The sequence below is a fragment of the Arvicanthis niloticus genome, chromosome 2 (assembly GCF_011762505.2).
Source record: "Arvicanthis niloticus isolate mArvNil1 chromosome 2, mArvNil1.pat.X, whole genome shotgun sequence".
Lineage (NCBI taxonomy): Eukaryota > Metazoa > Chordata > Mammalia > Rodentia > Muridae > Arvicanthis > Arvicanthis niloticus.
The window spans coordinates 100,603,017-100,674,611 of NC_047659.1; the positions used below are offsets into that span (position 1 = coordinate 100,603,017).

General features: G+C 44.1%; 1 protein-coding gene and 1 pseudogene across 12 annotated transcripts; one reads left to right on the forward strand and one right to left on the reverse strand.

Annotated features, from left to right (window-relative positions):
- The first annotated feature begins 4,711 nt into the window (after window positions 1-4,711).
- On the forward strand, window positions 4,712-37,101 carry Stk35 (serine/threonine kinase 35). Of its 12 annotated transcripts, none has more exons than XR_013108801.1 (6): window positions 4,716-5,234; window positions 5,781-6,381; window positions 14,700-15,449; window positions 32,513-36,200; window positions 36,377-36,443; window positions 36,888-37,101. XR_013108801.1 is itself a non-coding variant. In XM_034493689.2 (4 exons), exons 1-3 carry the CDS (start codon window positions 4,734-4,736, stop codon window positions 15,410-15,412), a joined length of 1,815 nt encoding a protein of 604 aa, XP_034349580.1. In that variant the 5' UTR covers window positions 4,716-4,733; the 3' UTR covers window positions 15,413-15,449; window positions 32,513-37,101. The 12 variants fall into 12 exon arrangements, 3 of the variants coding, with proteins under 3 accessions (XP_034349581.1, XP_034349580.1, XP_076785857.1); XR_013108802.1 differs by having other exon boundaries at window positions 36,891-37,101; XR_004606079.2 differs by having other exon boundaries at window positions 32,513-36,443.
- A 13,434-nt stretch (window positions 37,102-50,535) lies between these two features.
- LOC117704572 (acyl carrier protein, mitochondrial pseudogene) lies at window positions 50,536-51,009 on the reverse strand (annotated as a pseudogene).
- Window positions 51,010-71,595: the final 20,586 nt, after the last annotated feature.

The following is a 71,595-nucleotide window of genomic DNA, read 5'->3' on the forward strand; positions in this document are numbered from 1 at the left end:
CTGCTTAGTGGTTTCTGTAAAAACTCCAAGTTAGTCCCACACTTGTTACCAGATCTCAGACCTTCTGGAGTCGCCTTTGATAATTGCTCTGTCTAGGATTAGGGAGGGAAGTATACGACTTCATTCTCAAGCTGTGATCTCAGGAGATTAGCAGATCAATTTGAACATCTTTGGGACTGGAAAGAATTACAGATTATTACAGATTATTGTCCAGGCTGGAGAGATGGCTCAGCGGTTAAGAGCACTGACTGCTCTTCCAGAGGACCTGAGTTCAATTTCTAGCAACCATCTGTAATGGGATCTGATGCCCTCTTCTGGTGTGTCTGAAGGCAACTGTAGTGTACTCATATACATAAATAATAAATAAAAAATACTTTTTAAAAAGAAATGTAAAAAAAATCAGTTTAAAAAAAAAGAATTACAGATTATCATATCCTGAGTTAAGTTTCTATTGCTGTGATAAACACATTGACCAAAAGCAACTTGAGGGAGAAACGCTCTATTTGGCTAAGCAACCACCATCTTGGAGAGTTCAAATGTGATCCCTTGCAAAATGATTACCCCAGGTGGGTTAACTATTTACCTCACCCCTCATAGAAAGCCCTCATAGGACCATCAGCTGAGTCTCGGTCTACTGTCTATCACCTGTTATACACAACTTTGCCTTATTAGCATGAGGCCTTGGGGCAGGGTAAGAGCTAAATTGTATAGGTTGAGGAGCTCCATCTGTGTGGCTACTGAGAAGCCTTCATTTCTGCTGAGAAAAAGGCTTTCCAGGTATATGGCCTGTTGAGGGGATGAAGCATTCACATCCCTGGAGCCCCTCACCCATGCTTTGTAAAGAAACCTAATAAACTCATTAGTTCTCCAGAGTGAACTTTGGTGGAATGGTGTCTTGACTTGTAGAAAAATAGATAATATGGAGTCCTTGGAGTTGGAGTTCTGTTACTCAGGGCTGCTCCACAGACTAGCTGCTTAGTCAGCCCAGGTCTTTCCCAGGTCCCTTGTTGGAGAATCACTCCACTGAGCTATTTCAGTGTCTGCCTTCAGTATTCCTTCCCCCTAATTTTCCCCAAGTCCCTGAGCTATCAGCTCTTTTCCTAACCCTTCACTCTTCTAGTCACCCCCCCCCCCAGTCTTTCTCTACAATCCAGAACCCCCCACTTTCTCATGGAACCAGACCCAGGGTGGGGTGTTCCTAGCCCCCAGAAATGTGAGATGGGGAAGAGGGCTGAGTTCCCAGCCCCAGCCTCAACAGTCAGTGCGCTCACTTTGGTGGGTGTGTTCACTTTGGAGGGTGTGGCAGTTCTTAGCATAACTGAGCTTCAGCTTTCTTACCAGAAACGAGTGGTTTTGTGTGAAGCTGCTTAGATCATCTCAATAAGACCCAAGTTCTTACCATGGCCCCTGCCCCTGCCTCACTGTGGGTCCCACAATATTTGCCCTTTCCCACTTCTTTTACCTGTTCCCCACTCTCTGAAGAATTTTCACCTTCATTTTCTTTTCTTTCTTTTTTATTTTTTATTTTTATTTATTTATTTTGGTTTTTCGAGACAGGGTTTCTTTGTGTAGCTCCGGCTGTCCTGGAACTCACTCTGTAGACCAGACTAGCCTTGAACTCAGAAATCCGCCTGCCTCTGCCTTCCAAGTGCTGGGATTAAAGGCATGCACCACCACCGCCCGGCTCACCTTCATTTTCATTGTCTGTAAAATGGACTGGTGATAGAAACCACCTCTCCGCAATGTCATAAATGTTCTTTGTCAATTTCATAAATGCTCATAAATGTTAGCTATCGGGCAAAATAATAAAGTTATAATTGTAAATTGAGCAAATTAAAAGAAAAGTAATCTAACAGCTGCAGAGGACTCACACCCACAGTCCTTCTAGAGCTCCATCTCTCCAAATTCAGGCAAGGACAGTAGCTAGGAGGAGAGAGACTCCTGACTTTTTCTCAGACTACGGGCTGGAGGGTGGAAGGGTGGGCTAGCCTGTACCACGAGGCAGAGGCACTTGTGGGTCTACAAATTGGGTTCCAGGACAGCCAGGGCTCCATAGAAAAACCCTGTCTCAGCAAGCCAGTGGTGGTGCAGCAGCTAAGGTAGCTGCCTGCAGAAGGCAAGCCTGTGCCCTTTGCTCTCTCTTTCCCGGTTCGAATCCTGCTTTCGCTGTGTGACTCGTGTGACTCTGCCTGAGTTTCATGGGGTGGGGGTGGGGAACCTGTCTCAAATCAGAAAACCCCCAAACAAAAAACCAAACCAACTAAACAAACAAAAACAAACCCCACACATCTTCATGGTTGAGGGGCTTTTGGTTTTTTTCGGCTTTTAATTCAATTTTACTATAGCACGATTCACAGATCCCACCACCCCTGTGCCATGTGGCAGTCAACCACTGGCATTCTTCAACCAAAGGCTGGTGGCTACACGTGATATCAATGGAATCGTACGGTATGTAGTGTTCCCCACTACCTCCATTTTTAGAGCTTTTTAGAGTTAAGTTTGAAAGGTGGCTATACATAAACCAAACCCGTTAAAGGACACAATTTGAGAAACTCTTTTTAAAAATGTTTTATAATGTACTTATTTGTATGTACATGAATGTTCTGCCTGCTTGTATGTCTATGAGAAGGTGTTGGATCCCCTGGAACTGGAATTACAGCCAGTTGTGAGCTGCCATATAGATGCTGAGAACTGAACCTAGGTCCTTAGAAGGAGCAGCGAGTACTCTTTTTTTTTTTTTTTTTTTTGGTTTTTCGAGACAGGGTTTCTCTGTGTAGCCCTGGCTGTCCTGGAACTCACTCTGTAGACCAGGCTGGCCTCGAACTCAGAAATCCACCTGCCTCTGCCTCCCAAGTGCTGGGATTAAAGGCATGTGCCACCACTGCCTGGCACTGTAACACGTTTAACTTTGAAATAAACTGTTGTTTTCAAGGATGTCATAAAGACTCTGTCAATCTTTATGCCAGGAAAATAGAAAATGCTCATAAATGTTAGCTATCAAGCATAAAAGTGGTTACTTTAGTAATTTAAGCAAGTCCAAACATAAAGAATAAAATTTGAATTTAGGATTTATCAGGTAATTCAACAGCAGCAAGAGACTCACACCTTGGAGCTTCTGGAGTTCAGCATCATCTCTGTATGATTGTGGGTACCAGGGTAGAGGATGGAGGACAACTTTATGGCGTTGGTTCTCTTTCCACCTTTTTGTCAGCTCAGGAGATTGAAATCAAGTCAACAGGTTCACACTAAGCCATCACCCAGGCTGTTTTACATTCTAACAGTCTCTTTAATGGGCTAAAGTTTAGCAGCGGTCTTGACCTATGGGATCACTCTTGTACTTGCTGTCTCTTTCCCCTGCAATGCCCCACCACTAGTTTGGGCACAACTAGCTTCTTGCCATTCATTACTCAGACCAATGCCCTTTTCCAAAGAGATTGCTACCACCTGAATGATGGCTTTACTTCAAAATCATGTGTTGAAGCTATATTGTTACTAATAGGTTAGTAACAATATTTGGAGATAATCCCTTTAAAGAAGTTTAAGTTGTTTAAGTTTTTAGGTTGGGTATGGTGGTGCACACTGACAAGTGTAATCCCAGCACACTCGGGCGACAGAGACAGGAAGATCCCTGAGTTCAAGGCCAGCCTGGTCCGTTGACTGAGTTCCAAGACAGCCAGGGCTACAATAGGATGGGTACTGATGACTGGTATATTGGACTAGAAGAGAAAGGAAAGGACAATCAGTAAAACTTGAGATGGCATATTAAACAAAAGCATGGTATTACAGTTCCTGATTTGTATTGAGTGTGCAAGAAAGTATCTTTGTCCTCAGGAAAAAAATGCATACACACATATGCACATTCACACATATGACATAAATCTAAAAGGATTTATAAAAGGATATACACTATATCTATATCTACTTGACCATTTACATACAAAAAAGCTATAGAAATTCCAGAAACTTTTTATTGTTTTACATTACATTTAATCTTTCTTGTGTGCTTTTAACACTATTCTGTTTTAAGTACTTTAACTGTGTCTTCGAAGACACAAGGTTGATTGTCTCCTCCAGTGGCAGAGTCACAATGAAGGCAAAGACTGTCATGCCCACTCCTCTTTTCCCAGACTTAAAATAGTGTGTAGCAGAAACTCTAGTTATGTCCTTCAATATCAGCTAACAAAATACTGGGCACCTTCTAGTCATTGGAGTACAAAGCAGGGCACAAAATACTTAAAAATCCACGGCTAGGGGCCGAGGATGGAGTTTAGTAAAGTGCCTGTCTAGCACGCACAAAGGCCTAGGTTTGATCCCTAGCCCCTGTACAAACAAATAGGGTGTATAAACCTGTGTGGTGGTGCCCGCCTTTAATCTCATTACTCAGGAGAGGACGGCAAGAAGTTCAAGATCATTCTTAACTACGCAGCCATTGTGCTCCCTCCCACGACAAAGAGCTGCCGGGGTGAAGGGTATCAAAATCCAAGCCCAAAGCAGCTTATAGCAGGCACTCAATTAGCCAACCATCATATTTCATTTGGTCCTTTACAACCTGGGAATTGAGGACCACCCGGTTTGGCAGAGAAGGATATTGAGGATTATGTGTGGCTGAGATCATTGGGGTCATTAGTGGGCGTGGGGATTAGCATTCTAACCCTGGTCTCAGCTGTGAATCAATTACACCTAAGCCATCCACCCAATCAGCATCAAGTACCGACTGCGGGCGTGGAGGTACTATGCAGGTCAAGTCCGGAAAGGCGTTTGCCGAGTGCAGACGACTCGCGAATGCTCTTGGTATAAATCGCGGGATTTTGGCGCGCTCTTTTTGTTGGCTGGGTGTTCTCGCCAGTGATTGGTTCCGGGCTGTCGCGGCTGCCGGGTCTACCTCGGCAGTGGAGAGGCGGCGCAGCTCTCCGCTGGCCTCCTGGGGGATGGGCCACCAGGAATCTCCGCTGACCAGAGCAGCGGCGGGAGGTGCAGCTTACATAAAGAGGTTACGTAAAGTGCTCAGCTGGCGCGAACTCGAGGACAGCCACGGGAACCTGGAAGCGGAGGCCTCCCCCGGGAGCGTTGCTGTCATCACAGGAGCAGCGCCGCGACCCGCTACACGTCCAACCCGGCTCCCCGCCTCGCGCCCTACTCGACTCCGCAGACAACCCCAGCTCGGAACGGACCATCCTCCGGCGCGGGCTCCAAGGGGGAACCGGTCCGCCCGGAAGAGGAACAGCGCCGGCCAGGTAAGAGCCAATGGAGGAGGAAGGGCCGAAGAGGGAGCCCCAGCACCCCACAGCACTCCGGGAGGGCCCTCGGAAGCCGAACTTTTAGCCAGTTTCCCTTCACCCGCTGTCCCCAGGGGCTTGGGTTGTCGCACTGGGCTCGGCTGGGTAATTCACCGGACTGTTTACACCGGGAGAACTCCGGGTAGGACGCGGGGAGGGGCCGTTGGGAGGGGGCTAAGCCCCAGGAAAGTTTAAGCCGGCCGTCTCGCTCCTGAAGACGGTTGTCTTAAACGGTGAAGGTCCCTACTGCTTTATTTTTTCCTACTCTTGACGGATAAATCAGTGGAGAGAGGGGACGGTTTGTGCTTCGGTTTCCGGTCCTCCCTCGGTACTTCCCGGTGGTTCCGTCTTTCCCGCTTTCCTTTCCCTTCCCCCGTTCAATTCGAGACGGTGGCTCCTTCTTAAAGGGGCCGCGACTGGCGGCGGAGGTGGGACGCTGGACGGTTTAAGTTCCTCATCTACCCTTCTCGGCCTAGTGGTTTTAACTGATTCTTTCGCCCTTAGATCATAATCCAAGGTACCGCTCCTCCGCATCTCGGGGCTAGACGGAGGGATGAGGCAAGGGGGGCCCGGGCGGCGCCGTTGCTGCTCCCCCCGCCCCCCGCAGCCATGGAAACGGGGAAAGAGAACAGAGCCCGCAGAGGGACAAAAAGCCCGGAGCGGAAAAGGCGAAGCCCAGTGCAGCGGGTACTGTGCGAGAAGCTGAGGCCGGCGGCCCAGGCCATGGATCCGGCTATGGCCGAGGTCCCGGGCGAGGCCTTCCTGGCCCGGCGGCGGCCGGATGGCGGCGGCGGAGATGTTCCTGCACGACCGCGCTACAGCCTGTTGGCGGAGATCGGGCGCGGCAGCTACGGCGTGGTTTATGAGGCTGTGGCTGGACGCAGTGGGGCCAGGGTGGCAGTCAAGAAGATCCGCTGCGACGCTCCCGAGAACGTGGAGTTGGCACTAGCAGAGTTTTGGGCCCTAACCAGCCTCAAGCGGCGTCACCAGAATATCGTGCAGTTTGAGGAGTGCGTCCTACAACGCAACGGGTTAGCCCAGCGCATGAGTCACGGCAACAAGAACTCACAGCTTTACCTGCGCCTGGTGGAGACCTCCCTCAAAGGTAGACTTCAGCAGGCGGTCCTGTCCTCTCCTGGACTCCCTTGTTCTCAGAACCGCTCAGCTCTAATAACTGTCTCTGGCTCACTAAGGTCCTTGTCCCGGCTTTGGGACCTTCTCTCTGTGAATGCTGCAGAATCAGTCTATTCCCCAAATGTTAGCCAGCACTCCATAACAAGCCCACTAAGTGCTAACCTTGATCTTTAAGAGTACTCACTCAGTAGGTGTGAGTCATAATTACAAGTCTAGCATTTAAAGATGGATGAAGCGTAGTCCTGGTGGGATTCAAAGTTGTTGGGCAGAACTGCAGAAGCCCCCTCATGCCTCTTTCTCTCCAGAACATAGAGGGGAAAAAAAAGTAGTAGACCCACCCATGCAGTCTCCTTTCCTGATTCCTAGTTTCTTCCAACTTCCAAATCAAGTCTCTAAGTGTGAGGTTTCCTCCGAGAACCCCAACCCTTCACCTGAGGGCAGACAATCATTCTGGTGGTTTTTAGTCCCTGAGGCATGCAGGTTAATAACTCACACACACAAGAGTAATAACCCCCACAGGTGGGCCAAGAGCTGTCGTATAACAAAACATTACATCTTTTCCTGCCATGTTAAACTGTCTGAGAAGTGATTCTGCAGAAAATGTGGTTCCATGAGGCCAAACACCTTGCCTTCCTGGGTCTACAAGAGGAGAGAGGCAGTGGGCTTTGAAGTCTGAGGCTTCCTGGGGCAGGGAGAGGCCAAGAGGAAAATGGACAGTCGGAATCCTAATTATATAATCTGAGTACTACAATTTTGGATAATATCTGTAAAAGTAAATTATGTCTCTGTTCTATAAATAGAAACTAAAGCTTAGAGGGAAAACTACAATTTGATTAAGGTTAATCAGCTTGAAAGGGGTGGGACTCCTGGCTTCAAGTTCGTGTCCTTGCAGTATTTGGAGGCCACGATGGTCTGTACTCACAGATCTTCACAGGTGTGATGCAGTCTTACCTACCTGAGGTTGAATTTAGCAGAAAGGGTGGGATTTAGGACTAGATTTCCTAAAATCTTTTTGGAGCATTTGTCGGATTTTATTATAATATCCCAGGAGAATTCCTTGCAGAGTTTTGAAGTCACTTAACAGAGGATTGGATAGTGTGATGGAATTCTCTGGGGGTCTTTCCCATCCTCCTTGTCCACTCAGAAAAGGCTGTCATTTCCAGGATGCTGGGCGCTTGAAGACTTGCAAGGGGAGCGCCTTCTACTTTATTTCAGTCTCCTCATCTACTTTCTTAGCCCTTTTACACATAATTTCTTGATGGTCTACAAATGAATGAAACATGCTTAGTGAATGTTTGGTATGTTCATATTTTAATACTACCTTAGGCCACATGAAGTTGTATTGCCAAACAATATCTTCTAAGTTCATTGATGCTGGCAGCTTGAAACTAGAACTTCAGCTAACAGCCCTTGTTAATTTTTCCAGTCTACAAAAATTTTCTTCACACATAGCATTTTAAAAAGAATTTTACAGTAAATAGTGGCAGGATAGCAAGTGTTTAACACCCTGGAGTTTGGGACTTGCATGCAGTCCTGGCTTGTTCTGAACTGATCCATGACAAGTTGAAAATCCACAGGGAGTGTACTTTTATCCTAAGATAGGGTATCTCTGTCATGAGGTTGTGCATGCTGGAAATGTCAGTAATATTTATAAGGAATCCACTGCCTTGGTTAAGTTCAGACTACTTTTTGAATTTCTTCCATCTTCATCTTAGAGATTTGGGTTCTTATTGTAGTTTCTCAAATTTTGAATATGGACCACATTTCCTGTGGGATTGGAATAGTAGGTTGAAAGTTATAGTAGTTTTTTCATTCTCCCTTTGTGAGCTAAAACAAGAGAAATTTTTTCCTTTGGGCCACATACCTCATATTGTCTGTTTTAATTTGGAGTCTCAATATGTATTGCCTCTACTTAGAAAAATGACAGCTAAGCTGTCATGTTATACATCTACTTAGCAGATAAAATAGTACATAGCTAGTTTTGCTAACATTGAGGTGGAAACAAAGACTCACATTTCTGTAGGGTATGCTTTCTTGACTCTAATGTCCAAGTCTTGGTTAGGCCTCTGGTCCTGTGTTTTTAGCATGCTGTTGATGTCCAGTGACATCAAAGCTTTCCTTAAACCCAAGAGTTCTTTGCAACCTTACTTTGCCCTGTTCCTTGTAATTCAGAATGATTTACTGCATGCCTCTGGTAGTATTGGAAGGGGAAAAAAGAAAACATAACACTTTATTGCTATTGAAAAATTTGAAGGCATAAATAGTGATTAGGGTCACTCTCCAGTGTGACAGGTTAGTTCATTAGACAGAAGGTTGTAGAGAGATTAAGAGAAAAAGAATGGTTAGCAGAAAAGATGTTCTTGGGAGGACAGTGCCCAGCTTTACGTAGCCAAGGATAGCTATCTCCTCTCACCTCAGCTTCTAGTGAATACACAGAAAGCAGTTTTAGAGTTTACTGAAATTACTTGATGTACAAACAAGTATCCAAAATACATTTTTAAAAAGAACGCAAAACTATGTTCTGGGTCATATCTCACTCCATTAGCCTCTGTGCGTCAGATTCATCCTTTCTGAGCATGGACCAAGCAAGTCCTACTCAGAAGTCCAGTGTTTTGTGGTGTGCATATCATGGGGGATAGGGTCTCTCTTAGCTCAGGCTGTTATGTAGCTGAAGATGACTTTACGGATTCTCTGCTTTGAGAATTGGGGCTAAAGTTACGCGCTGTCTATCATACTTGGCGGATGTGCTGTTGAGAATTAGACCTAGCGCTCTGTGTGCAAACACTTTCCCAATAGCATTCTGTCCCCAGCCTGTGTTTCACAAAGAAATAAGAGCTCTGGAAGGAGGACAAGACTTGCCCCAAATGAAGGGCACAACACTAGCTAGCTTAAGGGCTTAAAAAAAAGCCTATAAATTTGATGTCTTCAACTTGAAGTCCTTCAAGGAAAGGGGGAATTAAGGTATTAACAGTTGCTTTTGTCACCTTGTTTTCCATCCCTAAAAACCCCTGTCCTGAATGTACCTAAAATAGAGTTTAAGATCATCACCACTTAGAAAATATTAAGCACTCAGAAATTTGTTGCCCTAGTCTAAATTCTTCTGTCAGTCAGGAAGTTGACTTGTATGTACCCCAAACACATGAATTCTGGATTAACTCTCCATAGGACTAGAAACTTAGAAAACTGAGACACTAGCTTAACTTGTTGGTGAGTATGGATGTTCACTCAGAATGTTTTCGTAGCTCAAGGTAGGTTTGACCTGGGCTTTTGGGCAGCACTCTTTGCTGCATAGCAATGCTGCTGTGAGCCAGGTTGCTGCATAAGAGGCTTTGCAGGCTTTCCTTCCTAAGAGGGTACACCTAAGTGATTATGTGGCAAGGTCGCAAGTGGTGGCATCCTATTAAACAGGTTCTTGTTGAGTTTCATTAGTGGCCGGGGCAAACAGGACAGAAGTAGCTGACACAGGGAACCCAAATCTGGAGGGAATTAACTGCAGACTCCTGGCCTAAGGAGTGCCTAAGGGAACATAAGGGGCTCTGAGCAGGGTTAGTTCTCTTTTACCCAGGCTTCCCCAAAACAGCTCTGAATTCTTTACTACTGTGTCGTGGGCCTTGGAATTTAGGGACCCTCCATTTAGGCAGGATTGGATGATCTTTGACTATCTTGAAATAAAATGGCACTGGGGACCTTCAAAATTGATGAAATACAATAGAACAATGATTTAGAGTCCAAAGGTTTTATTCCCAATTTTACTAAAATTTACTGGATGAAACTAGTTGTGGTGGCTCCCACCCACCACATCCTTTTAAGGGTGAGTGCAGGGTCAGCCAGGACTACAGACTGAGACCATGTCTCAGAAACAAAACCTTGATGGTATGTGTCAGGTGCTATTGTAAAGGCTTTTATACCATAGCTCATTCAGCCTTCCTGACCATCTTTTGCAGGTTAGACATCCAAAGCTATTGGAAGTTGCATAATGTAAAAGTAAAATAGCTAAACAAGTAACCCAGTCAGGATTCAAGTATAGACTTGCTTGTCTTTTAATTGCCTAGGGGGGTATGTTAAGCAGAGGCTTCAAGGTTAGAGTTGTGGTTTGGTTGTTTTTATTTGTTTGCTTGCTTGTAAAATATGTGTAATTATACTTTGCTAATAGAATTTAATACTAATGTATCAGTCATGCATCCTGATTGTGGCTGTTTGTCTCCTTATGCTTTATCAGTGCTTATTGCACTGCTTGCTTTGCCATCTTCCTGTCATCGCAGCCCAAGAGGCCGTACCTGCTTTCTGATCTGTTCTTGGACGCCTTGGGGCAATTGCATACTCTTTGCTACTGGGTGTTTTCCTTCCATGTGTAGGGATTTTAGGGAGTAGCCCCAGGAGATAGAAGCCACCCTGTCTTAATTGAGTACATTGGTTGATTGGGGTTGCAATCAACCTATTGGGGAAGGTTTTTTATAGTGTAAGCTCTCTGGGAGACCTTAACTTCCCTAGTAGAGTATCAGTTCACCTTGTTCGCCCTCTAGCCCTATCCTTAGGGCAGGAATCCTCCTGAGTGACTCAAAGTCTCATCCTTCTGTAGTTGAAGCCTGCTGAGTAGCTTTCACAAAGCACATTTAAGTCAATCAAAATCCCTAACAGAAAAAGGAATCTGTATTTTCTGTAGTTAGATAATCCAGCACTAGGGACTTGATGAAGCTTACATTGTTTGGTGTATGCGAGAGCCTGCATATCAGGAACTTGTGTAGCAAGGGAAATGGAATATCCAAGTGTGAAATTGCCGTTAGCACCATGAAACAATAGAGCTTTAGTGAGAAGTTTTGCGCTTTGCAACCCCCCCCCCCCATTAGCTTCAAGATTACAAAATAGTTAATTATTTGAGTTTCAGTCTTCTCACCTGAAAATGCCGTGTAATTGTCAGGATTAAGGGTGTAGTTATCAGGATTATAGTTTGGGGCAGAGACAGTTGGAGAGAAATGTTTTGGTTTTTTGTTTTTGTTTTGTTTGTTTTTCTGTTTTTTTTTTTTTTTTTTTTTTTTTCCGAGACAGGGTTTCTCTGTGTAGCCCTGGCTGCCCTGGAACTCCCTCTGTAGACCAGGCTGTCCTTGAACTCGGAAATCCGCCTGCCTCTGCCTCCCAAGTGCTGGGATTAAAGGCGTGTGCCACCACGAATGTTTTTAATTCTTTGATTAATTACCACAGGAAATTAGTTACTAAATTCTGATGTAAACCTCAAATTCTTGACCCTGCCCCCTGTGCCTTCCTCCCTTGACTGTCCTCACTCTGCTGCAGAACCTCCTAATGAATGACTTCTTAGCTGCCGAGCTGTCTTCCCTGGCTCTCAGCCTCCAGAGGGAACTGTCTCATCCAATATCCGAGATGCGCTCTTGCATAAGTTAACCTATCCTGATCTAGCTTCAGCCCAAGAAATGTGGTGTAGATAGAGCAGTATTTCATCTTTTGCCCAACATGTAACATTCTGAAACCTGTATAGTACTGGGATTATTGAAATCAATGATTTCCAAGCTGAGTGTGGTGGCACACCTGCAATTCCAGTACTGGAGATAGCCTTGGCTACATATCAAGACTGTCTCAAAGAACCAAAAAAATTAGGGGTTGGGGAGAGAGAGCAGAGGTTAAGAGGATCTCTCACTCTTCCAGAGGGCCTTAGTTTGGTTCCAGACATCTGTGTTAGGTGGCTTACTGCAGGCTGTAACTCCAGCTCCAGGGGGTCTGATGCCCTTTTCTGGCTTCAGCAGCTGCACACAGCCCCCAACCCCCAGTTGATTTTTGAAGGACCTTGGTTCAGGTGGTGATGAGGATGTTAGTAATGGTCACTAGATAATTCTCCTAATTTTTGCTCCTCAAAATATTAAGTTCTTATATTTGGTGCGTAAGAATTTAGGATTTTTCCAGCATTTCCTGTTACCTTCTGTTTGTGCCAGAGAGCTAACAATCCATTAGAACAGAGGTCAGGGTGAGTCTGCAGTCACTCAGACTGTTTCCTGCTCTGTGCCCCTCCTGGTTTCTTCACTGTTCGTTTCTTGATCTTGGGCAGGAGTTGGCAGAGACCCAGGTCAGTTTGAAGGAAGGACTGGAATCCTAATGTCTCTTCTGAGTTCTGGGTGGGCAGCTGGGACTCACATGCTTCCCTTGAAGGAACCCTAGACCCTTGCCTGCTTGGACAAGTCATTCTGTAGCGTTCCATGCTTGCTCAGGGATGTGATGGGCTCTGGGCCTGCTGCTTCTGTTGGCATTTCTGTGTGAGGGCTCCTCCAGCATCTTTAGGATCTGTGTGCCCCTTCTAAAGACTAGCTTCTATAGTGCTTTTTATCTAATTTTACTTCTCTTGAATTCTTACAACCTAGATCTGTGTTATAGTTCCTTTGGCCAACTTGTTTTCTTTATGCCTCTTAGTTACCATAGTTACCAGTTTTGTGTATAAAATAATTTCCTTATTCATATCTCAGATTAGAAGTTTCATTGCTATGTGATGTGGTCTTTGTAGAAGGAATTTGATAGCATTCCTTCCTGGCTGTACTATTATGGAACTTTTCTTGCTGTCCCTTTCTGTCTGTTTCTAGGTGGGGCCTCAAGTTGTGGCTTCAGTTTTCAGGTTTTGTTTGTTTGTTTGTTTGTTTGTTTGTTTTTGGTAGACTCGGCCTGCTTGCTGGTCACCAAAAAGAGGATTATAGAGTGGGGGTTGAGGGAACAGTTCAACACTGATTTAAAAAAAAAAAGCCATATGCCCTGAATTGGTTCTGTTTGTATTACTTTGTGAGTAATATAAACAAATTTTACAATTATAGGGAAAGTTAGGTCTGACAGATTGTGGTTAAAACCAAAAACGTTGTCATGTCTCTTCCTACCTCTCTGGCTTTGGTAGATTTTGTTTGTACTTTAGTGATTTAAGGGCCACTGGGGAAGCAGAGATTATTTGGCTTATTATGTCACTGTAGTATGATATTGTAGTAAATAAATGGCTAGGAAAAAGAGCCTCCTTCCAGAGGCTGAGGAAATGTCAGCCTTGTCTTTTGGGACATAGCATACTCTGAGCCAAGGGACCTATTTTCAGGTCTTGATTCACTTAACAAATAGCCAGTCAATGTATAATCTGTCTGTCTTCCTTCTTTCTTCCTTCCATTTTGTTTTGTTTTGTTTTTGAGATAAAATCTCAACTATAGCCCTGGCTGTCCTGGAACTGAACTATGTAGAGCAGGTGGGCCTCAAACTCCTAGAGAGGTACCTGCCTCTGCCTCTGCCTCCAAAGTGGCAGAATTAAAGGCCTGTGCCTGCATACACAGTATCAGTTTTTTTGTCAAAATAAGACGTCTGCCTACTTGGACTTAGCTTATAGGGCATTTGTAATCCAGTAATTCACACATAAGGACTCTGCTCCATCAGTTGCATTATGAAGCATGCTGGATTGATTTGACATGGAAGTGCCAGTCACCAGCTTTCCTGGTTTTGAAACTATCTGTATTACCCAATTCTGCCTTATGCGTCTTCTTCAGATTTCACTGTGCTATCAGGTTAAATTTTCCTAACTGTATTTCCCATTTCTTTATACCTTCTTGGTCCACTTGTCCTGTGTCCCATCATCTCTTTAATCTCTGCCCAGAATTCTTGCATGTGTGTGCTGATCTTCTATAGAAGTTGACCTTATTGCCATTGTTCCATTTAGGATAATTGCTGTTAGAGGTACCTGTGAAGCCAAGGTTCACAGAGCCAGGGGCGTGATACCAACCTAGCTTGGATTAGGTATATGGTGAACTAGCAGAAGATATGGATGGAGTGGTGTGTACTTCTGAAATAAAATTGTAATGTCATTTTGTTTGTGTAAATAAAATGCTTAAGTGCATCAGGAAAGAAGAACAAGAACATCTGCCTCAAATGGGTTAGGAATCATAGAAGAAGCTAGGGCGCTATCTAAATGGTAATAGCAGGGACTGCACGCATTTTACAAAGCTTTTTATTCTCATCTTTCCAGCAGCCTTACAAAGAATGGATAGAATTGTACCCCAGTTCAAAACATACAGATACACAAAATGGCCTCAGAGTCAACTAGATGGAAGCAAATATAGTGTCTTAAATTCAAACCCCAGGCGCTTGACACCCAGCCCTAATGCCTTTGCCACACGTTGACTTGTCCTGTATGGGTGGACTGCGGGCATAGCATTTGCTTGGTGCCAATTGTGTAGATCCTCTTGGCACAGTTATTTGTCACCGTCTTTTTTCTTTAATATAGTGATCTGAATGTCCACTCAAGCTCTCTCCTGTCCTTTGGTTTAGGAGAAAGGATCCTGGGCTACGCTGAGGAGCCCTGCTATCTCTGGTTTGTCATGGAGTACTGTGAAGGTGGAGACCTCAATCAGTATGTCCTGTCCCGGAGACCAGACCCAGCCACCAACAAAAGTTTCATGCTACAGCTTACAAGCGCCATTGCCTTCCTGCACAAAAACCACATCGTGCACAGGGACCTAAAGCCAGACAACATCCTGATCACAGAGCGGTCTGGCACCCCCATCCTCAAGGTGGCAGACTTTGGACTGAGCAAGGTCTGTGCAGGGCTGGCACCTCGAGGCAAAGAGGGCAATCAAGATAACAAAAATGTGAATGTGAATAAATACTGGCTGTCCTCAGCTTGTGGCTCAGACTTCTACATGGCTCCTGAAGTCTGGGAGGGACACTATACAGCCAAGGCGGACATCTTTGCTCTGGGCATTATCATCTGGGCAATGATAGAAAGAATTACTTTTATTGACTCTGAAACCAAGAAGGAGCTCCTGGGGACCTACATTAAACAAGGGACTGAGATCGTCCCTGTTGGTGAGGCGCTGCTAGAAAACCCAAAGATGGAGTTGCATATCCCTCAGAAGCGTAGGACTTCCATGTCTGAGGGGGTCAAGCAGCTCTTGAAAGACATGTTAGCTGCTAACCCACAGGACCGACCTGATGCTTTTGAACTTGAAACCCGAATGGACCAGGTCACATGTGCTGCTTAAACTCCAGGGCTGAACGTCTTGGGTGTTTTTAAACTAGGTGAGTGCTTTTTTGTTACTGTACTTACACACTCCCTGGGCTGCCTGTGGGTCCTGCATTGGGCTGGACTATGGAGTTGTAGAGAAAATTCAGGGTCAGGAAGGAAGTCTCATTGATACAGATTGACCCTTAGATCTTGGCAAGTAGAGATGGGTCAGATTGTTTGAGTACAAAATAAGAAATGTAGAGAAGTTTTTTTAAAAGGAAATTATACTAGGCTGAATCTTTCAAGTTCTTTAGAAACACCTTTTTTTTATCAAGTAATAAATTCTCCTATAAAATGGGCTGAAAGGAACACAGTTTTCAGGGAAGGCACTTTGTCCCAACCGTGTTCTTGCTGTTCATGGATCCAGTTCTGTCCACATGGAACCTGATGCTGGAGGAAATTGGGACATGGAGAGAATGGATCAAGCTGTCTTAGTGTGGAATACTGATAATATAGAGATGGAAGAGGACATGGACCAGCTAGGATAAAGAACAGAGAGTATCCGGAAATGTTTGACTTTTCTATTCAAAGCAGTTAGACTGTGCCAAAATCTGAGGTGTGGTGGACAAGGCAGGACATTAGAAATTGACCACCATATATGCTAGGTATTTTTACACATATTGTTGGTGTTTTATATCATATACCATTAAATTAAAGACAAATATATCTTACTGAATCTACCTATGCCCTTTTTCTGGATTATCAAAGTGACAGGGTAGAAATAAGCTGTCCGCAGATTTTGCTGATGTCTTGGTGGGGGTAGTGCTGGTTTCATGGTCAGGAATGGACCTTCTGGCACAGGACCTGGCTTCTCCCTTCCTCTGAACCTCTCTGCAAAAGGTGGTTTGTACTGAGCTGAGCAGCTTACATCTATCTATCTTGTTCTCAGTAGACTTGGCTAGCCAGTGCTCTGATTGTATTTCTAACTGTAACTTTCCATTTCCATCCTAGCCTTTGCACTTCTGAAAGACCTCTTGGAATTCAATTTTTCCTTATATAAGGGAAAGGTTGTCATCGGGAGAAAAGGACGTGAATTTAGTTTAGGATTATGGGATTGTCTCAATTGAGACCCAGGCCCCTATTTGGTTCAGCACATGAGATGTGTGCTTGTTTTCAGGACAAAGTTGCAGCTAAAGAAAACAAGTCAGGTGGATTAGTTCAGAATTTTGTAAGCCAGAAGAGGATGATGGTCCCCTCAAGCTGGAATTACAGGTTGTGAGCTACCAGATTTAGCTGTTAGAACCCAAACTCAGGTCCTGGAAGAGCAGCAAGCCACTTAATTACTGAGCTCTCTCCAACCCCAAGAAACATTTTTTAATATTCTCTTTAGATGAATGAATGAATTAATAACAGCATACCAGTTATTGTCATAAGTAATTGTATTTTATGAAAATAACTATTTCTAAAAATTAAGGATGACTAGCATTGTTTTTGTAAATCTGTTTAATTCTTGCCTTAATAGTCTCATTGGGTTCTGCATTATAATATAGTAGACAACTTCTGAAAAACTCCACTGGGTGAAGGAAAGTGAAAAAGGCAAACAGTGTCTGCTTATTATGAAAAGTGTAGCTTCATAGGTTCCCAGACTAGACAGCAGGTAGAGAAGCAGTGACGCAGGCAGCTCTTTGTGAGCAGTTGTGCTGTGAAGAAGATCTGAGAAGTGGGTGCTAGTTAGAATCCTATACAAAAAAAGGATTTGAGGATCTATTCTATCCCTAATTTGGGATAGAACTTGAATACGCTGGTTTCTAGGTAACTTTCTGTTTGACTTGTCATTGCTGGGGCTGGTAAGCATACCTGGCCCCAGTACCAGCGCAAACAAACCCAATCACATAACAGTTAGCTGCCTGCCGAAAGAGCAGTTGCTTTTGCAGCAGTGAAAAGGGAGAAACTGCACTTTAGGCAGGGAAAGGTAGAATTCCTGTGCAGAGATAATTGGCTACAGTGTACGGTTTGAGTCTTATATCTCTGGTTTATTGGCTATTTGATAATCAGGCTGGTTATTTCACCACTCTGGGCTTTGGTTTTATTATTCACAAAATGGATTTAACTCCCATGTATATTTTATAGGGGTTGTGAAGTGCCCCAAACACATAGTTTGAGTGAAGCAGTGGGTTTTAAATGTGTACTTATGCTGAGATGGAAGCATGCTGATGCCTTACGTTGGGAGGTTTGCCGTTAAAAGCAAAGCCAACTTGTTCAGTTGATTGCTCTAGAAAGGCATGTCTGCATTTAGCAATTGCTCAATACAGCCTATCTTTCTCCATTATATGTCACTTTTAGAAGAGAGCCATTTCTAATGAATCTTATCAGCCACAAGCCTTATCCCAAGCAGGAAGTCAGTCAAGCTGATGGTCCTGTCATAGACCACACTCTACCAGGATATGACTGAGGGCCTCTGCGTTAAGAGCCAAGCCTGTGGTCCAGTACACACATTTCTGTTACTGGGACCTTTTGAAGTCAAGCTCTTGGGTGATGGATTTGGGCAGCTAAAGCCTGCTGAAGGAAATCAGATGTTAATGTGACTTGAAGTATCTGGAGAGTTGGGGTCATAGAAAATAGTCTTTGCTCCATGTGAAGTTTTAGTAGTTATCTAATATCAAAGAAGTAGGCCTGGTTTTTGTTGTTGATGAAGGTCATAGAGCTAATGTGTATAGTTTAGATTGTAAGTCTTAAGAAATCCTCATAATTGAATTCAGTGAATAATTTAGCTTGGAGCAGCCTGACCTTGGCTGTCTAGCTGTAAGCAGTCTAGAGTGCAGGCAGGGGCTAGAGAAGTTGGTAGGTTTCCCATGGGAGATAGTTTCTTAAGTGAAATTTAGTGTCCTGATCCAAGCAATGTGAAAAGGAAAGGTGTGGTGGCTAAAGGGCCAAGGCCTTTGGTTTCTGTCCCAGAAGTTGATTTTAGCTTTTGTCTATTTAGCATTGATTGATCACAGTGCACACCCCCTTCAGGTGTGTGGGGTTGAAGGAGGGATTTGACACTCTGTGGCCTGAAGTGGATTGTTGCACCCAATTTTTTATTTGTTTGTTTTTCGAGACAGGGTTTCTCTGTGTAGCCCTGGCTGTCCTGGAACTCACTCTGTAGACCAGGCTGGCCTTGAACTCAGAAATCCGCCTGCCTCTGCTTCCAAGTGCTGGGATTAAAGGCGTGGGCCACCACCCAGCAAGACGGAGACTTTTATTTAAGTAAGATGATCTCACTTGGCTACAGGGGATCCACTGACTAGTGTCTTAGGGTTTCCATTCTTATGAAGAAGACACCATGACCATGGCAACTCTTACAAAGGCAAACATGTAATTGGGTCTGGCTTAAAGATTTAGAGGTTTTGTCCGTTACAGCAGGAAGCATGGCAGCATGCAGGCAGACTGGGTGCTGGAGAAGGAACTGAGAGTTCTCCATCTTCATCCAAAGGAAGCTAAGAACAGACTGTCTTCCGGACATTAGGAGAGTTTCAAAGCCCACCTCCCACAGTGACATTCTTCTTTCAACAAGGCCACACCTCCTAATAGTGCCACTCTCTATAGCCAAGCTTTCAAACTCATGAGTCAATGGGGGCCAAACCTATTCAAACCATTGCAGTTAGTAGGAGTTTTGTTTTTATTTTAGGCAGACTTGTGAGGCTTTTCTTTTCTCAGACTAGATTGGGTGAGGGCTGTGTATCTCTAGTATTTCACAGTGCTATACCAAGAGAGAGCTTTGGGGGAAGATGTCATATTTGGTTCTCTCTTGTCCCAGGAAATAGAAACTTTGCCTTTGACTATGATGACTTTGGCTTAGGTACCAGTGTACACATATGTCCCCTGGGGCCTGGTCTTTCTAGGTGTTTTGGAGTTGTCCTCCATAGATGAGGAAGGCTGATAGCAGATCCAGGCAGCTTCCTGGGGGATCCTGTTGCCACCTCTGGATGGCTCCTGCTCTGACAGGAGGAAACCAAGCTGTTAGTTCTGTAATGGGTTGTGTACTCACGCAGGGGTCCTCTGTTATGCTAGCATCTGGAAGGACAGGCCTGCTCTGGGGCTGTTGGTAGCAAGGCCCATATGCTGTTCATAGCTTCTCTGGCATCCTTGACTCCACCCTTGATTTTATTGCTTGGGTGAATCTGAGGGGCTCTGATGATGATTATCTAGCTGCCAGCAAAGTTGTCTGAAAGTTTGGTTTTCTTCCAATTCGAATCTCTTGGGACCTTGGGGACATGAAGATATTCCCACTGACCTAAGTAATAGCTTCATGCTATCAAAGAAGCCTACTTGAGGGGCCCATGAGTTGGGCCAATGGCCCTATCTTTTTATCTCTATCCCTGAATGAACTTATTCGGGGAATAAGTTGTTTTTCTGTACTTACTGTTCTACATTTGTCCTCATTCTGTACATGAGAGAGCAGTGGTTCACTAAGAGTCAGAACTTGATACAAGTGTATGTGGTTGGAGGTTCCATCTTTCCATTCTGCCTTCTGATGTCTCTTAAACACTTGTGTGGGTTCATGCTTTGAAGCAGGTAATGGCTTCTTTTCCAGAAAACTACACCGATTGTCCTTCATACATAGTTCCTGTGGGTATCTTGCACAGCCACAGCTGCTCTTGGCTATGTATACCACAGCAGGACCACCAGCCCAGCCATTGCTGTAGGTAACATTAGCCTGCGTACAGATTCCTATTGAGTTACTTCAACACTGCCCTGGACATTGGCAGGGAAGGCAGTCTAGGACAGAGGCACCCATAGAACCAAGGGGTGTCTTCATTGGAGCCATGCAGTACCAGCTTAAACAGAAGCTGCCATAACATCCTGTTTGAAAGTCATTCTCAAGAATTAGCCAGAAATTCCAGGTAGACGAGGACCCAGAACAGAACAACAGGGTTGCTGTAATTCTCAGGAACAGCTCTCTCAATTCTCAAATTCTGACTAAAGCGGGGATGTCCTCAAGAATGTCTGCTCTGATGGATTGGGCTGCCTGCAACCCTGTGTTGCCAAGGCAAGCAAGCAGTGTAGCCTATTGATGACATTGGACATTTAGATGTTATTACTGTCTCCTGAGAGCTTGCAGTTTACTTAAAGGTAATGGCTCAGTGGATAGCAGGGAAGTCTTTGTGGAGGAGTATTTAGGACTGGTGCTTGAGGGACTTCGGAATATCTTACCATAGTTGGGATAGAGACCACTTGGACATGGACTGAGGAGACTACTTGGGATTACTCTGAGAAGGGAAGGGTGCCGTTCCTCAGTGCTGACTCGGGCCTGGGGAGAGTACCCAAGATTTTGTCTTGACAAAGTAGGGAAGAGCAGACGAGTTGTCGGCCCGTCTTCATTTTAACTAATACCTCATACTATTCCAAAAGCAGAAGAAATAGAGATTTCTTTCAGCATTTCTAGGGCTCAGAGGCATGGCAGGTCTTAAAGATGCCAACCAAGTTTAAAATAAATCAATACTATAAAACACTGCAGTGAATTTCCCAACTTTAAAGGAATTTCACTTTCAGTAAGAGCTACCAGGGGAAAGCTGTAACTCAGCCTGCAACATAAACAGGTCAGAAAGAATTCTGTATTTTGTTTCTTTGTTAAAGAAAATGATGTCTAGGGACTTGGGAAGACTATTTTAGAGCTACCCTGGCACCCCATAAGGCATAGTAACGAAGATAGAAATGCTTGTTTTCTGGCTACAAAACTAATCTTGATTTGAAGCTGGGGGAAGGAGTCTTATGAATGATGGTTTGAATTTTTTTTTTTTTTAGTTTGTTTTCTGAACTCAGAGGCATGGTCCTAGAGCAGTGATGGGAGAAACATTGGCTGTATCATTTTGGGTTTTAATATTTATCATTTTTTCCAGTGAGTAAAATTACAAAGATGATGTGAGGCAGCTAGTTGATTGTGCATGTACTTACATCCATCCTCCAGGGAAAGGAGCCCCTTAGCAACCACATATCATACCCCTTTGCTTTTCCTTTTCTACTTTCTATTGGACATGCCTAAGACATTCTCTTCTAGAAAGCTTCAGTCTATGACAAATTTCAGGCACGGAGTAGGAGTGTGCTGCTGTAAGATCTTGGCAGACTCCACAGACACTGCCAGCAGGACCCAGCCCCTTGTACCAGACATAAAAAAAACTGGAAGTCACAAGTAAAGACTCGTTTGTTGTTAGTAACCACATTGCCTGTTTGGATCTGGTGAATGTTTGGAAGGAACTCTCAGTTTGCATGGGGCAGTAGAAATGGGTGTAAAAAATACCACACCCCAGACAAACAACAGGGTGACTTTTTACCTTTATAAAACTTGTTCTGGGGTTTAAGCCAAGTACTGAAAGTAAAGTGCAGCCGTCACCAGTGACACAGTCCAGAGGTCCCTTGACCATCTCAGGGCCCAGCTTCATTCTAGTGTGGTAGAGAAAACCCTTGGAGAGCACGCAGCTCCGTCCCACTGATACAGAACTCCACTTGCCCATTGCTGCTGGAGCTGCTGTCCGTGCTGTGAGCAGACTAAATGAGAGGCCTCTGCAGTCCCAATCCTTGGCCTAGGGAGAAACAGGACAGTGTCAGAAGGTGATTCCAATTTAGCAGTGTCAAGACCATAAGACATCCATAAGCAAGGACTGTAATTCCCATCAGAGAGAAATTCAAGCCATTGGGTCACAGTCCTCTTGAGCTGCCTTTAAGAGTACAATTTTCAAAAGCTTAGGGGATCGTAGCCTTAATTTGACCTCAACCTGGTGGAGAAGAGACTTCTGTCTTTCAGTATCCTTTCACACCTTGGTTTGAATGATACCTGGTATGAAGGAGAGGCACATGTTGGCAATGGAAGCCAGAACCCATGGTCCTCTTTCTTTGTGCGTAATGAACATGTGCATTTACTTGTTCCTGCCTGGAACAAGCTGGCTTCTTAAGTGGGGTGTGAAAGCGGGGGAGCCCTGCTTCCTTAACTCAGTACTCCCCTGCTTATCTTGTTCAATCCTTACTTGTGTCCTTGATGTGGCCGCCTTTTCTCTAGGTGCTCACTTCCGTTCCAGAGAGGAAGTAAGGGATTTGGCCACGTGGGTGACATCTGCTAGCTCAAGTGCAAGAGCTCTAGCCCAGGGTCTCCTCCATTGAGCTCCCAAAGAGAGACCACGTAGGCAACCCTAGAGGGATCCTAAGCTGTCTTAAAGGCCACTAGAAGCTCAGAGAAGAAGAGTGCTGTCTTTTGAAGTAGGTGACAGGAACGTTTGTCTAGATAGACTTGGAGAAAGGCCATCAGCCAGCATCCTAAGCAGAACTCAGAGTACGCATTGGCAGAGCACCAGGAATATATGTGCAAAGAGCTTAGGCCTAGGTTGGCTCCTACAAAGGTCAGATACCTCTCAGCTGCCATATAAGGTGGGGTTGGAGAGTGGGTGGAGCAGTGCCTCTAGAATTTTAGGAGGGTGGGTCAGGGGAAGGAGCTACAGTACCACACCTGGCAGGATACCTCTGTGGAGGGCAGGAAACTAACTACATAGTCCCTTTCTGTGTGAAGGAGGGAAAACAACCAGGATCATGGAAGCCCTGCATTTTTACAGTTTTTTCACATTTAGGGATTTATGGAATCTTCATTTAAACCACATTACCCCTTCTGCCTCAGTGGCTTTGAGTATCTCATCTCTCTCTGGGTTGTTTACCTGTGCGCTCTCACCATTATCTGAAGTGCAGTTCAGCAAGCAGAGGATTCAGAAGTGCCATGACTCCTTTTACCTCCATCATGGTATTTTGTTTTTGGTAAACCTTTCTAGGCTAACCATGAATTTGACTATCTCTCCCTCATGTGTGGAGCCCTTCTTTCCCCTAAGAAAGCCAGATTCCTTAGCAAGAGCCCCCAAGAGTTTCCCTTAGTATGCTCGGCTCTGCGCTGTAACCAGACAATGTTTTGCCTAAACCATTCTGGTCTGGAGCCTTTCCTTTTATAACCACAAATTGTTCTGTCACCACATGGAAGAGTGACCTCCTTTAGTAACAAGGACTTAGATGGCTTCCTCCTTGTGGGAAAGTGTCCTCTGGGGAAATCCCAGGATCCCTGACTTTTTTCTGGAGCCCTTTCTCTGCTAATCAGAACAGCTACAGTTGAACCTGGTTCTGTTAGGACCCACTGAGGCAGTGAGCAGCTTTTATTTCAGCCCCACACTTAAGCTTAGGGAAGGGTATTTGTTATGATATCCACTTATCTACCTACCAGTTTTATCAGAGCTATTTCTAGGAACAAAAATGTCCTCTTTTAATTTAGGACCCATTTACAGCTAAAGCACTAAAGAAGAGCCCCAGCCCTGAGACCTATTGTCTTCCTTCAAGGCCAGAGCAGAGCAGAGCAGAGGTCTCAGTGGTTCCAAGCTCTCACACAGTCAGGATGACTCAGCTGGCAGCTCTGCCTACTGTTGGTCACCATGGAGCCTTCTAAGTCTAGAATCTTCCATCCTGGTTAGTAATTCTTTTCGTGCATTTGGTAAACTTTTTTTTTTTTCCGAGACAGGATTTCTCTGTGTAGTCCTGGCTGTCCTGGAACTCACTCTGTAGACCAGGTAAACTTTTTAATACTAGCAATTTTGGCAGCACACTTAAAGAAATCAGATGATTTAAAATAGTATATGTCAGTAATATACAGTGTGATCACTGACATATTAAGACTAAGTCTCCATGTATAAAGGCTCCCTCTTTGTGCTGTTGCCGTAGACTCACTGCCCTGTGGAGTTTTCTGACACAGTTGAGGAAAAGCTGATGTGTTTTCAGCAGCATGCTGTTCATGTCCTTTCTTTTACTGAGCCTTCTTGCTCAGGTGTCCATTGGGCCTGGCAACTGTGCTTTCTTTAAATATGTGTTTCTGAGGGAGTGAGGTAGCTGTGGATCCAGCTTCAGATGATGGGACATGGAGCTCATCATGTCTCTCGGTGGTCTTGTGCCCTTGAACAAGGGTTACAGGTTCTGCTTGAAGACTTCAGAGACAAGGAAAGGCTCTGATATGTTGAGTTGAGGTTGGCCTCAATGTTTCCCACTGACCACATTCCCCACATCTCAGCCACACAGATGGTACTGTTTACCTGTGCCTACCTGCAAAGCCATGACCAGTTCTCTTGGCGTTCATGTGCTACCTCTGGTTAGTTTTTGCCTTCATAAATCAGGCTCCTGTCTTTGATTATTCATTGTGCCATGGGTGCTTCTCAGAATCTGAGTAGGGAGATAGTCTACAGGAAAACTGCATACAACATGTATACTGTGAGAGTTTAAGGCCTTTCAGGGATTCTAGAACTCATGCTACATTCCTGAGGTTAAAAGAGCTTTGGATTAAAAATCCTTCTGTCTCGTCAAGTTTTTCATTGAGCACTTGGGGGGCGGGGGGGGGGGGGAATGAAGTCTCTAGAGGAAAAAGCAGTGGCACTGGAAGCCAGGCCTCTCGTCTACTCTTACCATCATGTAGAGATGTAGGTCTTTCCTGATGCTTCTGAATAGGCTACCAATTGGGAATCTGTGCCCAAGACTTATTAGTGTTACAGCCCAGGTGGTATTCTGCCTTTCCAAGAAGCTGCCAGCCAGATGACTGAGCAAAGTATGTATATGGGATGTAGAAGGCGGGAGCAGGGGTTCCCTGGCCAAGGAGATCCCTGTCTACTAATGAGTACTGCTTGTTTCCTTTGAGAGCTGCCATCTGTCCACAGCTACCCCTCCTGACGCTGTGGACTCTGAGTCTTTCTACTACCACCAGAACTCCACTACTACCTCCTGAGCTGCTTGCCAGCTAAGGAGAGTAAAGCCATTTTTAAAAATTAATTCCTACTTATTTATTTGCCATTTTACAGATAGATAGTTGCCATATTCTAATTCTGTTCTTGACATGAATCATGTACTTTACCTGACTTATACCCAGGGGACATAGTCTGCAGCCACCCTTCTCAGCGTTGCCACGCTTGGCCTTCAGGAGCTCTCTCCACATGCATGTAGAATCCGCTTTTCCTTTGAGGGAGGTTCTCATGCTGAGAAACTGGGAAGAAAAAGTGGAGACAGGAACCTCTATAACCAGTAGACTGTCTAAGTGTCAGAAGAGCCCGTGTTCTTCATATGCTTTATTTCTCCTTGTCCTGCTGTGATGGTGTGAGAGCTGAGGGATGTATAGCTTGGTGCCAGAACAGCACAGGCTTCATGGTAGCTCTGCCCCTTGCTAGATGTCCGAGCAAAGAGAAATAGCCCAATCTTCGTAGGTGTGAATAAACTTCTCTCCATACTCTGGCTGCTCAGAAGCTTGGTGTGAGTGAGTAAGTACTTGGCACTGAGGTGGGAACTTAGTCAAAGGCCTAAGTTTTTATAACCATATTTTTTCTCTTAAAATGCTGTCCTTTAAAATATCTCTGAGAAGTTTGTAAATTAGTTTTATATGCCATATATACAATGACTGATAGGACAGTTTCTGTTGGTCATTCAGTATGAGTTCATTGTAGCATCCAACACTACTTGATAATCTGATAGCCCTAAGAGAGTCAGCAGACCACAGTGTAGCTAGAGACTGATTATTAGGCCCGTCCGCTCACCACAAACAAAGCAGAGTCCTTGCAAAGACTGCTCTTTGGACATGCTTTCTGGGAGAAGGTGCAGAAAGGGATCTAAAAGGCTAAGATGACAGCTAGACAGGGAAGGAAGTAGAACAGTGGGCGCTAAAGCCAAAGCAGAAAGGAGGCTTTCGCCTGAAGAGAAGGCTGGCTAGACACCAAGTTTGAATTTGCGTGAAGCTGGATATCATAGTGTATGCCTGTGTAAACCTAACACCTAAGAGGCTGAAGCAGGAGAATTATCTGTGGGACCATTATCTTTACCATAAAGATTCCTATCCTCTGAATGGAGTTTACCCCCATTTATTCTTTCACCTCATAGGGAAGATACAGGATAGATCCTGAATTAAGCCTTAAGGACTCCAAGTAAGTCATGATAACTTGTGCCTGTAATCCAGCACTCAGGGAGGCTAAAGTCAGAGGATTGTCTTGACTTACAGACCAGTCTGAGTTCTAAGCCATTCTGGGCTACAGAATAAGATCCTATTTCAATAAAACAAAAAAGTTACATTCTAGGTAGTCTGGTCTGACACCCTAAGAGCCAAAATGACCATTAATACATGACAGTGCAGTAATTTGAGTGTCACTCTGTGAGCTGAGTAGTGTAGGTGAAACGAAGAAGAGCTGCTGACAGTTGACTAGAGTCTCACTCCTCACAGCAGACCTCAGTGTACATTGTACTGTCTGCTTTCCAAAAATGGAAAGAGTGGAAGGCGCCCATCATGGTTGTGAATATTAGGTAGTAGTCTGGCTCCAAACCCTCAGATGTCACCTGTCCCTTCCTTCATGGAGTTTGGGAATGAGAAAGTTGTATTTCACCTGCCATGTTTCTAAACTCATTTCATAAGATAATACAATTAATAAACTAGGGGCCAGTGGAGGGATCCAGTTTTTCAAACTGTTCCTACTTATTATGAACAGTTATTTAAAGAAATGACACTTAGACATACAGGACAAGAGGCTGTCATGGGGAGGGCGGACACTCTCCTGTCTCTGGCCACACGTTTCCATCCCTTGCTCCTGCTCTTGTAGTGTCTGTCATCTGAGATGCTGTGGCTTTAGTAGGAGCCATTTGTTTTCCCTCACTGAATAGAGAAAACCGCTGCTCAGCTGGCAGAGGGACTGCTGGAGCTCCTGGTGGCTATCACACCTTTCTGCCTGTCCCCTGGGCATATGACAGGTGCCTAAGACAGGTGCCTAATCCACAAGCAATAACACTTGACTCTTGTGTCTAAAAGAATGAAGTTTACAGTACAAAGTTACGTGATAAAAGTAGAGGCTTTGGAAAGAGACTGGCCTCTGCATAAACTGCTGACTCAGCCCTGCTTCTTAGTGATGATGTCGCCCTCCTTCCAGCTACAAGTTTCTCCTCTTTAAACCAGGGTGACAGTACCAGGGTGAGGTATCAGAGTTGCTGGAGGATGCAAATTTAAATTGAAAAGCTTTGTAGGAGGGTTGAAAGTCACCTCACTGGGTTACCTATCAAGTTGTAAGTGCTCAATAAGATGTGTTATAGAGAAATTGAGTTGTACCAAGGGAACTTAGTCCAAGATCTGAAGTAACAAAGGTAACAATTTATAGAAAACCTGATAGATCACCTTCTATCCCAAGGCTGAATCTAATGTAGGCTGTTAGGAACAGTGACTTCACCAGCTTTGAAGCACATAGTAAAATGTTCTAGTGGGAAGACTGGAGAGGTTCTAGTTAAGTTAGACCTACTATTCTCACTTTTGTGATATGTGCCAATTGCTCCCTTTCTCTGTGCCTTTCCTTTGGAAAAAGTGGTCAAGATCATCTTGACACATTGTGGGATGTAGTTACAAACTGAAGTCCACTGCCGATGGCCACCATTCGTCATTGTGCTCAGCAGAAGTGGCTTTGACTTTCAGGCGGGCTCTGTTCAGGAGTCCCACTGACAGCAACAAGGAAAACCCTGGTTGATGCTAGGAACCACATCATGCTATACCCTGGCCAAGGGAGCCAAGGATGGCATCTGGTAGGATGAAAGGAGCTAAGTAAAGGCCCATAGTGGCTGGGACCTGCACTGTTCATCCGCTAACAAGTATTCAGGGCTGGTTGCTTTGACTCCAAGCCAGATGGCCTTTACTGCTCTTGTTGAGGTGGTAAAATGTGCTTCCCCATAGTCCTGTAAGCATGCTGTGGTGTGTGTTCCTTGGGGAAGGTGTACCTGTCTATCTTCTGTTTCACCTACTGATGTACTGAAAACATAGACAAAAGCAACAAGCTGGGATAGCTGCCAAGTCATCAAAGAGTAAATGAGTTTTTCTCCAAGTTGAAAGAAAACTGGGAAGAAATCCCCAAGTGGATTTTTGGGGGACTCTTAATTCCTATTGCTAGTAGGGGAACAGATGCATTCAGTAAAAGAGCAGGCCTCAGGGATAGGAGTCTGCTTCTTAGAGTGCATGCTCTTTATGTGTAGACTTCGGGTCAGTTAATTTTGTGCATGCTGATTTTGTTGTTTATTTTTTAGTTGGAAATATTTTTTCATATATTCTGTTTTCCCTCTGATTATCCCAGGCTCTCCCCACCTCCACCCACCAAACTACTCCTGCTTTCTTTTTCTCCTTAGAAAGCAAACAGGCAAATTAAAACAAAACAAAACAAATCCCAAAACAGTAGAAACACATACAGACAGAAAGACACTCAAAACCCATTTAAAAAAAAAACCAAAAAAAACAAATTTGGAAGCCATGATATGCAAGCAAACAACCAATAAGGTTTAAAAATGCCTAAACAAATCGACATGAGACAAACAACAAGAACACAATCCACAATACCATTGAGTTTGTTTTATATTGGCCATCTACTGCTCGGCGTAGGGGTGGGGTGCCCTTGAATATAGTTGGAGACTGTTGGAAAAAACTAGGTTTGCCTTTGCAAGCTGCTGTCGATTGAAGATAGCTTCTTGGTTATTGATGAAGCTCTATCTGTTTTTCTCTCTCAGTGCTGGGACCCTATCAGGCTTGGACCTGTCATGGTAACACAGTCCTGTTGTGTCTTGTACCTTGGTGTCATCCAACTCTCTCATTCTCTGCACTGTCCAGATTTGAGTCTCTTATTGGTTCCTGTCTACTTCAGGAGAAAGCTCTCTGATGAGGGTGAACAAAGCACTGATCTGTGGCATAGCAGAAAGTTGTTAGGAGTCATTTTATTGCTGTGTTTCTTTAGCAGAGCAATAGTATTTGTTTTTCCTCTAGGCACATGGCCTGCCTATCTAGTCTCAGGTTCTTGGCCACCAGAGACATGTCAGGCATGGGTTTCATCTCATGGAGTGGACCTTAAATCCATTCAGATAGACCAAGGTTGGTCATTCCCACAGTGCTTATTCAACTATCGCAGAGGTGTATTATACAAGCAGATTACCATTGTAGAACACAGGGTTTGAAGCTGGCTTGTGGTTCCCTTTCTGCTTTGGTAGCATGCAGAATACCTTCCAGTATCACGGAAACTTGTCTGTAGGGGTGAAGGTTCTAGTTAGGCAGGCTTGACTTGTGTTCACAGAGATATGTAAGTGTTGTTTTTAGCAGTAGGGCCTTCCCATCAATTTGTAGAAAGCATCCAATATCCTTGGGTTGTTGGTGGCTTTTTCTGGGATGCCTTTGGCCTACAACTGAATTAGATGTGACCCATTCCTGGCACTGGAAGTTTTACTTAGCAGAGAAAAATGTCCAGTTGGGGGATTTGTCTCCTTTATTATTTGGTGACACCATTTAGATTTCTTTCATATATGTGTACATTTTAAGAAGCTTCTACAGTAGTGGGTTTCCATATGACCCCTCCAGTGATGCTCAGTGTTAGTTGTCCCTCCTTGTTCCTCTTTTCCCTTCCCCTTTCAGTTTGATCCTCCCATTCTAGTCTGTATCCCACCCCCAATTCTGCCTATTAACTATATATTCTATTTTCCCTAATTTATACCTAACTTGTCTCCAGAGCACATGCTTTTATGTATAGTCTTTGTGTATAGTTTTATGTATTAGGTCTGGTTAATTTCAGTGTGTTCTGGTTTTTATGTATGTCTTGTTTTGTTGATTTTAATAAGTTTATTAAAAATAAGGAAAAGAGGGGAGTCTTGGTTTTAGTTCCAAGTCAGAGGTCCACATCTGGGGATGGCTCTTCTTGCTGCTTGCTGGCTGTATTTTGAGGCAACACAGGGCATCATGTATCAGGAAGCTTATGCAGTGTATGTGTCTCCAGGATCTGCACCAACATCCCCCCTTTTTTATTTATATTTACTCATTATTTATGTATATGTCTGTTTTGCCTGCATGTATGAATGTACATCATATGCATGCCCAGTTCCAGTGGAGGTCAGAAGAGGACATCAGATCCTCTGAAACTGGAGTTCTAGATGGTTGTGAGCTGCCATGTGGGTACTGGAACTTGAGCCTTGGTCCTGGAAGAGCAACCAGTGTTCTTAACCACTGAGCTCTCTCTCCAGATGCTAGGATCTCCCTCTTAAAAGACCATCAAAGCTTAGTCATGGAATTCTGCCCAAATGATTTATGTAATCCTTATAACCTCCCAAAGGCCTCATCCATCCAAACACCACAAGTTTTACCACCTTATTACCTTTGCATGGACTTTAACATCCTCCTATAGAAACAAACTGTATTCTTACTTTCTACCACACAGCTTTGTAACTCAACGTATTTCACTTGACCCATTAACAGTCTTCTTACTGATACACTAATGCCCTTCTTCTCTCATCGAATTTAACAGTGAGCTGATAGATCATTTATTTAGTCTCTTTAGTTTTGGACTTTGGAGGTATTGCCTCATAATTGAACATTTTTATTCATGAATTCTTTTCCATATTTAAAGTTAGCAGTGAAGCTAGGTTTCCAGGAGTGGAAGGAAGTACCAGGCTCTAGCTCTCAGCGTACCTGAAATTCTGAAAAGTTTTTAACCAGCTGTTTGCCCGAGGTTGCTTACACTCTATCAGGGTGAAGGATGCCTTTCCCATAGGCACCTACAACCACTTGAGATGGCTGAATGCTGAAGGTACATTCAGAGTCTAGCTGGAGACCCTGACAAAGGAGAAGTGAGCTCATCGGATGTCAGAACTCCTGTAGACCCTATATTTTATATTCATTACACTCAGAGCCCAAAAGGGACGAAGGCTTCTAGAGGAAGAGAGAGGTAGACATGCCCACTCTGGTGTCACTCTGTGAATGAGCTAGGGCACCTGTTTAAGACCTAAGGCTATGGGGCCAGTGTTGTCTGACTGTACTAAGCACAGCTCAGTGGAAACAGTGCACACTAGGCTGGAACCAGGGCATACTTCTGAAGCTGCAGATAGTAGGCTTGATGTGTCTATAGAACAAGGAAGCCACTGAAGGGTTGCAAGTGTACAGGAAAGGGCTTGTTTGGGTCAGTCGTCTAGGGAGAAGCTAGGCACTTTGAAAACTTCAGAACATTGCTACCCAGATGACCTGCCCTAAGACAAAGCTATACTTAGCTATGTGATTAAGTGGCTTAGAATATGGGGCTGACCCAAGGCTAATCTCTATAGGCTTTTGTGTGCTAGGTTTCCTTGAAGGACAGCTTCTTGTCTTATTCCTGAGGCTGGCATCAAAGCACTTCCCAAACAGCAACCAATGCTCACAGAACCAGGAACAGGCATTCTTCCAAGTTATGTGTGGGGGTGTGGGTGTGGGTGCGCGCGCGCACACACACACACACACACACACACACACACACACACATATATATGCATATATGCACAGTTACATGTAATGATGTTTGAGGCAATAGCAGACAGAACACAGTGGTGGTCCCATAAGTATACTCTAATATGCAGACAGCTCTACATTTATTGTGTCATTTAGCCATGCACAGCTTAGTTTATGTGGTCTTTAAAATCGCTTGTGACATAGGTTATGAGACCAAAGAACAAAGGGCTTGAATTTGTACAGTCAGCTGGCAGAACTGAATAAGACACAGTTTTGTCTCCAGAACACTTACTTAGTTATAACCCCAGTAGATGATGCTGTGGCAGAGTGGTTCTAGCACTTGGTTCTGGGAAACCTTGTTCTGAGTCTACCTGACCAAGGAGGGAGGAGGTAGTGTAGTTTCTTTAAAACTTGTTGGTTAACTTAGTGTATGCAGGCTTGATGAACACTGTTAGCAAACAATTACAGGGGTTGCTTTGAGCCTGTGACAGCAGTTATTGATGAGAGTGGAGAAGAAAGGCTGAATAGAACCAAGACCATTAGGGTTGTCTAGAACCTATCTGGAATGGATTCTGTGGGGTACAAGGAAGCTGGAGTTAGGAAAAAGGTATAGGATTTGTGATCAGATTGGTAGCTGGAGCCAACATGCCTTAAATTCCCTCTTCCAGGGTGTTCCCTTAGTCATATGACCTTGGAGACATCAGATTCCTCACCTTCAAAGGTAGAAGCTCAGCTTACTTCATGTAATTTAGAAAACACTATACACAGCTTCGGGGCCAGTTTGGTTTGGGTGTTAGCTCTGTACCTTCACTCACTGATCCAATGTCCACTCCTTGCCTGCCTTCTGTCTTCCAGGTCGATCCTTCGGGACCCACAGTCTCATCATGTCTCGGACAGGATGGCAGAGGGTACAGGTGGTGGTGATCTCCTGACAGCTGGACCTCCCGCAATGTGAAGCTTTTGCTTGGGTTTCCCACTCTACCCTTTTCTTTTTCCTTTATTATAATAATAATAATTTTTTAAACATTAAACCATCAAGACTTCTGAAGAGCAAAAGGCTACACTCTGGACAGGCACCTTTTTTATTGTTGGTTTGTTTTGTTTTTTAAGAACATTGAATGTGGACAAAGCTTATGCATATAGTCACTGTTAATCTGTTTATTTCTTAAGTTAGGAAGCAGTTTTGGTTTTATCTTTGATGTTCTGTTTTCTTTCTTACACACATCTCAGTTCTGCTTTAGCATCCCAGTTCCCACAGAAGTTCTGTCTACCCAGAGTTTGGTATTTCTCCTGGAAAGGGATATGAAGAGCTAAGGAAGCAGCCTCTGAGTCACCTCCCTCCAGATGTGGGAGCTGCTGGACTCCTTGGATGGGCTGGACCTGGCCAGCCCTCAGGCCTCAGACAGGATCAGAGATGAAGAACCTCTCAGAAGAGGAGCACCAGGGTTTGGCCAGAGGGACTCTAGAAAGAAGACCTAAACCATGGGTTTGATTCTCTTTTAAGTTCTTGGGAGCCCCAGGCCATACCAGGACTCACTGTAGTGGGCATTGCTTCCCTCTTCTGCCCTTTCCAACTGGGGTCCCTGAGGAAAGAGACCAAGAGTGATCATCCCATCACTTGGGGATAGAGAGACCCCACCCCCACTCTCTTTCCACAAGCCTATCTTCTATTAGGACTGTTGTGCCAATTTCCTGTCAGACTTGGTCTTCTTTGGCCTCTTGTCACTACTATGAGGCCAGTACCTTTCACCTTCTCCTCCTGGATTGTCTTCTCTATGTGATATAAGTTTAGCCTGTCACAGAGACTACCTAGGTCCCAAGATCCAGTTTTGATCCTTGCAGAGTACCCTCAACTAGCTGCTGCCATCATTTCCTCACAGTGAAAGGTGTGCCCGGTGTACCAGGATCCCTAGTGTCACCACTGGGTGACACTATCAAGCGCCATCTCTCTTACCCCCAGGGACTTCATGTTAGGTGATCAACTTCTATGTTACTTTTGTCTGAGAAGAGAAAGGAACTGCCTTAAAGAGGGAGGTATGAGGCAGATGGGGTGTCCAGGTGGCTATTAGGGGCCCATATAGCAGCTAGCCATATAAAGCACCCCAAACCTAGACCCCTGTGACTGCCGCACACACTTTAACTCCCTTGCAGTGTTCTTACAGCCTCCTGAGGGAAGATCCTCTCCCTCCAGCTGCCTCAAGGACCCCACCATTCTCTCTGGAGTTGCCCTCTACTTAGATGCACCTTTGGTTGCTTCCAGACTTTTCACCTTGTTCTGGCCTCGTGGGATGGGGTCTCTGGACAAGGAAACAAGGTATCTGTGTTCATTCTTGTTTATCCTTCCTAAACTAGCACAGGATGGATAGGGAAATAAGAGGTTGGGGGAGCTTTCCCTCAAGCAGGGGTCCCTTGTTCCTATAGTGCAGGGAAGGCCAGCACAGCTGACCCTGACAGCTCACCCTGCTTAGTTAGCTCTGTCCACTTTTCACTTTCCAGCCTTCTCTTAGGCAACTCAGCACCAAAGTTTCTTTCTCCTCTTGGCCAGAGGTCAGCTGCTGTTCCTGTGGGTGAATGACTGCAGGTGGGAACCTTACCTTGTGCTGCACTGTGATAGCATCTCCTTGAGTGACTTTATAAGCAGCCTCCTGAGCCTAATCAGAGTGGCACCTGGGAGGGTGGGAACAGTGGCATCCCCTAAATGCAAGATACATTCCATTTCTGTTCTGCTGCCTTCCCTTCCCGGGGGTGCTGCTGTCTCTGCACCTGAACAGATGGGAAAAGCAGCCTCTGAGCTCAGGACCCCAACTCATCCTGCTCAAGGCTCAGCCTAGCCAATCACTAATCTGTCTACCTTATTCTTTTCTCTCCCCTGTCTCTAACCAAGATCTGGGTTATAGTGCTTCCCACCGTACTTTTCTTGTTGTCAATGTAGCCCCTGTAGGTTGTAGGTGGGTAGCCTAGTGAGGGGTACCTTCTTTCCTGTATCTTATCTTCCATGACTCCCAGCTGGTTCTGGCCTGGAGATTGCACCTCTTTCTCTGGCTCCAGTGGAGCCAGGTCTTGAGCCCCAAGTGCCTGTTCCTGCTGTTTTCATCCTTTCCTCCCTGTAATCCTTGCTATCACCTGCCACCTGGAAGCTGGCCCTGTGACATGCTGGCTGTGCTGTGGCAGGTGGGTCAGGACCCCTGTGGGCTCTAGTCTTCGCAGAGTCCAGCTCCCTGTCCCTCTTGGGAACCAACATCCTTTTCCTCTGTTACTTCCCTCTTCTGCCTCTCTCTGGATGCAGGCTTGCCAGTAGCTCTGGGGCATCTGACCTCAGGTGCCTCCAGGTTCGTTAAATCTGTTCACATTCTAGAAGTTTGCAAAACTCATAACGTTTGTCCTTTCGGGTGGTGGTGAGGATTGCCTGTTGGGAGACTAGCCTGGCCTCAGTTCTCTGTGCTCTGAGCTCAGCTCCCTGTCAGTGAAGGGAGTCAGCAGGACAGATCATAGTGCCTTACTTAGTCCATTGTCTTCCCTGGCCAGACTCAGCCAGAAGCAGGTGGCTGTCTTCTGGTTCATTTTGTCACTTGTTCTCACAGTCCCCCACCTGTATATAGCCACAGGGGAGGGAAACCTGAGCCCCCACCACCTCCTGTGGGCTGTGTAGCCAGACACACCTCCCTCTTGCCTCTATGGCCCTCACAGCAGCTTTAGACAGGACCAAATGCTGCTGCCCACATATGCACACTGCCTTTGTTCCTCCCTGTTCTTAGCTCTAGCCAGGAAGACACCGACTGCACCATCCAAACTGGCACCAGCTAACCCCCTCTGGTCACAGGAGACCAAGGTTCAGGCTCTAGCCTCACCTAGCTTAGGGGTACTGGGGCAGGGAGTAGGAACTCTTGTCCCACCTTGTAGGGTTTGCCTTTGGCAGCCTGAGGGATGTTTAATGTTTACTTAAAGAAAATACCCTGTTTACAGCTGGAGGAGAAATGCGCCCACACTAGGTGAAGATCTGACTCTGGATAGGGCCTGGTCTCCTTTGTGGCACTGCCAGTAGTTAACTGCAGTGGTGGTGAAGGCAGAGAAGCCTGGAGTGAGCAGAGGCCCTTGACTTACTCTGCTTCCTAACCCTGTGGTGCTAAGACCACTCCCTATTTTCCTCATAGCCTTCTTGCCCCACCAATCCCCACCATCATTTCCTCCTTCAAGATTCTCAGCTCTAACATATCACTATTTTAGAAAACCAGTGTTTGCAGCAATAAAGTTTTATTGTTTTGTGTGAATCTTATTCCAAGAAGAGAAGAGCGTTGTGGGAATCTGTTTGTGCTGTTAGCTGTTTACTGTTTGAGAAGACAACTTGGAGGGATGGATTATATGGCTTTTAACCTTTAGGTATCTTGAAGAGTGGGAAGAGCAAGAGTTTGACTGCTGTCCTCCAAGGAGGGGACTCTACTGCCCTCGCCTTACTCTGATGTGCCCCTTCCAGCCCTGCCTACCGCGAGCTCTTCCACCTGTCTTCCTCCGTCCCCATCTGGGGGCACTAGTGGCTCAACTCTAGGTGGGTCTTTGGTTACTCCCCCCCTTGACTGGATTCTCTCTCCCTATCTGACAGCTCCAGACAGCTGCTGGGAGTCTACCTCAGAATTGGCTAAGCTTGGTTATTCAGCTCTCCAGGCCAGCAGACTCTGGAGGCTGAGGCCTCTGCCTTCTCTGATTCTGAGCTTGTGCATACAGGTCAGCACAGGCCCGGCTTTGAGGGAAAGGAGCCTAGTCTGGACACGTGCTCTGGAAGGAGAACCCAGTAGGTACTCGTACCATTGGCTGATATCAGTATCCACAGCCATCGCTGAGGGGCAAGTCTACTGCCATTCGTTGCCTAGGACCCCTAGGATTGGGGAGAGTACCAGAACGAGTGGGCTTTTTTTTTTTTTTTAAATCCAGATGAGATCATAGGAAGAAGGAAACCTATTTAAGGGACTTTCCCCCCATCCCCAAAACACTTTTACCCCAAGGGCTCCTTGCCATCAAAACTGGAGGATATTTCAGTTACTCTTATGCTCATGCTCATGCTCATGTGAGCCAGACTTGGTTTTAAGGGAGGTTTAAAGCCAGGCACAAGGTTAGTTTCAAATACTAGTTAAAATCATTTTCTTTCTTTCTTTCTTTCTTTCTTTCTTTCTTTCTTTCTTTCCTTCCTTCTTTCTTTCTTTCTTTCTTTCTTTCTTTTTTTTTTTTTTTTGCACAGAAGCTGGTAATATAGGACCTATGTGTGAACAACTTTATATGAGTATTTTTTTTTGTACTTGGCTCACGTGGGTTGGTATGATAACATATTTAAGTTCCTTGAACACTGTGGATTCCCCCTAATGTGTATGAATGACTGAAACTTTGTAAATTAAGGGACGTTTGTGTGAATAAAGTTATTTGATGGGATCAAAAAGCCATATGTTATTTGAAAATGAGTGTTTTGTGATTTTTACTGCTACCGGGTGAATGGCAGGGCTACCATATTATTATTGGGGTTCGAGTTAGATCCTGAGCCTTGGCACCTCTGATGGAGCTAGACCTGCTGACCTGCCCTCAACAGACCAATTAAAGTCATAATGAGAAGGTAGCTAGCTGGGACCAACAGCCGCCCTGATGTCTTTCCATGTGGTGTGGAAGTACAATGGCTACCTTCAGAGCAAGTAAAGCAAAGAACCCACACTGGGCCAGGTCTCCGCACATTCACAGTTCTTCCTGAAGAGTCACCTTTGGGATTCTAGTCTGGAAAGCTGAGCTCTGATTTTCTTGGCACTGTGTAGCACTTGTTGAAGCTCAACTGTTTAGTAAAAATTAGTGTTTGACATAGTCTCCCCCATTCCCACCCCCCCCCACACACACACACTTTGGGTCTTTCCCAAGGAGATCCATAAGTCTCAGAAGGAAACATAAAACATGAAGGGATCAGGACTCTGGAATATGTGTTAGAGGAAAAGGCTTCTGACACAGACCTGGACTGTGTAAACTCCAGGATCCTGGATATAGGGACAAAGCTTTCTTTCTGGAAAGGATTCTTCTGTCCTCGACCCTGGTAATGAGTTGGCACTGAATGTAACCACAAGTTTATGTGTATGAGTGTTAAGATTTTTTTTTAGTCATGCACCATTAGATCTTGCCTTTGTCAAACTTTGAACATTTCCAATAAATGCATTTTTGCCATATCCCCATGTAGTTAGTTAAGTGGGTGTGAAATGTAGATGTCTTCTTCAGTGTACACAGAGAAGGAGGGACAATAGCCAACAGATTCTTTAGATTCTGACTCACTGATCCAGTAAGGAGATGCACACCCACGCCTGGCAAGATTAAAGGACCGTGGATCAGCTCTGCTGTTTACTGGCCCTTCACTGATGACTTCTCTCCAACTTCACTTTCTCACCCACAGAGCAATAAATAGCCACACAATAGAATGGCCAAAAGAACCCCCCCCCCCCACCCCAAAAGGCCTTTTACTGGAAAACAAGATGCCCCTTCTCTTGCAGCATTTTCTCCCAGCCTTGTCTCTAACACTGGAGTTAGGGTAGCATTCGAAAGGGAAAGAGGAGGTTGTGACGTGTTGGAGTCATTGCTAACATGAAGCAAAGTAGTAAAGCACTATGCTTCAAGGATTAAAGGTGTGTCATTTTAGATCTTTTGCAGAAAGATCTAAAACACCCAGTGTCTTAGTTGCAGTTGGCATGTTGGTAAAAAAAAAACAAAAAAAAAAACCAGCAGGGTGTGGTGGTGCACACCTTTCATCCCAGCACCTGGGAAACAGGCCGGTGACACTCTGGGTTTAAGGCCAGCCTGATCTGCATAACAAGTTCCAGGTTAGCTAGGTGAGTGTTGGGATGGGGGTGGGGACTCAGCAGGGGAAGGGCTATTTAACGTAAAGGTTTAAAAGTCCAGGTGCAGAAGCTTCAGACGGGTGAGTCCATCTACACAGGGAACAAGAATGGGTTGTGGAAAGCCTCTAGGATCACTGTGCAGCATCTTCCAACATCTGTTAATGTGATCAGGAAACTCCTTCAGATGCCCAGAATCCTATTTTAGTTGATTTTAGAGTCTACACTGACCCCAGCTCTACCCCTTGTCAACAACACAATACCTCATTGTAAAAAGCCCAACTTGTGAACTTCGAGATGGGCCTCTACTGCCTGGATTTCTCAGCAATTTTGTCTTCCAAGCACCCATCAAAACAGACCATTCTGCCTTTAGCACTTGAGGGCTTTCTAGTGCACATTAAAACAGTTTCAAATGCCTAGGAACCACAGGGTCAGGTTTAGCACACGTTGGTCCCACTTGGAGCCAATTTCTATCTTGGTCTCTTTTTTTCTGTTGCTAGGATAAAAAAGCTTAAGGAAAACAACTTAAAGGAACAAGTCCACAGTCCTAGCTAGAAAGTCAGGATGGTGGGAGGTTGAAGCAGATGATCACATCCACAGCCAGGAGAGAGAACAAGGAATGCATACGTGCTAGCAGGTACAGCTCTGTTTCTCTACATCGTCGGGAACTCCTGCTCAGAGAAGGCTCCCACCCAAGCTGGGTCTTCCTATGTCTACGAACATAAAATAATCCCTCACAGGCATTCTCAGAGGCTCAGCTTCCAGTGGATTCTAGAATTCTAGATTGACACTACTAACCAACCAACACAGCCAACTGAGTCAGTGTTCATGCCAGTGGAAAGAGTTATTCAAAACCCCACTAATCCTGCACCACCACCACCACCACCACCACCACCACCACCTCCAGCTTCTCTTTGTTGTTCAGGGCTTTAGTGGCTTGATTAAATATTTGCTTCCAGCCTACTCACTGCTATCCAGGAGCTTCTGTTGCAGAGAAGAAATTGGGTGAATATAGGCACATTGGTCTGGTAGGCTGGACCAGGGGGAGACAGAAATGAGGCCCTGGGACAATCTGGAGACCATGGCAGAGTCATCTTGAAGAAGGTAATGCCTAGGTGACCGTTCTGTCCATTCTACTGCCTAGCCAGAAACCCACTCCAGACCCTGCTCAGTCTGCAGTCTCAACTACAGACTACAGACAGGTTTTTTCCAACTTGGAGCCTTGCAGGAGGTCTTTCTATTACCGTACCCATGCCTGAGGTTCCAAAGGAGCTCCTGTGACATTGGGACTCATCTTGGTATCCACACAATTTCCTTCTAAGTCAACAGAGCAGGTCACACAGTGGCCCAGAACATAGACTTTGTAACACTTAACATTTCTTCTACTTTTCAAGCCTTGCCACCCAGCAGCATCTGTTTCTGCTTCAAAGTCATCTTGGCTTTCCTACTGTCTCTAAGCACACTGAGCCTTTGCATGCCTGTTCCCTCCACCTGGAATACATTGGTATTACTGTTTCATACAGGTGGTCTGTTCGTGTCACTTAAGACCCTTCCTCACTTAAAGAAACAAGTCCCCACCATCACTGAGCTTCAACATGTCTCATTTCTCCTAAATTACATCACTACCATAGTGTACTATATAATGTATATGTATTTGGAGCCTGGTCCCAATTGATATATCTACAACACAGCTTTTTGGGCCTAAGATAAGACTCAGGGAACATTGTAGAAATGGGTCAGATGGATTATAAGAGAGCCAGAGAACAGGGAGTTTGCCGTAATATTGTGTCTTGAAGGAATGTCAGAAGCTACAGCCTCACCAATACAACCGTTTAAACATGATCTGAACAAGGACAACAACAGACACGCTAACCCTGATGCAAGAAAGCTCGTGGGACCTCAGCTCTACACCAGAACAGACAAGGAATGCTGGGAGGGAGAGAAATAGCCTTCCTCAGGGAAGAGCACACTAACTGATTATCTAATACTAAATGGTCAGCCCTGAAAAAAATGTGTATAAGTAGCATATAGACTGAGCAAGTTGTACTTACGAATTTAAGAATATATACATATACATATATACACACATATATAGTATGTACATACATATGCATATAACTATGAAAAAAGAGGCTAAGAATTGAAAGAAAGCAAAGAGACTTGTGGAAGGTTTGAAGGGAGGAAATGAAAGGGGGAAATGTAATCGTATTCTGTAAATAAAAAAATATGTTTGTCCTTAAAGAGTGCCTGATATGGCACATAGTAGATAGCAGCATGTAAGTATTAAGTAGGTGAATGAGAACCCTGTGTAATCAGAGTTCATTTATTATTCCATAGTCTCAAGGAAAGATTGGGAACAAGTAGGGCAGATTGTCACCTTGGGACAAGAACCCAGAGCCTGTGAGCCCCAGCCCACTCTGCCTGGCTTCATTCCAGCCAGCCTTAGAGACATAGGAATGAAACTTAAGGAATCGTGAGATCGCAGTTTAATTTCTTTCACCTGGGTCAAGGGTCGGCCAGCTTGTCAGAGGCCAACCAGCAAATATTTTAGGCTTTGTTGGCGGGGAGGATCATCTAAGCCCTGAGACCTGCTTCATACCCACCCGGTTCTTTGGCTACACCTCTGAGTAGGGAGGAGGGAAGTAGATGCCTGTGTACTAGCTTCATTCTTTTGCTGTGGCAAGTACGTGACAAAATAAAAACAACTTCAGGGAGGGAGGGTTTGTCATGTTACACTTCTGGGTTTATCAATGAGAAATCAGGCAGGTACAGACTCCGTGATGGAACACTGCTGGCTTGTTCACCATCACTTAGCTAGCTTTCTTATATAGCCTAGGAACATCTGCCTACAGAAACCTACACTGTCCTATATCAATTAACTATCAAGACAACCCCCCGTCTTAGGGCTTTACTGCTGTGAACAGACACCATGACCAAGGCAACTTTTTTTTTTTTTTTTTTTTTTGCTTTGTTTTTTGTTGTTGTTGTTGTTGTTTTTGTTTGGTTTGGTTTGGTTTGGTTTGGTTTGGTTTGGTTTGGTTTTTCGAGACAGGATTTCTCTGTGCAGCCCTGGCTGTCCTGGAACTCACTCTGTAGCCTAGGCTGGCCTCGAACTCAGAAATTCACCTGCCTCTGCCTCCCAAGTGCTGGGATTAAAGGCGTGCGCCACCACTGCCCGGCTAACCATGGCAACTCTTAAAAGGGCAATATTTAATTGGGACTGGCTTAAATATTAAGTTCAGAGGTTCAGCCCATGCATGGTGGCATCCAAGTACACATGGTACAAGAGGAGCTGAGAGTTCTACATTTTCATCTGAAGGCTGCTAGAAAAAGACTGGTTTCCAGGCAGCTAGGACAAGGGTCTTAAAGCCCACACCCACAGTAATACACCTCCTCCAACAAGGCCACACCTACTCCAAAAGGCCACACCTCCTAGTAGTGCCACTCCCTGGGCCAAGCATATTCAAACCACCACATTCCACTCCCTGTCCCCCTTACACTTGTTCAAATACACGAATCTATAGGGGCCATACCTACCCATAGCATAATAAAGAATACATTTAGTCCAATTTCCAAAGTCCCCATATTTTATAGCAGTCTCAGCAATGTTAAAAGTTCAAAGTTTAAAGTCTCTTCTGAGATCCAATCACTTAACTGTAATCCCCTAAGAAGACAGGAAACCAGCTGGACAAACTCTAAACTCTTCATCTCCATGTCTGATGTCACAGTAGTCTTCAGATTTCCAACTCCCTTTTCATCTTTGTTGATTGTAAGAAGTTCTTTCTCCTGGGCTGATTCTACTTCGTTAGCAGCTTTCCTCAGCAGATAGCCCATGGCTCTATCATCTTGAACATCCTGGGGTCTTCAAGGCCACTTCAATGTTGCAGCTTCTTGTTTCAATGTCTGGGATCCTCACATGATCCTCTGGGCTCCTCCAAAGGACTTGCATCATTTCTCCAGCTCTGCCCTCTTTAGCAATCTAAGCTTAGGTTGATCCATTTCAATGCTGCTGCTGTTCTTGGTGACCATCCCATCATGGTACTGGCATCTCCAATACTCTGGGGTCTTCCACTGCAACTAGGCTTCACCAATAGCCTCTCATGGGCTCTCTTCATTGTGCCAAGCCTCAACTTCTTTGCATTACTCCTTCAGTCCTGGGCATTCAACTGCAACTGAGGTGGTACCTTCACCAATGGCCTTCCCTGGCCTCTCACAGTGGGCATATATTACCTAGCAGGTCATTGTTGTAGTAGCATCAGGAGCCAGCACTGAGTGAAACCACTGATGTTTTCTTCCCTAGCCTCAGCATAGTGCTTTCCATCACTCCGAAAGCTAGGGATAGAATTTGCTGGTCAGTTCATGATTTCCCTATGTCCTGCATGCAACGTTAGTGTCTTCAGCAACAGGGTTTTAGCATCTAGTAATGAGGGGCAACCGAGAGCAATGGCAACAGGCTGACAAATACTCATAGGGAGCTAACCTGAACCTGGTATTGAGTTTCACCTAATAAGCTGTTTCCTCTGGGAGCAGAAATTTTCAACCTTCTTTTAAAACTTATGCTTAAATTAGCTTACAGACTAGTGGGCTTTCACAATGCTCCCTCGTACGTTTGTAACTAGGGTTAACTAACCCCTGCCGCTCAGTTTCCCTCTTATATCTCCACCCATGCATCCTTTACTCCTTGCATCCCCTACCGCCGGCTCTTCCATAGTACATTTGTTCTGCCATCTTCTCTTACTATATATTTTTAACTTGGGTTGTAAGATCGTATGTCCCTTTAACTTGGGTTGTAAGATCGTATGTCCCCGTGTAGCTTCTTCGTGTGTACTTGGTTAACGTTTCCCATGTCCCCTCATTTCCCATCCACGTCACTTCATTAGCTGCTTGGACCTTTCTTCCTCATCTCTACTTTAATCTCACCTCTAATCCATTCTGCCCACCTTTAAAATACACACCCCCCTCCCCCGACCATCCTCTTACTGGTTTTCTGACTTCTACATTTACTCCACACTAAAACACAAAACACAAACTTTGAAGCTTCCACCAACATATAAGAGAGAACACCAGCCGAGCGGTGGTGGCGCACGCTTTTAATCCCAGCACTTGGGAGGCAGACGCAGGCGGATTTCTGAGTTTGAGGCCAGCCTGGTCTACAGAGTGAGTTCCAGGACAGCCAGGACTACACAGAGAAACCCTGTCTCGAAAAACAAAACAAAACAAACAAACAAACAAAAAAAAAAAAAAAAAAAAAAAAAAGAGAGAACACCCAACATTTGTTAGCAAGTTTGTTTTTTTTAAAAAAAAATCTCCCAGTTCCATCAATTTACTTGCTAATTTCATTATTTTATTTTTTAAGAAGCTGAGTAATAATCTGATGTCTATGTAGCACGTTTTTGTTTTCTGTTTGTCACTGATGAACATCTAAGTTGATTCCGTTTACTAACTCTTGTGAATGGCTGGAAGCACAATTGTGCAAGTCTCTCTACAGTAAAATACAAGGTTCGAAGTCTATACCCAGGAGTGGTATAGCTGGGTCATATGGTGATTTTCTAGGTTCAGAGACCTCCAGATGGATTTCCAGAGTGCTTTTACTAGTAAGCTCCTACAATAGTGACAAAGTTTCCCCCTCCCCCACACTCATGCATTTGTTGTCCTTTATATTCCAGAGAAGTTCTTAACATTTAATTTGCATTTCCCTGATGGCTATGGGTGTTAAACATTTATTAAGGAATTTTGAAAATATTCTGGTCAGTTTTGTAGCTCAGTTTTTAAGTTAAGTGGGGTTTTTCTTAATGTTTAGTTTTGTGAGTGCTTTGTATATTCTAGATGGCAATCCTCTGTTACATGCATGTCTGGCAGAGACGTTCTGCCTTCCTATGGGCTGCCTCCTCACCTGATCAGCGCCTTCCTTTGCTGTACAGTGCTTTTAGTTTCATGAAACCTCATTTGTCAATTGCCGATCTTATTTCCTCAGGTATCAGACTTCTATTTAGAAAGTCCTTACATGTGCCTAGACTTTGAAGCTGTCCCTCCTTTACCCTTAGCAGGTTCAGGGCATTAGGCCTCATATGGAGGCTCTTCATTCACTTGGGGTGGTTTGTAGGGTGAGAGATAAGTATTTAGTTTTATTTCTCTGTATGTTGACCCGCAGGTTTCCCAGCGTGGTGACTAGAAGCAATTTAAGGAGGAAACTTTATTTTGGTTTATGGTTCTTGAGAGTTAGTGGGAGAGGAGGCATGGTGGCAGGCAGCTGAAGGCAGACACTAGGAGATTACATATCACAGCAGAGAAGAAACAGAGTGGACTGGAAGAGGGGCGTGGCTGTAAACTCTTAAAGTCTGTCCCCAGTAACAAGCTTCCTTCAGCAAGGCTACATAACCTTTCTTCTCCTTCCTTCCTCCTTTCTTCACCCCCTCGGATGGCACCAGCAGGCGACGGTCAGGTCATGGTTGGCATTGTTTATTCAAACCACACCTTTATTTTATGGAATTGGAAAACTGAAAATAAATGGACAAATTACTAGAAGCATACACACAAAGTTAAACTGAGATGAGATAAATAAATCTGCATCTAGAAATGAGACCGAAGCCATAATAGTCTCAAAAACAAACGAAACAGTAGGACCAGATGGAGTCACTGCAGAATTCTATCAGGACTTCTAAGAACTAGCACCAACACTAGTCTCATTATTCCATGAAATAAAAAAAGGAAGGTGTGCTTCCAGACTCTCTTTATGAAGCCAGTATATACTCTGATACCGAAACCTGATAAAAAAAAAAAAAAAAAAAAAAAAAAAGGAAAATTACAGATAAATTTCTTGATCAACAGAACAAAAACGCGCAGTAAAATACTGGCAAACCTAATTTAAGCTGATACAAAAAAAGTTCATCTATCATGGCCAAGCTTCACAGAGACTCAGCAAAGGGTCAACATATATAAAGCCACGAGTACCAGCCATCAGCACATTACTGGATTAAAAGGCAGACAAACATGATCATTTTGTGAGATGCAGAAAAAGCCTTTGACATAGGCCTTTGACAAAAATTCAATTTTCCATCATGAAAAGGTCATGGGGAGGCTAGGGATGGGGATATCATTAACTAAACATTTTTTTTAAAAAGCTATATACACATCACGTTAAACACAAAAAAACCCAAAGCATTCTCACTAAGCTCCCATTCTCCCTATTCCTCTTCAATTTAGTGTCTGGAGTCTTAGCTAGAGGAAAATGGAAAGGAGACAAATAGAAAAGAAGTCAAATCAAAATACTGCTATTTGTAGATGATAGGCTTCTCTGTGTGAGATCCTAGAGACTCCACCAGAACACTTTTAGAGTTAATAAATACTTTCAGCAAAGTAGCAGGATAATGGCCATGAAAATAACATGAAAGACCTGGGAGCAAACCTAACCAGGGAAATGAAGAACATGTCCAGTTTAAAATACCGAAGGAAGATTCTGAGGAAGAACTGTAAGATGAAAATACCTTCCATGCTTCTGGATTGGAAAAATCAATATTGTGAAAATAGCCACCATAACAAACCTACAGATTCAGTGCAATTCCAGTTAAAATACCAAGATCTTTCTTCACAGACACAGAAAAAATATTCTCAAAATTTATATATATGACAGCATGAAAGACCAAGTGTAGTCAAAGGAATCCGACACAGAAAGAACACTGCTGTTGGTGCCTGATTTTTTATACTGCAGAGCCATAGAAATCAGAACAGCATGGTACCAGCACAACCACACACATACGTCAAAGGAATGGAAGAGCAGAACCAGATATAAGTCCATATAACTACGGCTACCTGATCTTTAACAAAGATGTCAAAAGTACATTGAGGAAAAGACAGCATGTTCATAAATCATGAAACAGAGCAGTAACCAACCTAAGAAGTTTAAAAAATATGTCCACATGGTATTCTGAATATCACCCCTTCAGTTTCTAATAGTATTGATTTAAATTTCCTCTTTCTTATGGTTAATTTGTCTAAAAGTTTGTCAATTTTATCTTTCCAAAGAACCAGCTCTAAATTTCTTGGATTTTTTTTATATTGTTTCTTTGTTGTTTGTTTGATTTCGTTTCAACAGATTTCAGCCCATATTTGATTAGCTCTCTTTCTGCTCTTCTTGGATTTGACTTGCTCTTGTTTTTCTAAGGTCTTCAGATGCACCATTAGATTATTAATTTGAAATTTCTCAAAAATTTTTATGTTCACACGTGATGCTATATGCTTTCCTCTGACCACAGCTTTCATTGTGTCCCATAGATTTTAGTATTTGTGTTCTCATTTCATTCAATTCTAGGAATATTTTTATCTCTTTCCTGGTATCTTTAGTGACCCAATTATTACTTAGTAATGTGTTAATTTCCAGGAGTTTATTTACTTTCTGTAGTTTTTTTTTTTTTTTAAAGATTTATTTATTTATTTTATGTGAGTACATTGTAGCTGTCTTCAGACACACCAGAAGAGGGCATCAGAACCCATTACAGATGGTTGTGAGCCACCATGTGGTTGCTGGGAATTGAACTCAGGACCTCTGGAAGAGCAGTCGGTGTTCTTAACCCCTGAGCCATCTCTCCAGCCCCTTTCTGTAGCTTCTATTGCTGTTTATATTTAGCTTTATTCCACCGTGAGAATGCAGAACATTATTTCAGTTTTCTTTTATTTGTTCAGACTTACTTTGTGTCATAATATGTGATCAGGTTTGAAGAAAGTTCCATATGCAGCTGAGGAGAATGTGTATTCTTTACGGTTTGGTGGCGTGTTCTGTAGATGTCTGCTAAGTTCATTTGACTTGTGGTTTCATTTCTGCCAAAGATTCTCTGTTTAGTTTTAATCTAGGTGTCCTGTCTATTGGTCATAGTGTGGTTTTAAATTCTCTGACTCTCACTGTGTTGGGAATAATTCAACACAGTGGCTTAATATTTTTATACCTTATAGTACTTCTCTTATGTGACTAGGTGCACTTGTGTTTAGTGTTTAGAACTATAATACCTCCATAATGTCTTGTTCCTTCCCTGAGTATAAATGCCCCATTTTATTTCTTCTGATTAGTTTTGGTTTGAAGGGTGTTTTGTCAGATGTTAAAATGGCTATGCCTGCTTGTTTCATAGTTTTATTTACTTGGAATATTTTTATCATCTTTTACCCTAAGGTGGTGTCAGTCACTGATGGTAAAGTGTGTTTCTTGGAGACATCAGAAAGATGGGTTGTGTTCTCTCTTTTTAAGTTTACTTTAATGTAATGTTTGTGAAGCAGGGTACCCAAAGAAGCCAGAACAGGGCGTCCTGTCCCTTGGATCTAGTTAAAGGTGATTGTGAGCCACTGTATGGGTGCTGGGAATCAAACTCAGGTCCTCTGGAAGAGCAGCCAGTGCTCTTGACCTCTGAGCCGTCTCCCCAGCCTTGGATTGTGTTTTCTAATCCAATCTGCTAGGCTGTCTTTTTCTTGGAGGAATTAAGATCATTAATATTCAGGGTTATTAGTAAAGTGTGTTGTCTTTTAGGCCTCTTTTGATCCTGTCATGGTATTGTTTATTTACTTATTCCCTATGACCTCTTGGGTGTGTCTGTCCTTCTCTTCCAGTTGAAGTACTCCTTCCAGTATTCTCTGTAGAGCTGGTTTGGTGGTCATAAGCTCTTTTATTCTGTTTTTACCATGGAAGCTTTTTGTTTCTCCTTCAATTTTATTAGATAGTTTTGCTGAGTAGAATATTCTGGGTTGACAGTTAATGGTCTTTCCAAACTTAAAATACATCTTTCCAGGTATGCACTGGCTTTGAGTTTCTATAAAATTATCACTTGTTATTCCAACAGGCCTACCTTTATAAGTAACTTTATAGGCAGCTTTCAATACCCTTCCCTTACTCTGTGTTTCTGATGTTCTAACTGAGTCTTGGGGAGTTTCTTTTGGGCTCCTGTCTAGTTGATGTTCTGTAGGCTTCTTGTACCTGGATGGGTATGTCTTTCTCTGAGTGTGGAAAGTTTTCTTCTATGATTTTGTCAAAAACATATTATATGCCTTTGGTGCAATATTGTTCTTTTGCTTTTGCTTCTGTGCCCATAATTTTGTCTTTTTGATGGTGTCCAGGAGCACTCCCATATTACATTCATATTTTAAAGAATTTATCATTGATTTTTATTGTATGATCTACCTTGTCTTCCAGCTCTGGTTCTGTTTTCCAAATGATCCATTCTGTTGGTGAGGCCTTGCCCTGAGTTTTTAATTTGGTTTATTGGATTTTCATTTCCAGCATCATTTCAGTTTGGCTTTTTGTCAGTTTTTCTTTTTGTTGAATTCTATTTTCATTTTTTATTAACTTCCTTATTCATTTATATCTTTTCTCTCTTGGAGTATATTCATATCTTCTTTGAGCTTATTTGACTTCTTTGTCTGGATGTTCTTCCAGGTCATTCTCTCTGGGGTTCAATATTATACATTTGTACTTTTTGGAGGAGATGTGTTGTCTTGGATTTCTATGTTGTTTTGTTTCTGCACTGGAACTTGCACATCTGGACATCTTGGCTGAGTGGAAGGGTGGCTCGGGGGCTGAGTCTGGGGCTGTGTACCTGTTGGTACTGGGAGTGAGTAGGTGTTGGAAGTCTCAGGGTCTGGGAACACTTTTGTGTTGAGAGCAGAGTGGAAGGCAGATGTTTAGGTCAGTTTCTCAGGGTCTGAAGACCCCTATTTGTTAGTGCCTGGAGCTTGGGAGAAAGTCGACATTCGGTGTTCATGGTCTAGGGACTCCTTATGTGTTCTAGTTTTGTTTCTTAAGCCCTGTAAGACACTCTTCAAATAAAGGGGTTCTGGGTCCAAATACATTAAAGAAGGCTGTTTGTTTTTGTTTCCTATTTGGGAATTCTGATCATCTTCAAGGCTGTGAGAAGTCTTGTACCAAGTGCTCTTCCTTAAGCTTCTCAGATCACTGGTCTCACATTAAACAGCACCTGCTAACATCTCCTCGTACTACTTAAATGAGATAAATGCTTTAGAGTTCATGTTGGGAGATGATGAGGTCATTTTTACACCTTTAAGATCCTAATTTCCTTCCAGGGGACTTTAGCCACCCTATCCTGTTTCCCAGAAGGCTGTAATCACATCCCTCTTGCAAAAACTTCAGTAATTTCCTCTACTTGGTCTTCTGGTTCCCCGAGGGCAGACAAAAATATTGGGAATTTAATAAACAGAGTCTAGGTGTCTTGCCCAAATACTTTGGAAGCACTGACCAGACAATTTGAATGTAGTAAGAACACAGAGTGGTAGTTCCAGACAACATATCAAGTGTGGCACCAAGCCCACACATTCCTGGCTCCACACTGACATCAACACATCCTGTTAGCCTTAGCTGGGAGGCACCTGCAACATAGTGGTTCTGCACACTGGATCTACTATGAAACTGCACGGGTACCAACCAAGCTGCTCTACTTTTCAAGAACCCAGTTTCCTCATATACAAATGAGGGTGATTTGTATATGCTTGTGTGGATTGGTCATTGCTGCACAAATGGGAGAGTCCCAAACAGCAATGGCTAAAACAATTGTCTTCTTTCACATACAAAACAAGGAGCAATGGAGGGCTCATACTGAGTATATCAAATCAGCAAAGTTTCATCTTCTTGTCTTCAGTTCATGGCTTCAGTCTCTAAGGTCCCTCCAAGTGCAGAATGGATGCTGAACCTCACACATTTCATTCTCATCCCAACGGCAACATAAAGAAAGGGGGTGGGGGGATGGAGCACAGGGGAATAGCCAGCTCCCTCTGCTTTCATAGTCTTCTCCTAAAACAGACAACATACTTCTTTCTATGTGGATTGGCTAAAAATTAGTCACATGGCCACATATGTTGCTAAGAATTCTGGGAAACAAAGTCCATAATAACTGTGTTCATTTTTTAAGTTTTGTAATAGATTTCTTTTTAAAGGGTTAAAATACTCAGACAATTGAAATACAAGTCCAGAACTGCTGTCAGTCGACCATGATGCCATTGTGTGTCCCCCGGAGTCCTCACAGTGAGGAAGAAGGCTCTGATACTTTATTCATTCACATCCTTCTTGTCTGCAATGTAATCTACAATTTCTTGTGGACACATTAACTTCTCTGCATCTATATCAGGAATTTCAAACCCAAATTCGTCTTCCATGGCCATAATAATTTCCACTTGGTCCAAACTGTCTAAACCCAGGTCCTTCATAAATGAAAATTTACTGAGAGCTTTTCTGGGTCAATCTTATCAGAGTTTCAAGACATACAGAACTCCGTCCTTGATTCCCTCTAACGTCAGTGGAGGTGTGTCACTGTACTGTCTGCACAAATGTGTGATGGTTCCAGGCACCTGCGCGAGCACCAAGGTGGGCTGCGAAGTCCCGGGTCTCCTCCGGATTCCCTCAGGGCAGAGAGAGATGCTGAGCTGTTGGACCAAGGCCAACGTGGGAAACAGGGGCAGAGGAACGAAGGCTGCGAGCAGGCAGCGGACACAGACGCAAAGGACAGGACACGCCATGGCTACCAATAACTGTGTTCTTAAGGTTAAAGGAGACTAGCTATTGAGAGAGGACAGCTAGCCGCTCTATGAGATCAGATATTCCACTGGTTTACTAGAATAAAGGCTACTAACAATAGTTGTGGTGGTGCATATAATTCCATATATGCATATAATTCCATATGCATATAATTCCAGCACCAGAAAGGCAGAAACATGAGAATTGCTACAAGTTCAAGGTCAGCATGGGCTACATAGTGGGTTCAAAACTATCCTAGTTCACATAGAAAAACCCTACTATAAAAAAATGCAGATTTTGCTTCAAAACAATTAAAAAGCTACAAAAAGGTAAGGTTAGGTTAGGTAGAGTGAATAAGAAAAAAAAAAGAAATATCTAGACTATATTCAATCTCCAAGCCTTTTTTTGGTTCCACATTCTGCGTTCTGAATCAGTCTGATAAATCCACCTGATGCTCTATGCCTTGTCCAATCCATTGAATCCACTCAGATTTATGCTGCTTATCATATCCCATATCCAGGTCTAGCCCACATCACGCATCCTGAGCTCTGGTCTAGCCTGGTGAATCTACCTGATCCTAGCCCACCTGCACCCTCCCAATCCTGAGACCTAGCCCAGTTCTCACATCTTGTCTGCACTAGCCCAATCTAGTGAGTTCTGTTTACACCATTCCCGAGCCTTGGCCCCAGGGAGATACTTATCCCAGCCTGTTGAATCCACTAAACCCTAGACCATTCATGCCACATCCAACCTCCAGACTTAGCCCAGGTAGCACATACTATTGCTGGCCTAGTATGGCGAGTCCTCTGGATGCTACCAAACTACACTACACTCAGCTTCCAGGCTAGGGAAACACATTTGTGTGCCTATATAATCTGGTGAGTTCCTGGAAACTTGGATGATCATACCAGGTCTAGCCTCAGTCACGTGGCCTATATGCTAAACTCGTGAGTATCCAAGACCCTGGCCCACCCACCCCATCCTTACACTCCTAGGCAAAACTTGGAGAGCACAGCCCAAGCAGATTTAGTCACGTGTTTCTTGTTTACCACTGAATTGGAATCACCCCCATTCCTCCAACCCCAAATCAACACTGTCCTTTTAGCGGACTGCCCTGCCAAGCTCTCATACGTGATCTGAATAAACCAGGCTTACACAATAAAAAACACAATCGAACTTCCACTCTACAAAGGCAGCCTGAAACCTCACATCAGACACACAACCAAGGAAAGAAGTTCACACGTCCACGTCTTATCATACAAACACAAACATGAAAGGCCAAGACAACAGGACCCTCATCCCTACCCCAAATCCACCAGTCCTATAGAAATAGTGTCCAGTGAGAATTACCCAAGTAAAAATCACAAAGTTTGTAAAAAAAAAAAAAAAATGTCAAGTTTAAAGAACACATAAGTTCTGACAGCTTGTGACGGCTAACCTTGGCTCTAAACCTGACTTGACTGTATATGCAATCTAGGGGCTGGAAATGGCTCAGAAGAACACTGGTTGCTCTCCCAGAGGGGCCAAGTGTGATGCCCAACACCCATATGGAAGCTTGCAACCATCTGTGGCTCCCGTTCTAGGAGAGCCAACACCCTCATCTATCCTTCGTGCATACTATGTGTACTTGGATATATGGTGCACAGACATATATGAATATAAAGTACCCATGCATATAAGATTGAATTAAATTAAAATTTAAAAAGGAAAATCTAAAAGAAATGGACAAGCTTCTAGAAGTTTACAGAGGCATCCAACCACCCGAGTTAAATCAAGAAGAGATCACCATCCTAAGTAGAGTGATAAAGAAGAAGAAGATTGAAATAGTGGTAAAAAGCTTTCTGAATAAAAAGCAAAAGCCCAGGTCCAGATGAATCCCCAGTAGAGTTCTACCAGACTCGTGAAAATTATCTACAACTAAAAATCGTTAAGCTATTCAATAAGGAAAACAGGAACAGTAAAAGCATTTCAAAACCCATTTTACAAGGCCATTATCATTCTAATATAAAAAGCAGGTTAAATGCACACTCAGAGATACTGCAGAACAAGGTTGCTGATGAACACAGATGCAAAAAATTTTAATAGAATTCTTGCAAATCAAATACATGTATACATCACAAAAATCATCCACCTTGATTAAGCTGTCTTTATCCTGGAGATCCAGGGATGATGGTTCAACATTTCTAACTTAATAATTATTTAAAATAAGTCATGTAAACTGGCTTAAAGTTTTTTTTAATCACCTGATTTTTAGACTTAGCATCTATTTTAATAGATGCTTAAAAGGCCTTTGACAAAAATGCCACATGATTTCCCGACAAAAGTCCTAAAAACAGTAGGGCTAGAGGGAACATACCTCAAGACAGCGAAGACTGACAAGCCCACAGCCAATATCCTAAGTGGGGAAAAGCTTGAATCAATCCCATTAAAATCAGGAACAAGACAGGGCTGCCCACCACCCCCATTCCTTTTGGGTACAGTTCCAGGAAGAGTGAGACAAGAGAAAGAAATATGAAGGACAAATTATCACTTTTTGGCAGATATGGCAATATATATTAAAGATCTCAAAGATTCCACCAGAAATCATGGACAATTTTCAATAAGATGGCAGGATACAAAAATCAACCTTCAAAAATCAGTAGCCTTTCTATCTACAATGAGAAACATGTTGAGAACAAGATCTCAGAAGCATTCCACTTGCCATACATACCCTTGAAAAACAGTAAAGCACCTAGAATCAGCCTAACCAAGAAGGCAAAGATCTCTGTAATAACAACTTTGTACCTCTGAAGAGACTGAGGACAGCACTACAGGATGGAAAGACTTCCCATGCTCATGGATTGGTAGAATTAATATTATGAAAATGACCATATTGCCAAAAGCCATTTGCAGATTAAATGCAATCCCACTCAAAACCCCCATGTCATTCTTTGCAAAAACAGAAAAAAAAAATCCCCAAATTCTTATGGAGCTACAAAAGACCACACATTGCCAAAGCAGGCTTGAGTAAAAAGAACTATGCTAGAGGAATTGGCATTCTAGATTTATTACAGAGCTATAGTAATAAAAACAGCATGGTACTGGCAGAAAGAGACTTGTAGATCAGTGGGACAAAACAGAAGACCCAACCCAAGTACATGTAGCTACAGCCATCTGGTATTTGACAAAGATGGCAAAAAGCATACAGTGGAGAAGAGGCAGCATCCCCAACCAATTGTGCTGGGGACGATGTCTGTCTACCTACAGATGAATGAAATCAGACCCTTATCTATCACCTTATACAAAATCAACCCCAAATGGACCAAGACCTCAGTTGTGAAACAGAAAAAAACAGGCAGTCCCCGACAGGATATGTGTATAGGATAGGCCTTTATGAATAGAACTCTGTTTGCCCGGGAATTAAAGCCAACAGTTGACAGATGGCACCTCATAAAACTAGAAAGCATTTCTACATTTAAGGAAACAGTTACCCAAGTGAAGAGGAAGTCCTCAGGGTGGGAAAGAATCTTTACCAGCCATATGCCAATAAGGAATTAATATCCAGAATATAGAAAGAACTCAAAAAATGAGCGAAGAAAGCAAATGATTCGATGAGGAGACGGGCTATGGATTTGAACAAAGAGTTTTCAAAAGAAGAAATAAAAATGGCTCTGTGGTGATGTAATATTATGAAAACTTCTCTTACATTCTAAAAACTTTTACTGGATCTCATAGCCAAAGTTAATAATACACCTTGAGGTTACTTAAATCTTAAGACTACTATCCTACTGAGTTCTCAAACTGTTTAACCTTCCTTTAAGAGAACAATGTAACAGTCAACCTTAGTTGCTTTGGATTTCCCATGTGATCAACTTTTACAAACTAAGCTAATGCCTAGCTGGAATCTTGAACGATGTACTCTCTCATGCACTTGATCCAGATAATGCATGGGTATCATGTGCTGAAAGCATCAAAGTTGAGAGCAACTTCTAAAATCTACCATAAATGTTTAAAACAACCATTTATAGATATTGGCTGATAAACAATGGCATTTATTATCTGGGTCAGAGAGAATCAGAAGGAGCCGTTGACTTAGTCTCTGTACAACTCTGTTAAAGATATCTATAAACTATCCCATTCCTTTCCCATTATCAGCTTTCTATGCTGTTTAATAAATACAGAGCAAAGCCCTTTGTTAGGGACAGACAGACACACAGGGACAAACAGATTCACAGATTCAGATGCTTGCGACAGACAGCGAATGGAAGACTCAGGGAGCATAAACTGAGGGACTCAGTTCTAGTCTCACACTTGGTTAAGTGAGTCCAAGGGCTTTGGCTTCTCTCTAACTGTGACAACTGTGTTACTGGTAACTCAGGGTTAATCACTGATGCGTAGAATTCATGCAGCTAAGAAATATTTCCAAAAGTTTTCATCATTCTTAGCAATTAGGGAAATGCAAATCTGAAACACTTTAAGATATAAAAAACAACTTAGAGCAAATGTTGGCAAGGATACTGGGAAAAGGGAAGCCCTCGTTCACTAGCCGTGGGATTGCAAGCTGGTGCAGCCACTCTGGAAAGAAGAAGTGTGGAGAAATTCTAAAAAAAAGCTAAAAATAAATCTGCCATCTGACCCAGCTATGCCACTTCTTGGCATAAGCCCAAAGGACCTGACTTCCTACTTCATAGATACTTGCTCAGTCAACCCCGTTGCTGGCCTACTCACAACACTAGAAAATGAAAACACTCTAAATCTCCTTCACCCAATGAATGGACGATGAAAATGTGGTATGTAAACACAACAGAATACTATTCATCAATCAATCAATCAATCAATGCTACAGGCAAATGGATAGAACTAGAATGTATTATAGTGAGGGAGGTGATCCAGACCTAGAAAGACAAATACTGCATGTCCTGTCTTACTTTTGGATCCTAACTCCATGCAGTAACCATAGGAACCAGGAAAATAAAAAAGGGACTGGATGGGCTGGAGAAGGAGCTGAGGACTGGGGATAGCAGGACACAAAGTGCTGTAAGGGGGTGAACAGGAAGAATGAGAGGGAAGTGTATCTGGGAAGAGGAGAAGAAGAGAAAACCTGAGAATGAGGCATGAGGGAAGAATAAAAGACACCTTTGGGCTTCAGGGGGGAAGGAGGAGCTTAGTCCTATTGTGAATGGATGTCCCAGGTCAGGAGATACCCAAGGGGAGGGGATAATGGGGGGAGGGATTTGTAAGGGTGAGACTGGAAGGAGAGGAGGGACTGGGTGCAATCAGAATATAAAGTGAATAAATAAATAAATAAATAAATAAATAACACCAAGCATGATCAAAGAAACCATAGGGAAATATATTATTTTATATTTAGTTAAACTACTTATATATAATATACATAAATATAAATAATTTAAATCAAGTTATGCCTCTTGTGATAGTAATTCTCTCTCCAAAACTCATAGATGTATAAACCCCTACTGTCAGGCAGTGGAAACCTCCCTTGTTTGTCAGGGGACTTCATGAGACTCATAAAACAATAAGACTGTTGCCACTGTCCTTGGTTGCCTCCCAGAACACAAAGATAAGATTCTATTGCTGGAGACACCACACTTGGGATACAGGACTTTGAGGAAGCTGGAACTCACCTGGATGCTTCCACCCTGAGGACTGGCTCTCATAATTTCAGAAGATGTGCAAGCTGCCAAGGGAGAGGAGAAACAGGTAGCTTCTCCTACCCAGCTGTAAAGTCTATGAACCATAACACTGACAGGATTGGCAAGACAGCCACAGTTGTGCAATTGTGGCACTTTTATCTTTCCGGTAACCAGCAGCTGTTTAATTAGAATTAAAGTCCTCTCAGTAGGAATGGAACTTATGCCTGGAATTGTAAACCTACCTTAGTAACTTCTCTATTGCTGTGACTGAAGCACTTAATAAAAAAAAAAAAAAGAAGAAGAAGAAGAAGAAAGAAGGTTTAACTTGGCTTATTGTTTCAGAGACTTGGAGTCCATATGGCAAAGGAAGTGATAGCTGAGTGCTCACATCTTGATCAACAACCACCAGGCAGAGAGAGAGAGAGAGAGAGAGAGAGAGAGAGAGAGAGAGAGAGACGCACTGATAATCACACAAGTCTTTGAACCTCAAAGCCCAGCCCCCGTGACATACATCTTCCATATAGGTATGTATATAAGCATACAGGCCATACCTAATTCTTCCTAGACCCAATTGGGACCAAGTATTCAAACATATGAGCCTCTGAGATCCATGCTCAAATCATCACATTTTATTACTCTGTCCCTGTAAGGCTTGTGCCCATATGGGGACTTCAAAAGTCCCCATAGTCTTTCACAGTCACAGAAATCCAAAGACGGCTCAGACTCAAGGCATTCTCTTAATTGAAACCCCTGTAAAATTACAAATTATACACTTCCAGCACACAACGGCAGAGAACATGCACCACCACTTTAAAAAGGATGAACAGCGGCACTGTGAAGAGATACTGAACCAAAATAAGACTGAACCCCAGCACGTCAAACTACAACACTGTGGCTCCGTGTCCGATGTCAAAGGCTTAGATGCCTTTGCCCTTCCAGCTTTGCTGCCTCTGATATTCTTCTCTCTCTTGAGCTGGCTCCACTATGCAGCAATCCTTGGCAGATATCCCATGGCTCTGGCACCTCTAACATCTCAGGGGATCAAACATAATCCAGGCTTCATTTTTACAGTTTCATGCAATGGCCTCTTAGGGCCTCCATTCAGGGACTCCCCTGCTAGGTGCCTGGCCTCAGTGGTGCTGCTTAACCACGGAGGAAGATTCCACAACCCTTTTACTCATGTATCCTTCAGGAAAGCCAGAACCATGTGGATGACACTGCCAGGTTTGGCTCCCAACCTTGGCACCTCACATCCCCACCCCTGTGATACACATCCTCCAACAGGGCCAAGTCCTTCCCAAACAGTTTTTACCAACTGTTCTTGTAATACTTGTTTGCTGTGGAAGGGCTTAGAAGGCTCTGATTACCAGTAACCAAGTATTTAAACATAAGCCTATGGAGGCCATTCTCATTCAAACCATGACACTAACTTCTCTTGGTGTTGTAGGCCATAGACCTTAGAGAACCCTCTACTGTCATTTTTCCCAAACGAGGATAACTTCTATTCGCATTCTGAATACTTATTCTTGTACCTTAGATAAATGTAACCCTTTCTTCTTATCAAAGAAGCAACTCCCTCCTGCTGCAACAGATGGAGGCCATTACAGAGATCCACAATTGACCAAGGGCAGATAGTAGAGGGCTGTGGGATGCCCCCGCCAAATGGATACATCTCTAATGCAGCCCTTACACCTAAGGCTCAAGGAAGCTCATGGAAGAGAGGTTGGGGGAGATTGTAAGAGCCAGAGGAACAAACATCCTTTGTGCAATAGTATCTTCTATCTGTGATAGGGAAGCTGCATCCGTGAGCCCTCAACAATATGTTTGTCTAACCATTATTATAGTGATAACGACACCACTAGCTGACATGCCAACATGGATAGTGAAAGTCCCATGCTGAGAGAGAGGGATAATCTATTTCCTCCAGGGACAAGCTCCCTCATAAACTGTCCAATCCCAAGTGGTCAGTCCTTGACACATGTACATATGAGCAAAGCTAATGAATGTGTTACATATGTATATGCATACGTAATAATTAAAGATGCTAACTAAAGAAGAGACTGTGAATTTGGGAGGGAAACAGGAAGAACTGGAGGGGAGAAGCAGAAGTAATGTAGATCTTGTGCTGATGTATGAGGTTTTTAAAAAATAAACCAATGAGTTTTACTGTGTTACTTACAGGAATATAGGTGAAGGGTTACATAAATGAGCAGAAATGACTCAAAGACTCACCAAAGCCCACCCCAGCATAGGAGACAGCTAGAAACCTAAAGCACACTACACAGCCTCCAGGCAACTCAACAGGTTAGAGTGTCTGTTCTAGGTGCCTCCATTGGTATAAATTTCTTCCAGGCAGGTCAGCTGGCTTCTGCTTCTTCAGGCAAACTGGTCTGGTCTAGCAGTCCTTTTTGAATCTTGGCTGGGCTCTTCTGAGAAGAATTCTTAGCTTTTATTGTTTACTCTGGCAGGAAGGAGCCAAGTGAATCTGGTCAGTTTCAGGGACTTCCTGAAGCCCTTTTGATAGTTTACCTTCCTGCCTTAGGAGCTTCCCTGCAGGATGGAATGTTTCAGTTTCAGTTATACAGCACCCTATAGTGGTTAGTGTTGGTTGTCAGCTTGACCAGAGCTGAAATCATCTAGGAGACAAACCTCCAGCCCCCTGTGTGGGTTTATCTTGATTAAGTTTAGATGGGAAGACCCACTTTAAACGAAAGCAGAACCATTCCCTGGGTCCTAGACTGCATATAAAGAAGAAAATTATTGCTTACTTCTTCTTGACAGTGGTCACAATGTAACAAGTTTCTTCAAGTTCCTGCCACCTTGCCTTCCTCCATGATGGAATGTGGCCTTGATTTGTGAGCCAAGAGAAGTCCTTATTTTTACCACAGCGACAGAATTGTAACTGAGACAAGCCTCAAGAACATAGTAATACACATCTAATAGACTGGCAAAAAAAAAAAAAAAAAAAAAAAGCTGACCAATGCTGGGAAGATCAGAACTATAAGTAAGTCTTATGCCTGCCAGTATGGGTAGAAAATGATGCTGCCATGTTTTTCTCAATTGTTAAAAGTCAGCGCAGTCATCCATTCCATGTTTTCTGTCCAAACTAAAAGGCAGTTTGTATCTATACAAAGGTCAACACAAATACTCATAGCATCCCCTACCCCAAGCAGGACCAAATGCCTGTCAGCAGATCAGCACCGGGATAATCACACTGTGGAGCATCCACACTGAGGAGGGTCTATTCCTGACAAAATGGAGAAAACAAAGCAGAACAAAACTACTTGGTGCGTACAGTAACACAGAATATCCTTGACGCAATTATGCTGAGCAGAAGGAACTAAAGTCAAAAGAATTACAGCTCTATTAAGCTATACAATGCAGTCAAAATGTACAAGACCTGAAGGCAGGTCAGTGGTTGCTTCCGGGGCAATGAAGGGCTAGAAGAGAGACTACAAGGGTGGTAAATATGTTCCTCACCTTGTACACAGCGATGGCTTTACGAATAAAAACATGTCAAAACGTATTAGGTTACACACTTCAAAGATGTGCAATTTAGTATGTCAACGATGCCTCGATAAAATTGTTTCAGAACAAAAAGGAAAAGGTATTAAATTTGCTTAAAGGGACTCATTCCCCCAGCAAAATTGGTAATATTGTGAACATAAAAAGGACAGTAGTGATAGATTTTAAAACACATGGAATAATGACTTTAAAAACCCACATAAGTGTGTGGTATTCCTGCAGAACCCGAGGAGGAGAAGGAAAGATAATGGAAAAAGCTTCTTACTTTTTGAGTATAGAGGAAAAAAAAACAGCAGAATTAGGAAAATCTTCATTTTGCAGCCACTAATGCAATAATTAATTCAAGCAAAGTATCAACAGCTACTACAGTCACTTTGTGAACATTTGTGATGGAACAGCATATTCACGTCTCAAATATAATCCATCGTACAGATGAATTATTACTTACAAAAGGGATTACCTTCATAATGGAAGCATTTTAATCAAATGAGCACAGTTCATGTCACCAACGAGAGGAGGAACTGGCGTGGTGCCCCCTTACGTAACAGTGGGTAGGACACAGCCCCACCTCTCTGAGGGTATTACCCACAACGTTCAGCCAGAGTCTAATCATGTGGAAACAGTGAGTTATGCCCCAATTGAGAGACATTAGACAAGACAACTGGGTTTGTCTCTCTCGAAAAATGTCAATGTCATGAAAGAACGAAAGGCAGAAAGGGCAGGGCAGTGGGGCTCAGATCGTTGTACTTGAAACAAGAAGAACTCAGCCAGATGAAGAGGCTCTGCCTTGACGGAAACAGTAAAAATCAACCCTGGATTGAAAAAGTATAAAAATAAAAATTACAGCTGTTAAGACTCAGGGTTGCGTTATGATGGTTTGTGACAAGGTTGCCATATTGACAGCGCTAGTATTTGATATTAGATTTTGTTGTATAGAGGAGTGCCCCTTGTTTAGTTGCATACATGATGCATTTTAGTGTGAACTATATACATGTGTAATATAGATATAGAGATATCTCACCTGTCCACCTGCCAAGGGGGAAGAGAGCAAAAGAATCCACGTACGCTGTCATGTGTTCCATCTAGGGGCCTGGGTGAAGAGTGCATTGTGGGATTCCTCTACCTTCTCTGCCGTGGTGAAAATACACAGATGAAAAGTTGGAGACCAAAGCCTTTTCAGATTAAAGGGTCCATTTAAGGCTTTGACCTCTAGGTAGCAGACACTATCTGAGCCCCACACCCCAACTCTTGTCAGCCTGGCAACCTGCCCATGTGTGGGGCCTGGGCCAGGGATTCCATGAGCTTCTCCTCTTATGGGCTTTCCCTTCTTCTCTTCCCTTGTAGCTGGCCTACAAGGTCTGGTGAAGTACAGGGATAAGGTGCATATTCATTAGTAATTCATAGGCTTGCTGCACATGCCCCTGGCTCCCCAGTATGATTCAAGAGGTGCAGGAATCTCCAGCTTGACCTGCAGCTGAAGTGTAGCCACTGCTCTGAGTCCCTGTACAGGACGACTGTTGCTCTCTCATCCACTGTCTGGTGCTGCTTGTCTCTCCTCTGAGGTGAAAGTCTTGAGCAAGAAGGCAAGGTTCTTTGACCACTGTTATTTCCTACCCTTCCCCCCACCCCTCTTGCTCTCTCACTGTCCAAACCTGAACCTCACCAGTTTCCCTGAAACTCTGAGGCCATACACTCTTGCCTTGGGGCTGCTGTGCCTTATTTATGTTTCTGAAATGTTCCCTTGGCCCATTCTCTGGTTTCTTCCAGCGGGTACCTTCTCAGCTTCTCCTTGGCTGGTTGTTTTCCTTTGGAGCACTGATTAGCAACCACTGGGATGTGTCACGTGTCTACCTGTTTTCCCCCACTAAATGTCAGTACCTTGAGGGCTTTCTTTCATTCTTGCATTTCTGCTTTTTAACTGTGCTTAATAAGACATAATAAAACTTACTAGGGCAAATGACTCCAAAGGCAGGTTTGTGCCTTTATTTGAACTGTGGTGTATATGCATCGTGTGTCTGTATACACGTGTCCATGAATGTGTGCATGCATATGTGTGTTGGGCTATGCTGGCTCTCCCATCTGTTCTCTGATGCCACATGTCTCTCTCGCTGAAGCATCCAGCTATCTGGGTCATCCTGAGACTCATTTCCTGGGGTGTAGGCACAGCTTGCAGAGGGCTGGGTGGATGCCACCTGCAGCATCAACACATTACATAACCTGGCACTGGGCAGGGGTGAAAGGGTCAGACAGATCCTTTCTTCTGTGTTTGCCCAGAGAAACTTCTCCAAGCCACATCCAGGGCCATCCACGCTTCAGCTTTGTGTTTCCTAATTGCACTGACAGGGTTCAGCACCCATTCAGCTGGTCTACTGGCTCTGAAAGGAGCCGTCATGGATGGAGGCTTGGGGCATGGGAAGAGCTCGGGCTGTGGCGTGTATCTGATGCTGTAACTGGGCACCTCAGTGCCCTGGGCAGTTCTCACTTGCCCACCTGCCTGCACATGCTCAGGGCTCTTAAATGCTACTATGAGAGACTGCTTATCTGCCTGTTGGCCTTTTTCTGCAGTGGACTCGCAGTCTGAGATGCATTACCCAGCACCTTAGGCTTTCTTTTACCCACAGTGACCCAGTGGGCGTCATCCTCTGCCTACCATCAAATCAAACTCATCTCACTAAGTGATGGGAAAGCCTTGCTTCCTCTCAAAGGTCAACAGCAAGGGCCATTGTTACAGCCACAGGCCAGTTGCTGGGGTCTCAGAATTACTCATCCCTTAGATTTCTACACTGTTGGCACTTATAATCCAGTGCAGGGAGGCAGATGTAAGCACAGAAAAGTGACCCTCAGGCAGTGACACTCTAAGACAGAGAAGTCAAGGGCATAGGAAAAAGAGGATCAGGGTTAGTTAGGATGGCTTCTCTGTAGTGGTAGAGTTTGAGGAGTTTACCTAAAGCAGGGTGTGTGTAGGCATGGGAAGTTCACAGGCCCTGAGGGGAAGGTCTGGGTAGGCCTGAGGACAGAGGGATTCTTAGCAGAGAAAGCAAGGAGAGGAAATGAAGTCAATTCGAGGTAGGACTTAGAGGAAGAGGCTGGAGATGGGTGAGGGGCCAGCACCAGCATCCTGACCCTGGAAGGAGATGTGGTTCCTCTGTGGCCAAGATGGTGGGGAGGAAGTATCGAGTATCTGGTCCATAGAAGTGTAGAGACAACCAACCTGGTTGCACATATAGAGTGGGGTCAGCAATGCCTTCCTGGATCATGTCCTGGCACCCCAGACTCATCACCACAACACCCCAGCAAACAACCATGCATCTCTGTTCTCATTTTAAACCGGATGAATAATGTGGCCCGAGGGTGGCTGTCTCAGCCTGGTTCTGTCACAACTAGAGAAGCTGTGGCCCGCCAGGGCTCACCCCCCCCCCCCCCCCCCCCAGCAGCCTCTCGGGCCCTTCTTTCTGAGTGCAGGAAGCACTGCCCTTGTGAAAATGGATTAGACCTCATTGGCCTCCTCTGCCCAGTGCAGAGCCAGCAAAACCTTCACACTGTTTGCCCAACTGCTTCTGTTCATCAGACTCTTCTGAGATTGAAACATCTCATCCTGCTGGAAAGCTCTAGACAAAAAGTAAGCAACTCAAAAGAACTCCAGGAAGTCCCCGAAACTGACCAGATCCACAGGCCTTTCCTTCCTTCAAGAGTAAACCATGAAGACTGAGCAGAGAATCACTGTCAGACAAGCCAAGACTCTCAGAGGGCTCAGCCTCCTGGAAAAAATCCTCTCGGCCAAGCTGCCTGCCCAGAAGAGGCTCAGGCCAATTGAGCCACCTGGAAAGGATGCTTCTCCACTTGTTGGGCCTTGTCTCCAGGTTCCCAGCTTTGTGAGCTGTCTGCCTTGCTGGGGTGGGCTTTGGGATACAGCTGTCTTTGAGCCATATCCAGTCCTGTAAATAACCCCAATAAAACTCACTGGTTCACCAAGCCAGATGCTAGTCGCATCTGAACTTTGGTCTGTCATGAACTCCCTGTCTGGGGTGGGTAGACTTTTGTGTCTCAACTCCCCAGGAGAAGTCTGTCACACAACCAAGAGTGACTCAACCAAATGTGCTGCCTACATCTCCACTCAGTCATCCCGAGGATGACTTTCCCCCGAGCAAGTGGAGAAGCATCCTTTCCAGGTGGCTACATCTCCACTCGTTCATCCTCAACTAGCGTGTGAACGTGGTGCTAGTATCCCTTCCACGCCTGTCTAGTTGGCTTCTCATAACCTGTTCGTGGGAACAGCCATGGCTAGGCTGTGGGCAGGCTGAAGCCAGAGGTGTATAAAAAATGCTCCTCAGGGAGGCTCACGCCCTTGCCTTTGGGTAAAGCTCTGTCCTCTGCAGCCCCTTAGAGTGCTGCGTCACCTAACTCCATGGAACACCGTTACCATTCCCATACTACAGAGGAGAAAGACCAAGGCCAAGAGCAGTGGAGTCATTAACCAACTGTGCAGAGCTCGGGAGTAGCAGAACCAAGATTGAGCTTGGGTCCCCCGTGGGGCAGAGGTAGAGGGAAAGAGCTTCAGTCCTTTCCAGTGTGCGTGTGTGTGGGGAGGGGTAGGTAGGAATCGGAGAGGGGAACCTGATCTACAGATTCTTCCTGATCTAAACAAAGCAGTTCATATTGAGATGGCTGCTGCTGAAACTTCGGTAGGTGAAGCAGGGGTAACCGGAGATTTCCATCTGTCTTCTATACAAGAGGCTGTCCAGGTACATTGTAGCCTGGAGCTGAATTCCATTTAGAATGTAAAATGCTCTATGAAGTGTTTTTCTCTCAAGTGCGAACACATAATTGATTTTTTTTTTTTTTAAAAAAGAAGGCAACCTTTCTGGACTTTGAAAATGCTTTCGGGTCCATCTTATTTTTCTGCGCACAAAGGCAATTACCCCAGGGTGACACTCGGAAAGGAGACTAACTTATTTTATACAACAAATGTTTCACTGTTACATTTTCCTTATGGCACGAGAGATTATTGAATCAGCTTGTTTTATGTCCTACGGAGAATACCTCAATCGAGTCCTGAACAGTGGACTCCCGGCTCTGACTCCAAGTTAGGGCCGTTGTGCTGTGCCCCGGGTTTCCGTCTGCTCATCACAACTCATGCCTCTGAACCCTTGCTAGTGGTAAATGGTGAGACAGCCACTCATGTTCCTCCTTTTCAAGATTAGTTATTTTTATCTTATGAGTGTTTTGCTAGCATGTATGTATGTATGTATGTATGTATATCTTACGCATGCAATGCCTGTATCAGTGAGAAAAGGGCATCCAATCCCCTGGAACTGGAGTTACAGATGGTTGAGCCACCCTATGGGTGATGGAAACCCAACCCAAGTCCTCTGTAAACCATCTCCAGCCATCATGTTTGTCATTGTGTCCTTTGGTGGTATTTTCTCCTTCTGATTTGGTCACTGATTTGCGACCTGCTTGACCAATGGTGACAACGTTGAACATAACACGACAGAGATTTAGAAAGCAATGGACACTCTTTAGACTGTAGTGCCAGAGTCTGAGCTAGCCTGTGTGAGGGATAGAGGCTGTGAGACAGGTAAGCCATCCCAGGTGTGTTGAATACATAAACAGTGGCTGTCTTAGACCAACTTGACTCAAGTGAGTTGGTCTGGACCAGAACTTCTCAGCAGAGCTCTAAGTCATTGGAAATTATTTGATGTTTTAACCCACTAATGCTTGGGGGCGTACAGTTCCACAGAAGCAGTAAGTTGATACATCATCCCTCAGTCTTTCACCTATTAGCTACATGGATTCATGGGTCAAAGGGGAGTTTTGGGGAGATTACTGGAGATCCCAGGAAGGCTGGGGAGGCGGGTTTAGAATCAGAGAAGTAGTTACAATCCCAGATTATCAGGGTCTGACCTAGTAAATTAGCCCCTCTCCCAGGTCTTCAGTCCTGGCATATTTTCACCCAGGAAATAGTCTGATGTGGCTAAATGCCACCCACCCAGCATTGGTAATGAGTGTAGTGACGGGCCTGAGGAGACAGCCACAGGCTGATGACAAAGAAGAAGGCTTTGGCTCATCTCAGTTCAGATCCTACTCTGCCAGCCGTTAGATAGTCCCTCTTTCTGCAAGCCACTCTCTGCTCTCCACTAGTGAGTACAGCAATCCCTACACATTGAAAGGACTCTGAAGGTTAAACGATGAGATGCAGGTATGGTACTGTGAGAGCACTTAGTACTTAGAAAGCGCTCACTAAGCGCTGTTGGCATTTTGTGGTTATTATCTGCAGTAGGAAGGAGAAGGAAGGTGGCAAGATTCCAGCCACCAAGACACCAAACACGGATGATGTGAATTTCTCTGCATACTATTAGGGAGAAGAACGTGTTGGTTGATGTTAGTGCCTACATTGCCACAAATTCAAAGCTCCTGCATAGAGAGCCCCAACTGAATTGGACCTTGACTTATGTGGAAGGCCCACCCTGAATGTGGATGTCACCTGGTAGAGGCCCCAATGAAAAATGGTGTAGCAGAAGAATTATTTCACCTTTTCTCAGTCTGACCTTTCCTCTTTGCCTGCCTGGCTTACCCCACTGCTGCAAAGTCAATTTGCCCTATTGCTGCTGTGTTCCTTACTCTGCTGATATCAGAACCAGTGCTTCCAGGCCTGCCTGCTTGGACTGCTGATGGACCCCACCTCGTGGACTGAGAGGCTACTGGGTGGTTGGCTTCTGGAGTGTGAGACACTGCTCTGGGACTATGCCAACTTCTGAGGTACCCACCCTTGAGGATGGAGGGACTACCTAGTTTTACTTGTTTGTTTGTTTAATGTATATGAGTACACTGTTGCTCTCTTCAGACACACCAGAAGAGGGGATCAGATTCCATTACAGATGGTTGTGAGCCACCATGTGGATGCTGGGATTGAATTTAGGACCTCTGGAAGAGCAGTTGTGTTCTTAACTGTTGAGCTATCTCTGCAGCACAACTACCCAGTTCTTAACCTCTCAGGTGTGAGACAACTGTAGTTACTATTTTAACATAAGCTTATTTGTGTGTGTGTGAGTACATATAATTTATTAAATGTATTCATTCTATTGCTTCTATTCCTCTAGAGAACCTTGATTAATATAAAGAAGATGGATAATGGTTAGCTAAAAGTGATCAATGTTCCTGTTACATAGGTCATGAAGCTTCATGCCTTCCTGTTGCTGAACACTTGATGAGTGTCAAACATGGGGTAGGGAACACCTGTCAACAACATAGACTTGACCCCCAGGATTAACATTCTAGTTCGTGGGGAGCCTGGCAATAAAGAGTGGCTTATCAACTCCGTGTTCAGTTCTGTGAACACAGAGTGCTAAGGTGGATGGAGTGGGGAGAAAGGACAGAAGGCCACTCAGCTCATGCATCTGGGGTGAGAGAAAATCTTTGCACTGCTGTTAAAGGGAGCCATTCACACTGGCTACCAGCAAAGTCCCTATTGGGAAGCCTGGCATCCACAGACACCCTATTGTTACTTCCCATTCCCTCCCCCAGGGCAGAGGGAGCATGGGGTTGGGGAAAGGTCAGGAACCCTGGCTCCTTATCCTGGCTGTGAAACCCAAACAAAATGACCCTTAGCAGAGGAAGGATGTTAAGAGTCTCACTTGTGGACTCATCCCCAGTTCACTTCTTGCAGGTCCCTGAGAGGCTTCTGTGACTCTCTAGGCTCCACCTGCAAACCACAAGGTCCATAAAGGATACCTACACTCATTGTGCTTGGACAATGGAATCTGAGTTCTAGCTTCAACTTGCTGTGTGAGCCTGGGTGGGACATTTGATGTCTTTTGAACCATCTGCCACCTCCCCAGTGGGATAGGAATTAGCAGATAAATCTGGGCTCTCAGTACCCATTCAAAACTTGCTGTGTGTTTTGGGGACTCCCCAGTTCTTCTCTGGGTGCCAAAGCTGTTGATAGAGGGGAAGCTCTTATTCCAGTCTCTAATGAATCTGCTTCTTTAGGGGTGCGCTGATTTATACAGCCCTAAGAGCACACCCCTCCCCAATCAACCTTAATGCAAGAAACAAATCCAGGATGCCGTTGACAATTCCACACCCCAGAAATAGGCTAGAGAGTGGGTGGTTGACCTTGAGACAGGGCCTGAGCTCAAGCCTGTTGCTTGGCAACAGCCCCTATCACCTACCCTTTAGAAATGCCATGTGATTTTTCTATCTTCAGGCCCCTAGCAGGAAGGAATCTGCCTCTGAGTCCTTCACCTTCCAACTCGCCAGGTTGTTTGCCAGTAAAATTCATTTGTTTCTGTCCGTGTGTGTGTGTGTGTGTGTGTGTGTGTGTGTGTGTGTGTGTGCATACACTTACATTTAATTTTAGGTAAATATCCAATAATATGATTCCCTAGGTTTTCAAACATCCTGAGTGTTATTTATCTCCCCACTTCCTTCCTCTGTATTGTCCTCTCTCCTCTGTCCCCATTGAAAGCACTCCTCCCACGTCTCCCATCCCCCTCACCCGTGCTGCCCTCCCTTCTCTAGAGCTCCCCCACCCTATGGTCTCTTTGTACTTTCCTGGTGTTTGTGCTTCCTCCAGATTATATACTCACACCCAAAGATTCGGAGGTAGGTTCCACATGTAAGAGGACATGTGTGGCATTTGTCTTTCTGGCTCTGCGTTGCCGCCCTCAGTATGATATGTTCTCATTCCATCCATTGACCAGTAAATGTCATGATTTCATTTCTCTTTGCCAAATAACGCTCCGTGGCGTGCATAGATTGCATTCTCGTTATTCACTCATCTACTGAAGGACGTGTAGATTGTTTTCATTTCCTGGCTATTGTGAATGGAGCAACAATGGCTGAGCCAGCGTCTATGGAGTGGGATGTCAGGTCCTCTGGGCTTAGTGCCGAGAAGTGGCATAGCTGGGTCGTATGGTAGACTTTATTTTTAGCTTTTTGAGAATTCTCCACACTGATTCCCAGCATGGCCGCATCAGTTGGCAGTCTTGCCATCAGTGAATGGGGGTTTCTGTCCTCTCAGCACCCTCACTGCATTTGCTCTTTGCTGCTTTTTTTTTTTTTTTTTTTTTTTTTTTTTTTTTTTTTTTTTTTTTTTTTTTTATGTAGCCATTCTAGGGCAAGATGAATTCTCAAAGTGGTTTTAATTTGCATTCCCCTAATTGCTAAGAATGATGAACATTTTTTTTTGGAGATATTTCTTAGACGTTTTTATTTTGCCTTTTGAGAACTCTGTTCAAATCCATAGCCCATCCCATGCCCCCCAATTGGGCCATTTGTTTCCTTGACTCTGCCTTTGAGTTATTATATGTTCTGATTATTAATGTACAGATGTGTTATGCTGGCTGCGTACCTGGCAGAGATTCTCTTCCACTCTGTGGTCTTCCTCTTCTTTCAGTTGATTGTTTCCTTAGCCACAGAAGCTTTGGAGTTTTAAGCGTTCCCATTCATTAGTTGTTGGCCTTAATTTCTGGACAAACAGAGTCCTCTCAGCAAGGCCTTTCCCACACATGTGTCCTGTAGGCTCTGCCTGTGTGATCTTCTAGTGTTTCGGGCTTCACAGCGAGGCCTCTCGTCTTTTTGGACTTAGTTTGTGTACTGAATCATAGGTGTGTGTCTAATTTCAGTCTTTTACGTATGGAGATCTGGTTGTCCCAGGTTCATTGTTTGAAAGTGTTGTCCTCTCCACTGTATGGTTTTTGTGATCAAATACCAGATGGCTGTAGTTACATGTACTTTTGTTAGGTCTTCTGTTTTGTCTCACGGATCTACAAGTCTCTTTTTCTACCAGAACCATGCTGTTTTGATTCCTATAGCCCTGTAATAAATCTAGAATGGCAATCTCCTCAGCATTGCCTCCCCCCAGCCCACCAGCAAAGATCAAGACTGCTTTGGCAATGTGGGGTCTTTTGTGGTTCCATATGAATTTGGTGATTTTTTTTTCTGCTTTTGCAAAGAATGACACGGAGATTTTGATTGGGATTTCATTTAATCTGTAAATGGCTTTTGATAGGACAGTCATTTTCACAATATTAATTCTACCAATCCATGAACACAGAAGGTCCTTGCATCTTAATGCATCGTCCTCGATCTGTTTCTTCAGAGACGTAAGGTTTTCTTTCTTTCTTTCTTTTTTTTTTTTTTTTTTTTTTTTTTTTTTTTTTTTTTGGTTTTTCGAGACAGTTTCTCTGTGTAGTCCTGGCTGTCCTGGAACTCACTCTGTAGACCAGGCTGGCCTCGGAACTCAGAAATTCGCCTGCCTCTGCCTCCCAAGTGCTAGGATTAAAGGCGTGTGCCACCACCGCCCGGCTGATGTAAAGTTTTCTACTGTAGAGATCTCTCACCTTCTTGGTTAGGTTTATTCCAGATATGGCATGATTTGTATTGGGAGTGAGTGGGGGGTGTGTATAACTCTCCTGGGCTGTGTGCCACAGGTTGGAGACACATGTTCTATTCCAAGCACTGTTTCTTTCATGTGCAATCAATCATAGGCTCAGATTTTCTCCCACACACTTGCAAGCACACAGGCACACACTATATGTACATGGCTTGCCTATTTAGAGACTCCTAAGACTGTCTGGTACTCAGAACCAGGGATGCTGCTGCCCTCTCCTGGAAAGGCTTGGGAAGTGCATTCAGGGTCTTGCCAGGAACCGGCTTGGTTGCAAACCTCATTCTAATCTTAGCTCACCTTTACAGGTGTGGATGATTTCTGCTTGCTTTGTCCTCCAAGACCCTTCCAAGAGGTCTCTACCATTTCCAGGATTCCTCTCCTGACTGTGACATTTGGTTCCGGCGCTGGACATCAGGGTGTTCTAGCCAGATTTGGAAAAGGAAGGAGGGAAGAATGGGTAAACCGACTTAGGCAAGTAAGATAATTCGGCTTTCACCTCTCCAAGACTGGGTTTCAGACTCACCAACAAGGTTTGGCAGGATTTCTGTGCAAGTGTTATTTGTGTAGTCACAGGTTCTGAATAATATGTGAAAGGCACTGGCTTCAGGATGACAGTGTATTTTTTCCCCTCCAGTTCACATGGAGCCACTGAGAATTTCTGAGCAAGATAGGAACAGAAGAACCTTGTTTTGGAAAGATTAACTAGACCGTGCACATTGTTCATTCATTTGTGTAACAAGCAGTGCTTTTTAAAAACATCTTGGCCTGGCTGTGGAAATGCAGCAGTGACCGGATGGAGGTGCTATTAACTTCCGCGTAACTCCCAGCCTGGAGCAATGGGGTGGGGAGGCCCAGATGGGGCATCACTTCTGCCCTACACTAGGTGAGCCATTGGTGATATGAGGTCCATAAAAGAGGCCCAGCTCTTGCCCAGATAAGCCCTGTGGGGCAGCAGAAGTGAATCAGCTCAGCTGTGGTTTAAGAATAGATCTCAGAGCAGGACAGAGCCTGGTGCTCCCTGACCTCCCGCTCCATAA

Excerpts from the sequence above, each read along its gene's own strand:
- Stk35 (XM_034493689.2), top strand. The coding sequence starts at position 4,734 with ATGCAGGTCAAGTCCGGAAAGGCGTTTGCCGAGTGCAGACGACTCGCG. Across the intron at positions 5,235-5,780 it reads AGAGGAACAGCGCCGGCCAG|ATCATAATCCAAGGTACCGC; the intron begins GTAAGAGCCAAT and ends TTTCGCCCTTAG. Across the intron at positions 6,382-14,699 it reads GGTGGAGACCTCCCTCAAAG|GAGAAAGGATCCTGGGCTAC; the intron begins GTAGACTTCAGC and ends CCTTTGGTTTAG.